Source organism: Mauremys mutica, chromosome 4 (genome assembly GCF_020497125.1).
Source record: "Mauremys mutica isolate MM-2020 ecotype Southern chromosome 4, ASM2049712v1, whole genome shotgun sequence".
In the NCBI taxonomy this organism is placed as follows: Eukaryota; Metazoa; Chordata; order Testudines; family Geoemydidae; genus Mauremys; species Mauremys mutica.
The window spans coordinates 65,671,783-65,743,871 of NC_059075.1; the positions used below are offsets into that span (position 1 = coordinate 65,671,783).

At 42.6% G+C, this 72,089-nt stretch overlaps 1 long non-coding RNA gene across 1 annotated transcript; it reads right to left on the reverse strand.

Moving 5' to 3' along the window:
- Nucleotides 1–22,891: 22,891 nt before the first annotated feature.
- LOC123370508 lies at nt 22,892–55,306 on the reverse strand. The gene is made up of 4 exons (XR_006579439.1): nt 55,174–55,306; nt 54,340–54,447; nt 24,394–24,445; nt 22,892–23,053 (listed from the first exon to the last, which is right to left on the reverse strand). It is a non-coding gene; the product is annotated as an uncharacterized LOC123370508 (long non-coding RNA).
- Nucleotides 55,307–72,089: the final 16,783 nt, after the last annotated feature.

Genomic DNA, 72,089 nt, shown 5'->3' on the forward strand with positions numbered 1-72,089 from the left:
TCCCAATTCCCTTGTGCCTACCCTTTGAGCACATCCAACCCTGGGACAGGGGGTTTCATCACAAGCTAAAATGGAAGTACTGGCAGCACATCACGTTTCCAATACTTCCATTAGAGGGGGAAGGCAAGGTCATATCAACAGTAAATAAAAGAGAACCAGGCGGATGGAAGTTGGGGAGAGCTGTGACATTGCTGAAGCTATAGATAGATGCCTTGGGGCACTGGCAGAAAGGACAGGGGTAGCAAGAGCAGCTGCGATAAGAAGAATGAGAGAGGGAAATAACTAATGAAGATAGAAGAGCAGTGTGGGGAGCAGAGAGGGAAGCACCAAGGTCAGATTAAAGCTAAGTCACTCAAAAACATAACACCCCAAAATGTCCCTCCAGGAAACATGCATCAGTTGGATTAAAAGATCGTTCTGACCAGAGAACTGACCCTTTCTGGTATGCACACCACATCAGAGATTATTTAGGGATCGAGAGCCAGCCTGAAATTTGAATTTCCTACATTTGATTGGATCCTTTTGTAAAGAAACAAGAAGTCTGGGGTACCACTGGACTATGGATGTAGCACCGATCTGTGTGTGGAGATGGTCTCTCTCTCTCTCCAGCTATGTTGGGGTGAGCGAGTGGGAAAAGAAACCACTGTAGGCCCACTCCCTTTTTCCCTACTGATGATACTAATATCACAATGGGGTGGGGACTTCTGATTCTCTGTTACCCCTAGAAACATTTCCACAATGTGTTGTCACCCCCAGTAGCCACATCCCTATGAGCTTCCTAAGAGAAATCTGACTCAAGGTTTCTTTCTGCATGCCCCATGAGTTATACCCAGCACCACTATGAAATCCCATGTGATGCAGTTGTTTTCTGTATGTTATCTTTCCCATTCAAACACTTGCTTCCCCAATTATATCCTTTCTTAAAAAACAACCTCCTTTTAGACAACCATCCTTCTATGATAAAAAAGGCATGGTCTAGCGATCTAAGCAGAAGGCTGACAACCAGAAACTCCCAGGGACCTAAGACTGCATCTGAGAAGGATCTTCTGTGGTCTTCAACAAGTCACTTTGTCTCTAGTTTGCCCATCTGTAATAGCAGCGGTAATAGTATTGACCCACCTCACATAGATGTTGTAAGGAATGTTAGTGATGATGTGGTTTGAAGGTGAAAAGTATTAAGTGCTACAACCATTATTCATGGATTCCCTGTCTCCCTCATCTGGAAGGAGATCAGACTATTCCTTGATTGCCACTGCTTAAAGATGACAGATCATTTTTCTTCCATAAGAAATCTACATCTCATTTTGAATATACAGTTAATGTGCATAATCGATTCTGTTTCTACTAGCATGACATACAATAATGAAACATAACAACTTGCAGTTATTTGTAGATATTTTCAGATGCTCTCAAAACACTTTCCAGAGTTGGACGTTAAACCTATTTTACATGCGTGGAAACTGAAATGAAGTGACTTGCCCAAGGTCTCACACCGAATAGAACCAGGTCTCCTGATACCCCAGACTCCTCCTCTAATCACTAGTTGATAGTCTCCTTTAACAAAAAGGGAAGTTGTCAAGGCTGAATCCCAACTCTGTCACTCCAAGTGCAGAAGTGGGGCCCGCAAGGATTTTAAAAATTAATACTCGCCACTCTAGGCTTGTATTAAACTCCCAAGGTTACAGCTTTTCTCTGATCTTGGCTTGGTAAACGCTGCCACCACACAAATGCAACAAAACCCCCTTTGAACCCAGGAAGGAGCATTTGGGAATTCCAAAAGCAAACAAAGGAAATTAGCTGTGGCGACCAGTTAATCGAACAACGTGCACAAACCTCTTAGGACACCAAAAATCCAATCCTGTTCTTAAAAATGGTAAATGTTATTAAAAACAAAAAGAAAGAAAATATATCTGGAACTTAGGCTTTTGCTAGATTTTAAAAGAGCAATTCCAAAAATCAAGCACCCAAAATAGCTTTTTTGGGGGGTTCAGTTTAAAGGTTACAAGCAAACAAAAGCATCTGGGGTTAGCACAGAGGAGTCCACAAGCCAATAAGAAATAATCCTAATCACATCTAGCTAAACATTGTGATCTACTTACACACTGGAGTTCAGAGAAGTAGTTCTAGGCATGATCTGATGACTTATAATCATACCTGGCTTAGGTGCTTATAGCATGGCTGCCCTGTCCCTCCAGCCCAGAGAGACAGACAAAGGGAAAGTTTCTTTCCCAATTTTTCATAGATTCATAGATTCTAGGACTGGAAGGGACCTCGAGAGGTCATCGAGTCCAGTCCCCTGCCCTCATGGCAGGACCAAATACTGTCTAGACCATCCCTGATAGACATTTATCTAACCTACTCTTAAATATCTCCAGAGATGGAGATTCCACAACCTTCCTAGGCAATTTATTCCAGTGTTTAACCACCCTGACAGTTAGGAAGTTTTTCCTAATGTCCAACCTAAACTGCCCTTGCTGCAGTTTAAGCCCATTGCTTCTTGTTCTATCCTTAGAGGCTAAGATGAACAAGTTTTCTCCCTCCTCCTTATGACACCCTTTTAGATACCTGAAAATTGCTATCATGTCCCCTCTCAGTCTTCTCTTTTCCAAACTAAACAAACCCAATTCTTTCAGCCTTCCTTCATAGGTCATGGTCTCAAGACCTTTAATCATTCTTGTTGCTCTTCTCTGGACCCTCTCCAATTTCTTCACATCTTTCTTGAAATGCGGTGCCCAGAACTGGACACAATACTCCAGTTGAGGCCTGACCAGCGCAGAGTAGAGCAGAAGAATGACTCCTTGTGTCTTGCTCACAACACACCTGTTAATGCATCCCAGAATCACGTTTGCTTTTTTTGCAAAAAAGTTCTACTTTTCCAATGGCGCTTTTGGCCAGGTGCCCCCCCTTTTTTTTTCTTTACCTGGGGGACTTTTAACCCTTTACAAATAAAGAACAGCTACCAAGAGGGAGTTTACAGCTAACTGGCTGGCTGGGTGTCCATCAAAGAGAGCTATCCTCCCTCCCCTTTTATTTATTACAGAAGTATATATCATATTTATTATTTCTGAACATCTAAAATGAGCTAGAAATATCAAGAGACTCAAATGGAGACAATTCCCATCCCCAAAACTTTAAGTTTAAATTTGACATGACTTAACAAGTGAGGGTAGTAAACAAACCAACCAGCAGGAAAAAAAAGCGGGGGCACAGAGCAGGGAGGGGTGGGGAAAAGGATAGGTATTGAACACACACAGATTGCAGCTCAGCTGCCCAATCAGATTTTTTTTCCTGTTATTCAGCCTATTTTTAAAATTGGTATTAATGGGCCCAATTTGTCCATAAGTATTTTACCTTCCAACAAAAAGTGCCACTATGGGAAGGCTATACGCCAAGATCTTGTTATCAGGAATAGCCAGGGAGAATATAATAGTGAAGACACATCAACTGTTTAACTAATATAAATGTCAGAACTATAAAAATTCAGAAATGCAAAAACAATCCCATCCTAAACTTCATCTGAACTTGTGATCCCAAACTATGGTAGTATTTGTAAAGTGCTATCAGTCTTCATAGAGGAGATTCACAGGGGAGCTATAAAACTGCATCCAGTTCCTTTGCAACTAAGCCAAATCACTGGCCAAATCCTTCCCTTCAGGGGATGAGATGAGTAACCATACTGGTGCCAAACTCACTAAAAAAAAGCAGAAATTAGGCTTGTTTTTGGCTCAAATGGCTTGTAGCTCGTTGGGCTTGTAGCTTGTTGCTTCTTTTTTTGTTGATCGGCTCCCGGCAAGCAGGGGCAAGGGGAGGCAAGCAGGGACAAGGGGGGGGGGAAGAGAGTCAGGGGTGCACAGGGGGCCCACCACAGTCCCAGACTGCACAGCGAGGGGATCTGGTCACATAGAGTGTTGGGGTTCTTAGGGATTGGCTTATTTTGGCCTTGTTTTGAAATGGGATTAGCTTGATGTTTGGTTTATTGTGAAAGTCCGGGTGATTATTTATTTACCGTGTGAAAGTTGGCAACTCTGACTGGCACTCTATGGCCTGGGGCATGAGGGGGAAGAGAATTCAATCTCCTCTCCCTGAGAGAAACCCCACTTTGCAAAGTCAGTTTACTTGGGCACTGCAGTGCCTCAGGATCTGGTCCACTAAATGCAGTGATGAGGAAAAAATAGTAATACTTTGTCTCCCACTTCAGTCTGGGGGATGAGGTTCTCTTTTCCACGATAAAAAATGCTAATTGTGATTTACAAAAATGACTTACAATGGATGGACTAAATTTTCTGTTACACTAGTAACAAAATCATTAGTTTGAAAACTGTTAGCGAAAGATTAATGTACAAAAAAAATTTGTAGATCAAAAGTACAGTACTAACATTCCAATATGTACTGATCAGAAAGTAAAAATCAAATTATTACAATCAGCAAATATAAACTCCAATAGAATTAGATTCTATATGCAGAACTACTCAACTTAAACTCCCTGTGCTGAACAGGGCTTGATTAAATAAATTCCCTTCAAGTAAGCTTAATCTAAAATGGCATGATAACCAATCCACCACTGCATCAGACTATTACACAATCTCACTTCAAACTCCTCAAGGTGCTTAGAGTTCTTACAGGTTGCTCCTTCTCAAGAAAATTAAAGATTGCCAATTAAAGTAAAATGGGAAGTACAATTGTTTTTTGAAGATTTAGGCCCACACAATACCCGCATACACATGCAAGACAAATATTATTATTCCCAGTTTTACGGAGGGCTGAACTAAGGCACAGAGAGGTTAAGTGACTTGTACAAGGCAATACAATCAGTGGCAGAACAATGAATTGAACATAAGAGGGTGGGCTTCCAGACCATTAGTCAATATTCCCTCATCATCTATGGCCCTGGGCATGTAGCATATTACATCTATCATTACTTGGATATTTGTACTAGTCAGTTTTCCCCTGTGAGGAGGATGTTGCAGCCGCCCTCATAGGCCTTCATTACTGCTCTGAATTTAAACTACAAAGAAAGGGAAGAAACACCCTTTGAATTTGTCAATGTGTGTCACTCCTTTTTTGAATATCGAGGTCACTTGTGAGTAATATAAGTAACTCCTCTTTATTATCTGATATTCCTAGCTACATTTTCAAATGGTCCAAGCACACTGCCTTTGTGTTATCCCGCCACTGCTGAGTCAGGAAGCAGGAGAACAGGATAGTAGTTTCCTACATGGCAGTGAAGAGCAGAGCATTACTACTAAGCTCCTGACACAGTGAAATGTCAAAATCTTACTACTCACTTTAACTTATACATATTTGTTGATATTCATTGCCACTGATGCTCGAAAGTAGCAATAAATCTGATATAATGCAAGTGGGCAGCAGCAGCCTGTCTTGCATCCACAGCCCTTCTATTCACTTGATAGCCAAGGAGAAAATGATGGGTTAGCTTTTCTTCCTTGCTTCTCCTCATAAACAACAAACAGTTTCCTCCCCAGTCAAAAAAGAATGGCAGCCTCACTAGTGACAACTGTGTCTTTGAAAAGTTTTGTCAAGTCTACATGTTTTTGAAAGAAAAACAAAATCAAATGCATAGTGAAGAATTCCAAAGCACTTCAGATTGTATATATATGCTGAAGTCACCTCAACCACCACTGTAATGCAGCCACTTCCATGGTGCAAGTCAGCAGCTATTTCACAGCACACAGCAACACTACACAATAGTTTACGACAGGAAGTGAGGAACACTGCATCAAGTTGAAACTGCAGAGAAAATTTTGGGTAGGCAGAATGCAATAATCTGGACAGAGAGAGACAAGATGGGTGAGGTTATATCTTTTATTGGACCAACTTCTGTTGGTGAAAGAAACAGGTTTTCGAGCTTCACAGAGCTCTTCTTCAGGTCACAATGCTAGAACACCACTGCAAACAATATCATGAATTGGAATTTGAGGCCAGATTTTCAAAGGTAATTAGGTGCCTAAACATGCATATAGGTGCCTACTGGGATTTTCAAAAGTAGATTATGTGCCTAACGCCCATCAAAATCAATGGGAGTTAGCACTTAAATGAGATAGGTTCTTTTTGAAAAATCTCATTGGGTACTTATCTGCATCTTTAAACCCACATCTGGTCCTTGGTCACTAGCATCTCTTTTCTCATATATCTATCTGGCTGTCTACATGCCTCCATCATAAACAGTACCGTAGAATCTTTAGTGACAACAGGTGGCTCAGATGTCAATTTTACATCTGATCTGACATGTCAAGCAGTGAAGTGTCAACTCACATTATGTTGGTTCAATACTGATTTGAAGGAGCAGAACCCTAATGAATCACCAGCATGAGTCTCGAGAGCATGAGTCTCGAGAGGTCTTCCATCCAAATACAGACAGGCCTCACCATGCTAAGTCGTAAGAAATGAAAAGATAATACCACAAGATGGTATAGAAAATAATGCATTTAGAAGCCAGTTGAGAAAAACTCATAAGTAATGGGCATTATCTCAGCTGCTAAAGCAAGATGGAATGATATTAATTTATAATAATCCACTATTGCTCAGTAAAGTAAATCTAACTACTCATATGATCCCCCTTACTATCGTACCTGCATGCCTTACCAGAAATAATACAAATCAAACTCTGTCTCTGGTGGTCAGAATGCAAAATCCTGCCCATGAGGGGGAACCTACGTTCCTCTGTTTTAGGGCACTGTTGAGGAATAACCAACCCTAGTTCTGACATCATTGTTGTTAGATAGATCTGTCACTGCTGTTTTTAGTGAACATATCATGGTAGAGATAGGATTTAATGTAAAATCTTGTCTCAGTGAAATGGTCAAGACTGTTCTGAGCCAGATTCTTTAAGGTAGTGGTCTTCATTCTTGAAGTGGTGGAGAGCATCACCATCATGGAATGGACTCACAGACATCCACAAAATAATTGCAACATGACAGCCTGAGATTGGGAAGACTGAGTCATGGCATGACAACATCATTAGTCAATTTAAAATGGACTGATGTAACATCACAACAAACAATGTCAAGTTGCCATGCTGCAGCTATTTTGTCTCTTTCTGTGACTTCAATTGGCACAGTACCTTTTCTTTCTCCTCCATCTGCCAGCCCACCGCAGTCATTGGGAGAATATTTCCTTCTTCTTTTCTCCCCTTCCTGGGTGCTGAAAGAGCTAGGGATGGATTCTGGCAGTTCTGATCCATTACTCAATTTTGCTCCTGCTGTCTCACACATGGCAAGCAATGCAGAGAACATTCCTGTGAACAGCACTCTGCTCACTTTCATCAGACCTGTGAGCTACACCAGAAATACATGCTGGACCCTGAAGAACTTCCTATGCCTCCAGAGAGAAGGGTTGGGAATCACTAATTTGCAGCGACATGTTTTTGCCCTATCCTCAAAGGCTTTTGGATGAAAACAGTTTGCTGTACCATCACCCTTACAGTAATGATCAGCCACAAATTGAGGGCAAGCAGTGTCAATAATAATGATGCTAATGATAACATGCAGCTGTGTTACAGCTTTTCCTGGAATAGTATTAAGAGGGCAACCATAAAACTAGTGAGATGGCTTAACTGTGGCCTTTAAACACCTATTCTAGGTATAACTCACACTGAAGTATGTGAAAATTGTTACACTCTCTCTCTCTCACACCAGTTCATGATCTTTGCTGTAATTCAAAATTGGGGGTGGAATGTTTGAAGGCTATTTAAATTCCATCACACTTGCATATACTCACATTTACCATTCATTATTTTAATAAATCAGGGCATTAGAATAGGCAGCATCCCATGCAAAAATAAAGTCCATTTTGGCAGGGTCTACACAGTTTCTTCAGCATTTGGCATAGAGATTCAAACAATTAAATTTATTATTCTGTGCCTTTATGTCCCTAAGAAAATAACTGTTCTTCAAGCATTTGACCCTGTTTAAGAGAATTGTATGAGCAGATTTCCAAGGGCACATATGAAATGTGCTTAAATCAGCTGGCAAAGAAAATATTGCACTTCATAATTAAACAAAAGATTGATAATTCTTTTGACATCCAAAAATCAATATAAATGTGGTATTCACTGTAAAGTCAGGTGATGGAAGAAATGAGGGGAAGGGGAGATGCACGTGCAGTTCCTTAAAAAACAAAAACAAAACCACACTCTCAGAATTCTAATGCACTTTGTATCCTCTTAAAACTCCCAAAGCTCTAATTTACCGATGGCATCTTTTGGTATGATCTGCACTGAATTATCGCAAATAATACTTTACTTTGTCTTTTACTAAGCGCCTTTCATGCCCAAGGATCTCAAAGCACTCTGCAAACTGCGCGCGAGCACACGCAGAGCAGAAACTGAAACGCAACCACCTTTGGCTGCGGGGAGAGCAGCAGGAGCACAGCATCACCACAACCGCGGGGGGACGTTTTCTAATGCGGGGCTATTTACAAAAGATAGATTTTCCTGTTGTTCTCAACAGTACTCACAGGAAGCTACACAGAGAAATAAAACCAGCAAAGAGCGATTTACTGAGGCGCATCACATAATCCTTAGTTTCAAAAGCGCCAAGAAACATCGCGCAACTCTGTGATATACAGGTTATAATTAAGGCATGAGCCTGGAAAACCCTCTCATGGCCAGGTCCTGTAAATCCTTCCTCGCTAGAGTAATGCACTCCTGAGCAATCACGCTGATGTCCGTAGGGACAGCGGGCGTGAGCAAGGATGATTCCTGCGAGTTGGGCTTTGCAGCACGGAGCCGACGCGCGCTTTGGAGCAGTGACCGTGACTGCTAGTTGGGTGCAGCACTCCACAGCGCAGAGATGGGGCAGGGTCTTGTTACCCATCCGAACTGCTGGGTGTCCCTGACACACGGCATTGCTGTGGAGCTTTTTGCTGGCTCCGCAACCTGTTCCCTAATCGTCCCTCATGCATCACATTGGTTACTAAAAATATGCTGATAGTGTCACACAGGAGAATGACTATGCGCGGGGAACAGGTAGCAGCTGAGCTCTTAAGCAACGATCTTGTCTTCAAGTAAATGTCCTTTGTAACTGAGAACGAAAATACATTCTGTTTGCTACTAAGCAAACCTGTCTCCGAAAAGCATGTCGTTCGGCATTTTTCACTTGCTGTTTAGAGCCACATCCTACTGCTTATTTTTAAATCCCTATCCAGTGTCCCATTTCATACTCCTAACCCAGAAAGCCTTACTGCAACCTTTTATATGGCATGAGAACATGTCTTTTTAAAAACAAGGCAGCAGCATTTGTTTAAAGTCCCAATGATGTGGATTCAGTGAGCACTGCAATTACTGAAGGAGACGGGTGATACAAACATTCCCATTTGCATTAAAAAATAAACCCTATTAAACACCATTTCCTTCCTCCTCGGTGCTTTGCAAGAGCTGACATTTCTCAAACACAAAAATGTGACTCTGGGGGAGCTGGCTGGCTGGCGGTGGGTTAGACGAGGCGGCTACAAAGCACCATTCTCCCAATGTTTTCTATTGTGCAGGGCTTCGCACTGGAAGGGGCGGATTACTCGTTGTAATTACGAGACAAACTTTCCGCTGTGTTGCTGTGCGCGGAAATCTCCTGCTCGGGGATCTCCCAATGAAGTCCGTAGTCCCTCAACCCGCTCCCCCACAAAAGAAAATCAAAGAACCTAGCACAAACGCCACGCACAGCTTTCCTGCTGCATTCAAAAGCTACTCAGCCAGCGGCCAGAGCCCCCGCTCCCACACCCCTTCCGAGAGCACCTGTCTGCAGAACGGATCTTAGAAAACTTCTCCCGAAATCTTTGGAGCCAGGCGAGCTCATCCTTTAAACACGTGCAGCTACACGCCCGCCTAAGAATCTGCGATCAGCGAGGGCTCTCACAACATTTTGCCTTTAAACCAAACTGACTTCCTTTTCGGTAGAAAATTTGATCATCCAAAGCACCCTTCGCCCTCGCAGCAAGCTCCAGCTTGCCCCCAAAGCCCCTGCAGTATATATCGACGTACTGCCCTTTCCCACCAAAGATTTCACTGCCGTGCTTTTGCTGAGCCTTGGGCTGCAATTTGACAGCCAGCACAGTAGAGACTCTTGTAAACTACTGCTGAACTCCAGTCTCCCATCTTCCTTCATTGATAAATGCAACTGAAGCAATATAGCTGGAGAACCACACACAAAAGTCCCCCCTTTCCCCAGACTGGTTGCTTAGTGATTCCAGTATGTTTTCTTCAACCGCGATTCCTTCCCATCCGTGTAAGATCGTTTTTCTTTTGGAACAAGCCCTTCTCCAGCCGCCTGTGTCAGAGACGCTTGCGTACATTCACAAATACCATCCCGTGGCTTTCATTTAGGCACAACACACACAATCATATTTAAATAACGTTACTCCGAGGAACAGAGTTGCAGCTCCTATATGACAGTAAACGAATTCACTCTCACGCACACACCCCTTACCTATTCTCAAATACACATGCAGAACACGCAAACCACTCTGGAAGAGAAAAAATGTTTTCATCCCATATTAAGAACCTCAAAAAGGGTTCCTGAAAACCCCCACAAGCGTTCCTGAAAACACTGAGCACAACCAACATGCGTTGACTCTCAATCGGTTTTGTAGACAGAGCTGAATTGCAGATTTAAAAGCTCTCTCTTTAACCAAACAAGCAAAAAGCCCCGAAATGTATAACATCATCTGTCCATTAAGCTCCTTGAGAAATGTGTGCAACCACTCCAATTACCTTAGCAACCAAAGAATTGCTGAATTCCCCCTTCTGCTTTTTAATTTCTCCTCAGAGACAGGAAAGAGCCTGGTTCATGGTAAAACTGGAGGAAAAAATGAATGGGAGAGACTTGCAGGTTCCTGGGGGCTCTCCCCCCCCCCTTTCAAAATTTCTTGTTCTTCTCAGTGTCCCTGGATGCAGAAGAGACTGAGGCTTTGGGGTGCAGTTAGAGAAGATGGAAACAGGAAGGCTGCTGCTGAAAAGCCACTGGCAACATGCTCTCCCCCCTCTCTCTCTCTCCAGCCACTGAATCTTTCTGCCTGATTTTTCTGTCCTCCTTCTCTCTCTCTCTGCACACACTCACACGCCGGTGTCTCAGCGCACACTGGAGGGAAAAAACAGCTCCCCAGCTGTGGGAGCCCAGTGCTACAGGAAAGATACTGAGAGGGAGATGAGAAACGGGGGGAGGGAGGGAGAGAGAAGCTGCTTCAAGTAAAAGATTTGTCCCTTGCAAAGGATTTGCAGCAGCAGCGCCTACTGTAGGGAGGAGCGAGGACCTGCAGTCTCATTACGTGCACCTGACAGGCAGTAAGGGACAAAGGAAGCAGGAACTGGGTTGGGAGATCACGCAAAGCACCTTAACGTCCCCCTACAACCCCCCCCCCCCAAAAAACCCAAGACTAGATTTCACCACAGTTCAGTTGATGCCACATGTTCCACTACACCTGTCCTTGACTATTAGAAATGGTCTTCCTGGGGGGAGATTGGACAGAAATTTGTTTTGAGATGAAGGGAAGCAAAGGAAATCCCCACAGCCCCCCTCCCAAACTATCTGTTCTCCTGGAACATTGTTCAATAATTTCCCAGCCTCAGGCTGTGTTCCCGCCCCCATTTTTGCTGTGTGTTTATTAATTATTATGGTTATTAGCCAAGTAGATGAAGATGCATTATTTACCTTTGTCCGCATGCTTTGAGATCTTTATGTGACTCCTTCCCTTCCATCCATAGGAGACACACACACTCTCTCTCTCACACACACACACACACACACACACAAAATCACTGGTGAGATGCACAAGCTGGGTGACAGAGTGTGATGGACTAATGCAAAGCACATACATCAAGCTAGCTGTAAATCCTGTAGGTTCCCTCAGATAACTTGGAACCATGTTTTCCATTTTGTTTATTATTAGTAATAGTATTATAATAGAGGGTCAAGTGCTTGAACTTGTTGGGAGTCCAATGAGACCATTTGCAAAGGGACAGACAGTGCAGTAACTACTGACGATGTAGCTCTTGTAGGCAGAGCTGCCTTACAGGTGGGAAGCCTGGTCAGTCAGTCATACCTGGAAATCTCAACTTTCCCATAAAATATAACATTAATGCACTACAGTGCTGAGCAGAAATGGGAGCTGAGATGCCCCCGTTGGGAGGGTGGGGATGGGTGGAAGAAAAAAATTTTTAAAAACAATTTTTCCTGTGAGATGTTGTGTTTGATCTTCAGACTTACTTCAAAGGTTGCTGTCCCCCTCTTGTAATGAATATAAAAGAGATTTTTCATTCAAGCTACTGGACACAGACCCTAGAATGTTCAGCTCCTAGACTAACTAAACAGTGTGTGAGATATTTAATGTTGCCATGCAGGGTCTTCCTGAGTCCTGACCTAAAGATTGCTGTATTGTGCTGACAGAGAACTCTGTGGAGATCATTTAAGGCTCAAACAGCCAAGTTTTGTGCAGCTCCAGGCTGCACAATTGTAGAGAACATCTATTTGCTCAACACACCATGCATGCTCCAATCAGTGGCAGGGGTGAGACATGAAGCTGTAAAAACCTTGGCAGATGTAAGTGGGTCCTGGATTTTCTGGAGGGTTTTCTATATGGTAAGAGAACATGGGACTAATATGCAGCAACATCACCTCTGTTGCTACCTACTCCAGGATGCACCTTCCCTTTTTTATACTGCCTTGGCGTGGGAACAGCAAGAGGGGAAACAGAGAGGCTGCCTGGCTGCCTGCAGAGCAGGCACCACAATGACTCCCAATGGCTGCAACAAGCAACTGCAAGGCAAAATCTGAGCCAAGCAGAATGGATGACAGGACAGCCACTGACATTAATGTCACAAGAGATGCATGACACTTAGCCATAGAGGCCTCTGAGTGAGGAGGAGAATTTGCAAGCCAGTTATGGACACATTTCCACCTCCCCACCCCAACACACACACACAGAGAAACTTCCCTCCTGTATGAGCCATCCCCTCTGCATCCTCCCCCACGCATGCATGATGGCAAGGCAAAGCACTTTGAAGTAGGTATGAGGGAGGACGAAGCACACTGAAGGACCCCATTAAATGGCTTCCCACAGGCCCCCAGTTTCAATTGAACCTGAATTGTTGATGATTGACGCTACTGAAGGTCCTGAAGACTAGTCAGGAGGAAAGCACCCTACCCCCAGAGCTTCCACAATTGTGAGGGGAATGTTATTCTCAGCCCCCTTCCCAATAGAGAGACCTCCTCATTCTTCTGACTCCTCTTGCTTCTTTCCATGGCACTGAATGTAAGGAAATTCACAATGATATTTCATGCATTCATATTAAATAATATTTTTCTCTCATATCACACCATTCATCTGAGGAACTCAAAGTTCTTTACAGACATACTGTACCACAGATTGCCCTTTTGAGGGTTTACCTGTGTTGGGGCTTAGAAACTGAGTTTTTTCTCATAGATTGTTCCTCAAGGGAAAAAAATGGTGCGGGCTGATAGGGTTGCACCTCTTCTCCCACAAGGAATGACAGATGATGTAGCCCCACTAAGCTCACAGATGTCCCCAAGATCCATAAACATCTCAGAATACCCCAGGGGTCAGAGATTTCTGGACCAGTCCCTTGGCTGTCTCATGTGACCTGTGCTGCTATGTGGTGCCACACTAGTACCTATGCCAAAAAGTTCAGAGGTTACAAGTCTGGGTTTCCACACACAGTACCCCCCTTTTGTCCAGACTCCTTACCTTCTTCACAGAGAGGCTGCACTCACCTTCACATAGTTTATCTTCTTGAGGGAAGAACAATGATACCTTAGCTACCCACTGTGACATACGAGGGCAGAGTGGAATAAAATACCATGTTATTATCTTAAATGGAGTTACCCAGATACATCTATTTAAACACAATGGATTACATAAAACGGTAAAACAAGTTTATTAACTACAAAGAGATAGATTTCAAGTGGTTACAAGTAAAGAGTAAAATAAAGATAGAAGACTTACTAGTATCTACTTAAGAAACTATCTTAGCTGCAAGGCAAATTTTCTCACTACATGCTCCAGCAGCCTTACTGACCCAACTTTCAGGTCAGGACCCCTCCTCCAGAGTCCAAACAGCTGTTTCCTTTTGTCTTCTCAGGTGCAGAAAATGAGTAGGGTAGGGAGAAAGAGAAGGGACCTTTGGGGCTGTTTGTCCCTCCTTTTTATAGTTTCAGTCCCCTTCTTGAAAAAATATTTCCAGCTGAGACCCAGAAAACAAAGGGCTTGTCTACACTGTGACATTGTCACCAAAACTTTTGTCTTTCGTGGGTACTTAAAGCCCCCCGCGAAAGACAAAAGTTTTGCTGACACAAGCGGCAGTGTGAATGTGGCTTTGTTGGCAGGCGCGCTTTCCTGCCAACAACCCTTATGTCGCTCGTAGGGCTGGAAGTATTTTGTAGGCAAAAGTGCCGACAAAATACCGATAGAGAATATTCGCGCACACTGACTAAAAGCTGCATAGTGTAGACAAGCCCAAAGAGTCTGTGTGGAAGCATATTCCCTGCTGTTTTTTTCACCTGTTTGAATTTCCTTTGTTTTCCCTTCCTGCTTGATGACTCAGTTTACTGCTTAAATGCAAATTAAGGCAAGCATACATTCCTTCCTTTGTTTAGGACAGACCTGACTTCTGCCTGGGCAAGGCTGTGGGGTTTGGAACGTGTGTTAATATCATCATACAGGGGAATTTTATAACTTCACATACAATATTGTCACACACATTTTACCAGAACAATATTGACCACAAATTATGAGTTTCAAATGATACCTTACAAGGCATATTTTGTACAGATATTATCACAATAGTGTGAAGGGTGTGAGTACATGGGTGTATTCCATTACAGCCACCTCACTAAAAGATCTTAAAATTGAAAGACCACCCTGTACTAGTGTCCACACTCCACCCTTATCCTATCACAATTCCTGTTGCAACACTTTATTCTTGAAAACCTCCAAGAATGTGAATTCCACAGCCTCCTTAGGTAATCTGTTCCAGTGCTTACCTAGCACTATAGTTAGAATGTTTTTCCTAATATCTAATTTGAATTTCTCTTGCTGCAAACTAAGCAGATTACTCCTTGTCCTACTCTTGGTGGACAGGGAGAACAATTGACTGCTATCCTCTTTATAAAAACCTTTGACATATTTGAAGACGGTTATGTCCCCCCTCAGTCTTCTCTTCTCCTCTTGTTTGGCTCTATGACTGTCTATTTCTGTTTGTCTATTTTGTTGATTGAGATGGAAAGCTATTTTGATCATGGACTGCCTTTTACCCAGGTTATGCAGTGCCTAACACAAACAGTTCCTAGCTATTGTTAGTGCCTGAAGGTGCAACCATAATACAAATAATAAATAACCATTGCCAACATTCTGAAGGAAAATAATGTTTTTGTGTCAATCAAAAGGCAAACAAAGATATTGATTTATCAACCACTCTACAACATTTCCTATGTATGCCACTTCCTCAGCTCCATTTATATTGAAAACCCAATCCACACCTTCATCTCTTCTTGTCTTAACCATTTCAATTCCTCCTTCTATTTGGCTTCCCCAAGTCCCAGAATCTAGCATGTGCAGAATGCTGAACCCTACTTTGCAGGCAGTAGATACATCCTCCCTCATCTTCAGATACTTCACTGGCTATGCATTCATTTTAGTATCTTGTTCCAAAACTACCTCTTGGGGCTAAGTTCTGCACATCATGGAAGTTGATGTGATTTCATGGGGTGTAAATCAGTGGAAACTTTAGCATTGGGTATTGAGAACCTTCTGTGGACTAATTCCAGTCTTAGTGGACCTTGTCTCCCTCTACTCCTTTTCTCACTTCTTCCACTCCTCTACCAATGGCCTCCCTTGACATAATCCCTAGTTAGCACTAGAGTTTTCTGCTCTGTAGCTCCTGCATGTAGAACTTTTCAATATCTGCATCCTCAACTCTCAAAATCTCATTTGAAGCTTCTTTGCTCCTCTTTTGATATCTCCCCCTTTAAACATTACAACAATTTAACTCTGTAAACTATTTTGTGGTTCAGTGTTTATGAATGCTATGCAAAATAAGGCTGAATTGTATTGTTTCTTTGTTCCCCTCACTTCATGTATTAACACAAAGAGCTTGAATTTGTGCTTCCAAAATGTCACATGATCATTTACTTTTTGAAAACCTGTGTGTTTAAAAATATTTCTATTTATATTAGTTTTGTATTTACACTAGTTGTCAGTGTACTTTAAATAAAGCTAAAACATGTTACACAATATTTGCCTTATAAAGGCTTCTTAGTTATATTTTTAGCACTTATGAAATATATACTTTTGTCAGGGTTTTATCAGAAAAATAGTTAATACTAGTTAAACTGAACTAGAAAATTATCCCAGGATATTACTCTGCCTACCACCAATGTCACATCAAGGACTGAATATTTCAGTATCTTACACCACTTTAGGGCCAGAAAACTTGATTTCTATTCTGTCTTTCTTCTTCTATCCCTCCCAAAAGAATACAGAGACAGCACTTAAAGGGAAATTACCAGGTCAAATTCAGACCAAAATGTAGGCTCTGTAAAAATGTTTTTCAAAATTTAAGATCAGGGGAAAGGTTTTCATGCCAACAGATTTTAAATATATTTTCCTGCAGTGTTTCCAGCCCAAACATTGCAGAATTATGCTAGCACCTGAAAACCAGAAAGTGAAGTTGACTAGAAATATTAACCAAGTAAAAGTGACCAGTCCACTTTCATTGTTCAAGCTCAACAAAGGAACAGTAAACAAAGCACAAATAAATTAAACCATAAAAAATCATTTCAGTTTTAATAGTATAAGGTGCTGCTTACATAAGTAATATTTTATTTGTATTTGTTTTTCAATAAAAAGGGTCAGTGGAGACAGACTCCTGTCATGTGACAGCGGCATTAATCTTTTTTGCCCTGAACTGTGTCATGAGACCAGGAAATAAAGAGTAAATCACATGGCAAAACTCCTGTGCTACATAGTTAGGTCAACCTCCACTGTAGACACAGATACAGCAACAGAAGAATTCTTCCAGTGATCTGGCTACTGCCTCTCAAGGGGGTGAATCTACTATAGCAATAGAAAAAAAAACCCTTCTATCACTATAGCAAGTATTTACACTGCAGCATTACAGCAGCGTAGCTGCAGCACTGCAGCTGCAGCACCGCCACCATGCCGCTGCAGCACCGCCACCATGCCGCTGCAGGCCAGCACTTGTAGTATAAACATACTCTTAGGGTAGGCTTTTGACACAAAGGGGCTGGAGCAGGGGCCAGAATTCAGCTGTTAATTGTAAGATCTTTGGGGCAGACACAATGACTTCCTTCCAGTTTGTACAGTACCTAGCACAATAGGAGCCCTAATCTTGATCAGAGTCTCTAGATTTTACCCTGATATAAATATTAAATGCTTATTAATAAGCCAAACAGAGATGGTGGTTCTCAGAAGGGTGCTGCTGATACCTCAAACATCACTTCCCACTGGGAACATTAAGAGACAGAAAACGTAGCTCCCAGTTGGAATGATGAGAGAGGCAGGGAGTCTTTCAGAGTTGTTCAAGTTCTATTTTTTTAAAAACAATATTTAATTTAACAGCGACCTAACTTAACAACAGCTTGGAATGTCTTGGCTTTTCTCATGCATCCCAATGGTGATTTTCATCTGTGTCTTAGCCGACATCATCACAGGGGGCAGATTCTTACATCACTGACATAAGGCCTCTCGGGGACCTTCATCAGTGGAGAATCAGGCATGGCAGAGCTTCACTCCACCACATATGCTCCCTCCCTTTATGTTGTGGAACAGATTTCAGTGTAGGAGATGCAGCCACCTCTGCCAGCTTTATCCTGGTGGAAATTCCCCTTAGACAGGGGGAAGTCTCCAGTGGGAATCTCCAGCCACTTCAGGTTCACTTTGCACCACTTTTGCACACAGTACACACTGAACCTGGCAGACTGGAGAATCCAGCCCATAATGTATACTGATAGTTTCTAAGCCACGATGGAAAAATCAACATCAAGTCAAATCGCTACATCTTCAAAGATAATGCAAGCCATGAAAACATGGACAACTTAATCAAAAACATTCTGAAGCAAGCAGAGCCAGGCTGCTCTCACTTTATTGTTCAGCTTCACTGAATTCGTAGCTTTGTGCAATGGGATTTCAGCTGTTTGTGCACACATGATGTTTTTGTCAACTCTAATGCTTCTTAAATTTTTAATGGACTTTGCAAGATTTCCATGGGGCTTCTTGTCATCAGAAAAAAAGAGATGGTTGCGGGTTTCACATACAAGAGAACTTGGGCCAGAGTTGAAAGTAAGCCGGTCCAGTATGGCATACCAGTAAGAGCTGGTACACAGCCGACTGTACTGGCAGGGCTGATAAGGGGGGCCAAAAGCCAGAGCTCCGGGCCCTTTAAATCACTGCTGGAACCCCAGGGCAGCTGCGGCTGCTGGGAGCCCCAGGGCTCTGGCAGCGATTTAGAGGGCCCGGGCCTCCAGCCCTTTAAATTGCTGCTGGAGCCCCGTGGTAGCGCTGGCGGCAGTGGCCAGGAGCCCCGGGCCCTTTAAATCACCGTCAAGCCGCATTAAAGGGCCGGCTGGGGGAGTCTAGCCCCAGCCCTGCACCTTCTGCCAGAGGCCCCACCCCTTATGGTTGAGCCGCCCCTACCACCTTGCTCAGGACCCCGGCCGCCCTGCGTACCGGTAAGTCCCTTAAGTTACTTTCACCCCTGACTTGGGCTCTGAATGGGCATGAAAATTGCAAACTGAAAACATTAAGAGCAACATTTTCAGTAAAAAGCTAAAAACATCAGAGAACACTCTGTGCATCCTCTGTTATTTTAGATTTTTGTAATCAGAGAAGAACATGATAAAAGAAACAATCTTTGCAGACTCATTCTGGGACAGCATAGATGACTTTGTTCACCACAAGTATTAAACAGCAGTTTGTATAAGGACCCGTGTCTTACACTGCCGTACCAGTAGCCCCAAACCACATGTGGAATAACGGTTATGGGAGTGATTCAGTTTCCATGTTATTCTAGTCCTGGATGGGCCTCCCTCTACCATAGGCAAGACATTCCCCACTTATTGGCAGTCCCTTCCCTTCTCCCCTGGTGACCAGACACCTGGAACAATCTAGGATGTTTGCTGAATGAGGGGGTGCTGTCCAAAGAAAAGTCAGCATGTTTCAGTAGCATTCCACTGCTACTGGCAAGTACTTATAAAGGATTCTGGCTTCCTACCTTTCAGAACTAGGGATATTCCACGATTTCACCATCACCTGCAAGGAAATAATTTTTCTCCGCCTATTCAGAATTCAGTTATTTGCTATCTAACAGCAAAATAGAGCTATTCCTCCTCTTCTCTCTCTCAGCAAGGATCATCAGTTCTAAACCATTGCCCAGCCTCCCTAAACTACTCTAAACTTTAGAAATGTTACATGACAGCACTCTGCACTTCGGCCATGGTCTATGTCAAAATATGTGAAGGGTTGCTGTGCTATGTGGCAGAGATGAGTGAAGGACAAAGAGAAAATTCAGGCCCCTTCCTATCAAGATGAAGGAAAGATTCACAAGGAATAATTTATTTGAAAAAAATTTACTTTAAAAAACAAATCAAAACATCTCTTTATAATTAGTCTGAACAAACCTCAGAATTCTTAAGTGTATTTGCCATTCAGAATTATTCTCATGGATTTCTTCATTGGATATTTCTTGCGCTGCAGACCAGTCTCAAGTTTGCTGTGGATATTTGCAATCTGAAATATGTGCAGTATAGGTTAGTTACATAAACCATGTTTTTAAGTGGTGTGGAGGGAGGATGAGGAGGTTGAATTGTGGAGAAAGAAATTAAATGTGTTTGAGTTTTTTAAAAACAACAACAGGATATGTGCCGATCATCACTCTGATCCCATTGTTTGTATGCTGTATCCCTCCCGCCCCCCACTGTGTCTTCTTAGATTGTACATTTTTCAGGGCAGGGACTGTGTCTTCCCATGCATTTGGAAAACACCTCACATATGGTGGGTACTACTGCAAATCCAGTAATAAATATGTAGATAATACATTATTTATCTTTCCTGCCTGGATGATTTATGTCACCAACCAACACAGCTCAAATTTCAAAGTACATATATTCAGTTGTAATATTTTCAGTTCATGATGTATTGGTTAGTTATGTAAGTCATCCTCTCATGGAAAACCACCACCACCACTTGACTGATGTAACTAACCGACAGCTTGAATTTCAAAATGTATGCAATTTACATTGTATCAGTTAGTTATGCAAGTCACATGGTGCTGCTTCTATTCCCTCTTTGAATAACTTACACAGTAAACACCTCAGCACACAGTCTGATTTTGACAATAGAATATGCAATGTAAAATTTGCTGTTGGTGAATATTCAAATATGCAAGCTAAAATTAGTTTTGTGAGTACTCACACTAATAAAGCTTGAGCATTCAAATGTTTGTGGGAAATTACCATGAAAGTGTTGTAAACATGGTCAAATTAAAATTCATTTTCAAATTCAAGTTGAATATTCATGGACAATTTTTTCCTCACCTCATCTTCTGGAAAGAAAATGTACTTAGGAAGGAAGTGTAGCTGAGATTTTCAAAGCTATATTAGGGGATGTGGATGTCCAATTCTTATTAAAATTATAGGAATTGGGTAGCAAATCCCTTAGGCAGCTTTGAAAAAAATCTCATCCTGCATCTTTAGTAGGGTGAGATACTGAACTGCCTTCTTTGGCTCAAAAGTAAAGAACTCCATTGGGAAGCTGAACAGTCCCATTCTTTAACTACCGAGCCTATACTACTGCTTATTTAACTACGAGAGAAAGGAGGAATGTGAAATTAGAAAAAAGCAAAGATAGTAGTGATACCAAATGGTGGTCCAGGTACTCTGCTCCGGGGTATGGGCTTATTGTCTTCAGTTTCTCAAACTCACTGAAGTCCCCCTGAAACTCCCTATTTGGAACATAAACTTTATTTAAATATGCCAACCGAAAAGCTCCTATAAAAAGGCTGATAGGGCCTGATTCAATTAAAACAAAAGTGAAATTGTTCTGTGCCATTAAGCTGGAACATCAGAGCAACATGCTTGCACAATGGCCATCACAACGATGCAGAGGGCCTATGTTAAAAGACGAGGTTTTTAATTTTTAAAAACAAACTGTCCAATAAGCTGTTTCATAACAGTTTCACCATTACAAATCTCCCAAAATATTTAAAGATATATGACACTTATATACCACCCTTCATCTCAGGAACTCAAAGTGGTCCTCAAATCCATTTTGATGTAGTAAGTATTCTAGGCAGAGCTGATAGCACTGCTTTTAGTTAAGGTTCTTCGATAGAATCCTGTTTTTAGTTGCTTATAACTTTGCCAAACTTTAACTGTATGGGGTTACATTTTCCATCCTGGGTGTCTGCATCAGGCTAATTTTTAAGTTTCAGCTGTTTTGCCCATTTTAAAAAAATTCTTACAACTTTTTCATTGAGAAACTCTGGTGTCCCCATGCTTTGGAGGAGGGGCTTGAAATTATAGCAGGGGTTGGCCCGTTTAGGCCCTCAAACATTGTCTAAGACAGCAGTTCTCAAACTTTAACAATCCCAGGACCACCATTCTGATTTAAATTTATTCATGGGTGCCCAAGCCTCCCGTTCAGCCCCAGACCCAGCCACCACTCCACCCCTTCCTCCAAGGCCCCACTCCATCTCTTCCCACCCCCGCCCCTCCTCTTTCCCACCTCTTTCCACCCCCTCCCCCGAGTGTGCCCTGTCCAAGCTTCTCCCACTCCCTCCCAGCACCTCCTTCATGCCGCTGAACAGCTGTTCCCCAGCGTGCAGGAGGCGCTGGGAGGAAGGTGGAGGAGCTGAGGGAGGGATGGGGAGGAATTGATCAGCAGGGCCTGCGGACCCCCTGGAGTACCCTCGCAGACCCACAGGGGTCCCCGGATTCCAGTTTGAGAAATGCAGGTCTAGGAGATCATTGCATTTCCCAGGTAATTGAAGTCACTCCTCTTCGGACTTCATATCTTATAACAGAGTTGGTTGATATTTTTTTAAATTTGGTATTTTGCCACAATTCTTCACAGAAATTTCAAAAATTGACAAAAAGAAGGAACAATCGTTTGTAAAATTTCATCCTGTTTTTTTAATCAGCTCTACCTTATACATTACGATCCCTGAGACACACTACGGTAACACATTAGTTGCACAACAAGACTGACTGTACAAGACATTGTAACTGCCTTGTAAGATAATACTCAGGAGAATAGCTGAGAGGATAAACTGAATTAGGTGCAATGGATTTGACTTAATTACCCATGAGGTCCCTTCTGTTCTTATGGATCAAATTCTGCTGTCAGAGCCACATACAGGATTAATATGGAACCCCTACCTACATCCAATGTTCAAATTTAGAGCTGATTTCTGAGATATGGTTCTATGATGAGATACATTAACAAGTGGAGCTGAATGAACAATTTTGAGTGGATATTTTATTTCTATTATTTTAGTCTCTTTTGTTATTTAATACTTTATTCTACAAATTATTGGTCTGTGGTTTGTTTTCCAGCAGTTTACTGCAAGAATTTATTATTACACATTTATGGCTTGGTTAGTTTTGATTGGATTGTAGGTTACACAATATTTTTTCTGTTCCCTGATTGGATAAGTGTAACTGAGCATCAGGTTTCCAATACAATTACTTGGTTTCTGTGAATATTTGCTTAAAATTCACTGTTGTCAACTTTTCTGCCAGTAAACTCATTCACTAAAATATTCATGCAATGCAAACACAGAAGGGGCGTGAGCCCAGGTGAAGCAAATTCAACTTTTAATTCAAGTGGATATTTGTGGGAAATGGTTTTGGTATCCAGTTAGCTCTGTTAGCAACCATGAGATGCAGCTGTTGTTTCAGGACTTGGCCTGGCTCAATTCTTTCCAGCCAGCTCCCTTTCCCGATCAGTCCTGGTCCCATTTCTGAACGGGGCTTCTCGAGCCCTTAGCTCAGCAGCAGATGGTAACAACATACTGAAATACAGGCATACTTTATACAGGAAAAGACAAGTTCTTAGCCCAACTATCCCATCATGCACTGCAATATTACAGTAAAAGCACCTCACTTAGAATAATGTTGTTGAAGTCTGAAATATAACAATTGGACACGTTATGCTACTAGTGAAAATAGAGGCTGAAGGAAGAATATGAGAGACAAGCTCCTCTCCTCAATATCTGTAAATCCTTTAGACACAACCCCAACCTAATTATTCGCCTCTTCTTGTCAACTGTTGGGAATGGGCCACATCCACCCTAATTGAATTGGCCTCGATAGCACTGACTCCCCACTTGGTAAGGCGACTCCCATCTTTTCATGTGCTGTATATTTATACCTGCCTACTGAATTTTTCACTCCATGCATCTGATGAAGTGGGTTATAGCCCACAAAATCTCATGCCCAAATAAATTTGTTCATCTCCAAGGTGCCACAAGGACTCCTCGTTGTTTTTGCTAACCCCATCCTAATAGGCACAAGTATCCAATTCTCTCAGCTGCAACTTCTCCAGATTCTCATCAATTCTCATCCTTCTCATCAATTCTATCTCTAGTATCCTAGCTTCCTTTAAATTTGATTTGCAATACTTACATTTTTATACTTTTAAACCTACATCAAACAAATGAGTAAAAATCTCCCTACTATTTGTTTAGTGTCTGGAGATGACTCACTGCCCATCTCCTTTGATTATTTTAAAAGGAAGATGTTAGTGTCTTAATTTTACATAAAACCTTTTTTAAGCAATTAAAGTGGCCAGCTACAATCTCACACCCCAAAGTTCTCCTCTCTTTGTCATGATAAGATCCCCCTTAAATTCCCTCTATCATATGACATGACAGAAAGGGAGTTCTGTTTCCCTAGAAGCTCAAGTATTCAGTTTTTATGATGATCAGGTAAACAAAAAAATAGCCCCAACACAACACTTACCTACCTACCCACCCACACACAGTCCCCAAAATGAGGCACAGAAGCGAAGCACAGTTTTTATATTCTGGGCTCCATGACAGAATTGAGCCTTAGTTGTATCCTTATTTTCTTTTGTAAAATAGATGCATTGTTTTGGTTTTTGCTAGGTTCCTGTGCATATTAATTGCCCAAATGACATCGTGGTTATTTAAATAATCATAAATTTATTCAAAACAAAGCTCAAATATTTCACTCCTTCTCTAGCACCACCTATAGAGAACCGTGTTGTTTGAGGAATGGGTGCACAGGGACAGGCAGTGGACATACACTGTTTTCTTTTACAGGGACAGTAAAACACTTATAGAATCTAATCACCAGGGGCCTCATTCTGTGAGGTGCTGAGCATTCTCACCTCTCATTGACATTGATGGCATCTCGGTATCTTGCCGGACTGGTCCCTGAGCCTGGGGAAAGGCCAAAAAATAAACAAAGGCAAGAATAAGCCAGAGCACATTAAATTCCTTCCGATATTTGCTTCTATTTCAACCTTTAATGACAAATTCTGATAATTATTTGTAAAGGAAATTAAATGAAGTATTGCAACCTTATGGCTGATTTTATTTGCCTAGGTCTCAGAAAATCCAAAGTCACAGTCCCTACCAATACCACTGAAATGAGACCACATTACATTATAGGCTAGCATGGTAAAGCGTAAAAGTGTTCATATGGAGAGATGCAAATTACTATATATTCAAAAGGGGAACAACTGGGATCAGCATTAGAAGCACTTTACATTTGGCGCTGGCTGCACAGGGAAAGATATTTGGCTCATCAATAATCATCAATAATTTTGATCAATTTTCCTCCTTAGTTAGCCCAGCATACACAGATTTTCAGCCCCTGAACACAACACTGCCATCTGCAGTTACAGGATTATGAGGAAGAGACCTTGAAGGAAATGGAGAGAAAGAGAGAAAAGCAGACAAAAGTGATAATAAGCAAGACCCCTGTTCTTATCTCATCCTTCTAACACAGAAGGCGGCACGCGAGCTGATTTTCAGTGGCACTCACACTGCCCGGGTTCTGGCCACTGGTCCGGGGGGCTCTGCATTTTAATTTAATTTTAAATGAAGCTTCTTAACCATTTTAAAAACTGTATTTACTTTACATACAATAGTTTAGTTATATATTATAGACGTATAGAAAGAGACCTTCTAAAAACATTAAAATGTATGACTGGCACACGAAACCTTAAATCAGAGTGAATAAATGAAGACTCGGCACACCACTTCTGAAAGGTTGCCGACCCCTGTTCTAACATTAGTATTCTGCATAGCTCCTTGCCTCCTATTAGCCTCCCTGACCAGTAGTTGAATACATCCTGCCAACATGTAGGTGCATCTAGCCAACTATATGCCAACTCCGTCCCTGTGGTCTTGCCAATTTACAGTACCCAGCTGCTGAATGTGCTAGGCAATGTTTTCCCCACACACTTTAATTATACATATAATATATTTGATATCAAGGGAGTTAAGTATTATACTTACGTTTTAGCAAGAGCAATTTAAACACAGCTACTGTAGCAAAAACCCAGTACACTGGCTCATGAGGTGCAGAAAGTTATAGACAGTTGAAAAAAATATCTGCTTTAAATATTACAGCTGGGACTGCTTCCATGTACCAAACATTTTGGTCAAGGCCAGATTAAGGTTTCAAGTGGCCTTAGGCAGGGAACAATACTATTTTGGGGCTTTGAGGCCATGGGAATATTCTGCAATTTCAAACGGCCCACTATATCTGTCTCTCAACTTTGTTTAGACATGGAACAGCTATGAGTCTGCTGGGTCACAGAGCTAGCTAAATAGAATAGCTATAAAATCTTTGTTTTCAGAAGCAATCTGCCACCTAAATGGTCCAATAAATATAAACACTACACCCTTCAATGGATAGGCCCCCAAAATACCATAGAATGTTGATCAGTCTCTTCATTCACCCTTCCTGCATAAGCTTGATTTAAATAGCTGCTGCATGAAATGAAAATCTATGTTGGCTTTTGATGCCCTGTACTATGCTGTAGGTAATGCAATACAACCTAGTTATACTGACAAAGAGTAAAAATTCACTAATAGGCTCTTTGTAAGAAATATTTTAGGTCATTGGTTTAGTCTTCTGCAATATCTTGATGCAACTGGTTACATTTCATGTGAGCTGTTGTGTTTACTGCAATTACTTGAAACATTTTCAGGCAGTATAGAAGTTGTCTAATTTGATGTTCCATTAAGACTCCTATTTATCTCTCTTTCATTTACTAGGGAAGCAAAAGCAACCTAGCTTGCAATAAATTTCTCCCTACCTTCTATTTTTGGAAAGCAGGTAAGTTTGCATATGGTTTATTTCCTTAGTCAAAACTTAGTCCTAGGGCACCGCTTGTTTACCTGTATTACTAAAATACACTTACTAGGGCCTCTCGCTGTTCCCATGCCTGAATGCTCTGACTGCAAGTGAGTATTTAAAGGAGCCATTGTTAGGGCCTTGGGCTGGGACCTGGTGGACTAGGGTGGGCCTGACTCCCCCTACCTCCTGCAGCCAGCCCACCCCTGGCCTAAACTTGTCTGCCTGAGCCAGGCCAAAGACCATTTATTGCTCTACCCTGGCAAAGGTGCCAGAGCCCCAAGAGTGCTAATTCCCCTTTGAGCCTTGCCTTTATATATATGTGGTAGTGAGCGGGTGTGGGTTCCCTCCAAGACTGATGGGGAGGGATGGCTACAGACCCCTATGTGAAAAAATCCACTATCTCTGTATGATTGCCTATTCATGGTCTCTGCACATCAAAGATGCAAAACTGAATACAGTAGTAATTCACAGATTCCTGGGTGTGCTTGTTCTGAGCTTTTGACTACAGAAAACCCCTTTAGTGTGGCTTGATGGATGGCTCACTGGCCAGAGCCCTTGCTGGAGCTGGGGAGTGATCTCTGGTAAGCTTATTAGCATGCAAGTAGGTTCTTTTACTGTTTTAAATACATTTTCTCTGTAATGTAAGAAACCATATGAACACATGTGCTTGCTTAGAAAGAGTGGTGTGGTAACTTATCACTGTGGCAACTACCCCTGTGCATAGGCTTTGAAAAGAAAGCATTGCAGAGCAGGCCTGCTTAGGCAGTCTGACTTTGCTGGGGAATTCACAGTGTAAGCAGGGAACCATCCAGCCTGGAAATACTCTGGTCAGGAGGGAGAGAGATGCGTGTTTCTGCCCAAGAAAGGTGACTGCTACGGAGCAAGCAGCTTAAAAGTAAGTGCCCTTGCTGGCCCATGGAGGGGGAATATAGATGCAGTCGCCCTGAAACTGGAACAAATGTGTCTAGTCCTTCTTGAATCCTACAAACCTCTCAGTCTCAATAACATATTGTGAGAAGGAGTTCCACAAGTTAATGATGGGGTGTGTGTGTGTGTGTGTGTGTGTGTGTATCCTTTTATTAATTTTTAATTTATTGGCACATCAGATTTACTGTATCAAGAAGTATTTTGGTCTCCTCAATAAACTATGCATTCTATTTTTCTCTCTCTCCTCATATGGAAGTCTCTCCAGGCCCTCAAATAATTTTTATTGCCCATTCCTGGACCAATTCTATTTCTGCTATATCTTTTCAGGTGACCAGAACTGAACACTGTATCCCAGAAGAAGACAGCAATTTTGACCAGTAGTTAGTCATTTGCTACCCTTCAGTATTCCCAGTAAAGCAGCTGATTTTAATAAGACTGTTTTTTATCAAGAGCTCAGCCACTTCATTTTTAAATTTCTTCAGAATAATTTCCCCTCATTCTCCTAGGTCTTGGCACCTGCCTCTTGGCTTCAATGGGAGTTTTTTTTCTGCTGAAAACTTTAAGAATCACAGTGGAGTTGGGTGGAAAAGTGTTTCCCTATCCTGTCAAATTTTTGAGATTTCAAAATTTTTCCTGTTTGGCATCAGGACAAAACTGAGACTTTTTATATCTTTCAGTGAAAAAACAGACAACCCAGACCACATTGAAATAGCTAATGGATTGATGGTTGGAGCACTTACCTGAGATATGGGAGACCCAGATTCAAGTCCCTGGTCTGTATCAGACAGAGAACAGACTTGAGTCTGACTCTCCCGCATTCAAGCTAAGTACCCTAATCACCCAACCATTGGCTAGTCTGGGGTGACTGGAGAACACTGTCTCTACCTAAGAACCTAGTTTTGATGTATCAGCATTTACCAAGAAAAAAACCTCTATCCTGGAGCAGTAGGTTGCATCTGAAAGGGAGAGCCAGCAGGGTCAGGAGACTGGGATTGTAGAATTGAGTGACACTGCTGCATTCTGAGCATAGAAGTGCTGCAGCGTTCTCCAGTGACATCATAGCTCTGGGATATTGGCCAAGAAAACAATTAGCTAGGATAGATTGACAAAACCTATAAGGATCCTGGACAAATTAAGAACGTCAGCAGCTCTGCCTGCCGGAATGCAACATGCATTTTTCTAGGCTGGCATTTTGACATTGCATCATGATGCAGGGGAGGTTGAGTTACCCAAACTTGAGATTATAACTGGAACACAAACAGAATTGGGTTTGCCACCCAGCCCTGTAATTGTCATGTGAAGGGTTTTTAATGATCACCTGCATTAAACTCAAATACAGTATGTGCTGACTGCCCCCACTAGCAAGGTTGCAAGGTGCATTCAGTCCAGAAAAGTTTAACTAAACTTTTAAAAAACAATTCCCCTCTGTGAATTTCAACTGGAAAAATAAATCTCTAATCTGTGACCTAATTACATGAGACTCTTGTGTTAGCACAGAATAATGCATTCTAGGCTAGATCTGAAGAGAACCAGGAAGTGCCAGAGGATTTCATAGGCTTGAAGGGAGCAGTGCAGGCGGAGACACATTTTTAAAAAGACACTTTTAACCTATTTCTGACTGCCCTGTAATGGATAGGAATATTCCGTTAGCACTTCATTGATTTAAAAAAAAACCCCAGAGGTAGTTACATATTTCTTAAAAATAAATTAACAAAACTAGGTAAATTGTCTAACTCACCTAAAAATAATGGTCCATCTACTACTATCCCTATATTACTTACAGGGGCAGATCCAGTTAGCCTTCCTCTGGATTTATTTGGAGATTAATTAAACATAACTTCTATTAATATAATAAATCATTTCTCCAAGGGTCTCTGTCTTCACTCCTTGATGAAGAGCTAAAATAGTTAAGACTCTTGTCTAACGTATGTATGGTTCTGTTCATTCTATTGGCATGTATCACAAAACAGGGCCGCACTGAAGTCAATAGGCCCCGCACAGACTGCAAGATCCTTTCCAAAGATACAGAGACAAATATAGGAGGCTAGAAAAACTTATTCATTTTGCATCAATCAGGCAAATGATGCTGGATTTATGACCAATCACATTGCAACTCTGGAATCAGCACAGCTCATAGATTTGGCAATATTTCAAGATGCAAGAGATTAAAGTGACCTTTTTTGCTTGCTAAATAAAATATTTAGAAATGTCTTAATTTAACCCCCAAACGTCCTCTTTAAAATGGTAAAGGTATGTTTACGTAGGGTAAATCAGCCTGGATAACACAATCATTTTAATTCAGTCTATGATTTCATTAATTTTATATGTTTTAGAGGAAAATTACTCAAGCTGTCCAAATCCTTAAGCAATTCTTAGACAAGAGATGACATTTCATTACTAAATTATCTCCCTTCCCCCAATTATATTTTCTCATGGCTCTGTCTTTTATACATCTATCTTCTACACTGTGACTTTTGGGGAAGGGGCTGTTTTATATATGTGTATTACTCAGTGCTGAGAAGATTGCTGGTGCTAAACAAAAATTTTATGTTGGATCCCCTATTAATTTATTGACACCATCAATCCCAAATAAACCTCCCATCCTCTTGAAATGTCAGGGTGTCCATTAAAACACAGAACAAAAGATAACATAGGAGCAACTGAGAGCACCATCAAAACAATATTTAGATCACATAGGACCTGATCTAAAGCCATTTGCTCAAGCCCATTGGACTTGAGTGGAAGCAGGATCAGTCAAACCCATAGCTCAGGGAAATACAGTGCATCAGCTGAGAGCCAAATGCAGCCCTGAGATGGGTGCAACCTCCATATCCCTGTAACTTGCTACGTAGGAAATAAAATCAAGTTACAGGCCTGATCCTACAGACCCACTCAGAACTTTCACCAACTTCAGTGAGAGATTGGTCTCAGTGAGGTGTACAGACAACTGCAGTTTTTAAAATTATTTATGGTGAACTCAACTGCCAAGCAATTTCTATCCATCTGTCGAGGAAGATACAAGTACAGGCAAATGTTATGGTTAGCTATTTTTTATTTTTACAAAGATATGTAAATCTACACACCATTTCATAGCCATTTCAGTACCCTAGTTCCCCCAATTCTAACAATTACAGCTGAGATGATCACTCATCTGAGAACCTGCAAGTGACTCTTTTGCACAGATTGATTCTGCACTGCATGATTTACTTATCCAAAGTACTATTGGCCTGAATCTGATCTCAGCTGCACAATACTGTAACTTGGTGGATGAGCAAGTAGATCAGGCCCAATACATGTGCAGAATGCAAAATCTCTGTGTTCCGCCACCACTCACATACTTAATTTACCATGTTCTCTAACTCAGAATTTAAGTTCCCTCTGGTAGGAGCAGTGTCTTCCTCTGTTTTGCACTGCAAATAAAGAAAATTATTTACTGCACTCAGTAAATAATTAATAATAAAAAAAACTTCTTCATTGGAAATGATATTGAACTACACTGAGTTTTGTCTATAAAATGTGCACAGAATAGAGACATGCAGATTAAGTATCCCTGCTCAAAGTGCTACTGTGTCCTGATGAGCTAGTTTTAAAAATAATGTATCGGTTCTTTAAAAGTCAGCTTTATACGCATTAGGATTGTGTGGCGCTGATCTAGAAAGTGCATGTGCCCCATGGTACTGGATGCACATGAAGACACTAACACTAAAAAAGTTTTAGACTATCTGTTAAAATCATAACTGAACTGCTTGGATGGGAGTGGATTTGCTGCCATCATCTGCTTTTACTTTCAATAAAAATACTTTTGAGAGGATAATGACAAGGCACAAAAGATTCAGTGCAAGTCCAATATTTTTCCTTGTAGAGAGCACCCTTTCCTGAGGTTAGTTGCAAACAGGACTGATATGAGGAGAAAAGAAATGGTGGTTACCAAATGCATGAGAATCCAGTGAGCATTCTTAACCCTCTGTGAAAAGCTCAGAGAAGTGATTTCCATCTCTCTGTCAGACTGATTTTAAAAGGTGAAGCCCTTCAGAAGAAGATAATTAATGCTTATACATCCACTTAAGAGAGCAGCGTAGTCAATCCATTATTCAGGAGAACCATTGACTTGATATTTTTGTATCCACAGGCTGTAAGCAAACTATAAACCCAAGATCTCCAGTCTGTTGGATGCACCTGGACATTCAGATGCAGTCAATATCTGAATATTACTCTGTCAAAGTTCAGGGCATCTGATACCACTTTTAGGCTCCCAGCTCCTCAGCCATACCCTCTCTTGACAGAGGCACTGACTTTGGTTTCTTGCCTCAAGGCATAGCTTCAAAAAGTTGGGTCTAGAGGTAGGAATTTGTGTTTCCCTCCCCACAGGTATTTCCTAGGAAACCAAGTTAACTTTGTCCCAAAAATTCCTTCTCAGGCACATTGCTGAAAATAGTCCTTTGAAGCTCATAACACTCTCCAGGGCTTACGTTGGCCAGATCTCCCCGCCATAGAGAAGCTACATGCAATCCCACAATAATACATAAACTTTGTATTTATAATACAATGGACTCCAAAACTGTTGAAACGTAATTCAATAAGATCTCCCAAATATGTTGCAGGTAATTCCCACATCTGTCACATACTTCATTACACAAATATCTAAAGATGGGCCAATTACCATAGGTAAAAGAAGAAATGACCCAACTCTCTACCCAAGTCTTGAAAAGGCCCTTTTTAGAAGTGCAAATGGGTTGACTGAGTTAAAATCTTTTGAAAATATTTTTGCATGCTGCACATTTCTGACTCTACACATCCTAGATCTGGCAGGTGCCAAAAATGTAAATGCTGCAATAGAAGGAAAATTTCTTACAGTATTTTCAGTCTGATCAGAAACAGAGAGAACCAGAAATCTCATATGAAAGCCAGAAATGATGTCACTGAATGGTCACCAAGCAGAATGTGTCTTGAAAGAAAGAAGCACGGTGCTTTTTTGCTACATCTTTCATTGTACTCTGGAAAGTTTCCCAGTGACTCCAACAGCATTTGACTTGAGCTCTTAATATTTGCCTCACGCACTTCCAGACCTTCAAGAAGGTGTATCACAAGGGGGTCCTGGCCCAAAATTGGCACTCCTACAGCCCACAGCAATACAAATAGAGAATAATAATTTAAAATGATGTTTCTGCCACATGGATCAAAGGGTGTATATATGGGAAATCGCACTAAATCTAGGAGTTTCTGGCCTGGTTGAGGCAGCTGAGAAGTGGGCAGCAAATGTGGTGCTGTTGGTTTTTAAACTGAAGTAAATATACATGCAGTGGGAGTTTTAAAATATTTTAATTCTGCCAATATTTTTCAGTTTCAGAATTTTGTTGTAGCATATGAGAATATGAAGATAATAGGCCAGATCCTTAGCTGGTGTAAATTGGCATCGCTTCCCTGAAGTCAGTTGATCTGTGCCAGTTTACACCAGTTTTGGATCTGGCCCAACATTTTCATAAAGCAATTACAAATCCAAGTAGTATGTTATGAATGAGGTTGTTTTCTGAGCCACAAAAATCAGTACTTTTTGAACAATTTTTTGTTTTACTCCAAGTTGCCTCTTTTGTGGGGTTTTTTTCCCCCATCACCTATTTTGGCAGCTCAGTATTGTTGCGTCCAACCAACTTCACTGTGATTATCAGAGGGGGTTCTGGACAACTTCAGGCTTTCCTGCATAGAAGTTTTCTTTTTCTTGATCATAATGAACACATGCTCCCCCACCTTACCATAGGGTGGAAGAACAGAGAGATCAGTTTTGCAGTCTTAGGGATTGCCTACATAGGGTATTAGTGCAAGATGAACCAGGGTGTGAATCTCCAGCACACTAGCTGGCAACACAGTAATGTATAATGTGGACATTGCTACAGAGCACTTAGGTTCCATAGTGTGCTTTGACATACTGCTATTTGAAACAGGAATATGTTAAAGCACATTTACTGACCTTGTAGTGCGCTTTAGCAGTGTCCACATCGGACGTAGTGCACAGCAAACTAGTGCAGTGTAGATTCACACATTGGCTTGCTGCACAATAAAGTCTTGTGTAGACAAGCCCCTAGCCAGATTCTTGCATAACTTTGTGCCATGAACCCACAGCACTCCATAGCTGAAAAATCTATTCTTATCCAGTCCAAAAATCTCCAAATCTGGAGTTCACAACTTCCTACTTCATCTCTCACAAATTGCTAGTTAACCCTGGCAGGCTGTGTAGTTGACTGCGCAAATAATTGCTAGTGTATCAGTGATAGTTTTACTCTATCAAGTTTTCATAGTAGAGATGCTTTTTCTATGTGAAAAACTCAGCTCCAATAATCAAGGTAGTTTCTTCTCTTCCCTCACATCCAGGGCTGGTGCAAGGATGTTTCGTGCCCTAGGTGAAACTTCCACCTTGCGCCCTCCCCCCCCCCCGCACCCGCTTCCTGAGACACTCCTCCCCCCTCCGCCCTATGGCACCTCCCCATGGCAGCTCTCCACCCTGAGGCACCCCGCCCGCCCCAGCTCACCCCTGCTCCATCTCCACCCTGAGCACGCCGTCGCTGCTTCACTTCTCCCGCCTCCCAGGCTGGCGGCACCTAAGCTGATTGGCACCGCCAGCCTGGGAGGCGGGAGAAGTGAAGCAGCCACGGCGTGCTCGGGGTGGAGGCGGGGCAGGGGTGAGCTGGGGCAGGGAGTTCCCTTGCGTGCCACCCCCACCCCTTACTTGCTGCAGGTGGACCTCCCCGCGCTCCCCTGCCACAGCTCCCTCCACCTAAATGCCGGCAGCGACCGGGGCGGCCAAAGATCCGGCCGCCGCAGTCGCTGCTGAAGAAAATGGCACCCCCCAAATCCTAGCGCCCCAGGCGACTGCCTAGGTCGCCTAAATGGTTGCACTGACCCTGCTCACATCACTGCTAAAATCAAAGTATTTCACATGCATGATCTTTATTAATGTCCTCAGTTATACCTGTCTAACCTTATTGTTTTCATTGGGAGCCGAGGCCTCTCAGCACCTCTCATAGGATAAGGTCTTAGGCAGACACACTCAGATAATCTTGTTCTTAGTCACCTACTGTATATGTAATGGTATGCATTAGCATGAAAATATATACTAAACTACACATTTAGTAAGAAAAGAACAGATTATGGCTAGCGTGTGTGTGGTTGGACAGCCCACAAGGGCATAGGGAATCTCTCCATCATACCCCCGGCACAAGAGCTGACTACAGTTGCAGACCTTCACTCTTCTGATGGGGGAGAGGGGAGAACTGGCCAACTTTCCTAGTGATTGGGACTCTTCCCCAGTTTCACGTCCTTTTTCTGAAATGCACATACTTTGATCAGCTGCTCCCCATTCTCTATCTCAAATGGAAGCTGCATTGTCTTCATGAGGGGATATCCCCCGGGATTCAAACTATAATATTAGTTGGACTTCTTTTTTTTGTCCCAAAGTCAAGTGTCTGGTACTTCACATCCAATTAAGATGCTCAACTCCTCTATATAAGCAAGCCAGCAAGTGGGAGTGGGGGTTGAGAGAGAGATCAAACAACTGCTGATGTTCAATGCCTGCAGATGACAGTTTCAAAGATATTTCTGGGGATACACTTGGCAGGCACTGCCTACAATTTCCCTCTAGATACATATAAACAGCAAAAGCACAACAGCAGTCACTTACCAGAAGAGAGATAATTATGTTAATTTTTTTACATGTAGAAAAGATGGTTTAAAAATGAGCTGCTTAAGGCATCCTTCCCCTTACTGCCCCCTTCTTTCTCATTCCACCCCACCCCAGCACATCAAGCTTGACATTTCAGCAGTTAGTTGTATTCCTGGGAGTAAAAATCCAGGACTTCCTTTTGATCCCCAGTCTACTGCACAAAAACGCCAAGGCTGTTTTTTCTCTATGGGTGAGTAGATGGCTGAGTGGTTTGTGAATGTTCCCTGAGTATCAGTGAATAGCAGATACAAAAATAATAATACTGTGATGTTCTGCAGTGCCTTTCATGGAAGGGTCTCAAAGCGTTTTACAAGCACTAATTAATTTAGGTTGGGATTTTCAGAGGAGCATAAAAGAATTTGGTGCCAAAATTTCATTGAATTTCAATGGGATCTGAGTGCCTAACTCTTAGTCCCCTTTGAAAATCCTAGTCTAAACCTCCCTGTGATGGGAGTAAGGGTATGTCCAGACTACCCGCCGTATCAGCGGGTAGCGATCGATTTATCGGGGATCACTATATCGAGACGCGATATATCGATGCCCGAACGTGCTCCCCATCGACTCCGGAACTCCACCGGAGTGAGCGGCAGTAGCAGAGTCGACGGGGGAGGCACGGCCGTCGATCCCGCGCCATGAGGACGGGCGGTAAGTCAGAATAAGATACGTCGACTTCAGCTACGGTATTCCCATAGCTGAACTTTCATATCTTAGGGTAGGTCTATACTTACCTGCCGGGTCGACGCGTAGCGTTCGACTTCTCGGAGTTCGAACTATCGCGTCTAATCTAGACGCGATAGTTCGAACTCCGAACGCGCTCCCTTCGACTCCGGAACTCCACCACCGCGAACGGCGGTGGCGGAGTCGACGGGGGAGCCGCGGACTTTGATCCCGCGGCGTCTGGATGGGTGAGTACTTTGAACTAAGGTAGTTCGAGTTCAGCTACGCTATTCGCGTAGCTGAACTTGCGTACCTTAGTTCAACCCCCCCCCTTAGTGTAGACCAGGCCTTACATCGACGACACCCCCCAGTGTAGACCAGGCCTAAGTCTTATTATCCCCATTTTACAAATGACAAAACTAAGGCATATAGGAATAAGTGGTTTGCCAAGGTCACACAGTCAGTCATTGGCACTGTCAAATAGCAGAATGTGGTAATAAGCAATAATCCAGGCTGTGGAGGTCTCGCTGCCTTTCTATTAGAAAGCTGTTTTCTACTCAGTCTCTAAAACTTTTTCTGTGGGTAGTTTTTGCCTTTCAAGAAAATCAATAAAAAATTTTTTTAGAGATTTGAGGAGGAGGAAAGCAAAAAAGGGGGTGACCTGCTTCTGTTAACTTCAGGAGTTCACTTCTAGTTATCCACATGTGAGTTTTGTTAATCTCTTCATTCCTGATTTATTGTTAAAATCAAGACTAGATGTTTGGGAGATAGGAAGTAGTGTCTGTGGGGGGTGGGAATGGCTAGAGAGACAGAGGAGGGGTAATAAGGAGGGGGGAGCAGATAGTAAGTCAAGAGAGTGGGGAAACCAGGGGAGCAGGAGAGTTAGGTGAAATTTGAGTTGATGTTGGGGGTCGTGGGGAACATAGCAGGATCCACAAAAGAGGCAGATGTAGGGAGGGGAGAGCAGGGAGTTTTTGGAGGGATTCCTGGGGTGGAGGAAGGAAGACAAGCTCCGCATCTTCGGCAGCACTGAAGGGCCCCCCGCCACCGAAATGCTGCCGAAGACCCGGACCGCTGCCAGGCCAGGGCTTGTGGGGCCCGGGTCCTGGGGCAAATTGACCCACTTGCCCCCCCTCTGGGCGGCCCTGGTGTTGCAGTCCATCAAAACCTGGTCTCCCTCATCTGGTCCATCACAAAAGAAGGCTCAGTCACCCAAGGAACACAATCTACACCATTAAAGTCTAAGATGCACCACTCTATGTGGGATGTAATAACATACTTCAGTAAGTGCAAATAGTTATATTCCCCCGGGAAGCCCCCAACTGGAGGTGCTACAACTATGGATGGACATGCTGTTGGCAGGTCACTTTGGCCACCTCAAGACCTCCTGCATGGTTGCCCCTTTTTTCTGGTGGCCCCACATACAGGCTAAAGTCCAAGCTTATGTGGATTCCTCTGAGTGCTATGCATGTACCAAGACAGCCTTAACTAGACCTCTTGGCACTTTAGTACCTCTGGATACTCCAGCCAGGCCTTGGTCTACCATCACCAAGGTTCAACAAGGACAAGTGCAGAGTCCTGCACTTAGGACAGAAGAATCCCATGCACTGCTACAGACTAGGGACCGAATGGCTGGGCAGAAAAGGACCTAGGGGTTACGGTGGACAAAAAGCTGAATATGAGTTAACAGTGTGTCCTTGTTGCCAAGAAGGCTAATGGCATTTTGGGTTGTATAAGTAGGGGCCTTTCCAGCAGATCGAGGGATGTGATCATTCCCCTCTATTCAGCACTGGTGAGGCCTCATTTGGAGTACTGTGTCCAGTTTTGGGCCCCACACTACAAGAAGGATGTGGATAAATTGGAGAGAGTCCAGCGGAGGGCAACAAAAATGATTAGGGGGCTGGAGCACATGTCTTATGAGGAGAGGCTGAGGGAACTGGGATTGTTTAGCCTACAGAAGAGAAGAATGAGGGGGGATTTGATAGCTGCTTTCAACTACCTGAAAGGGGGTTCCAAAGAGGATGGATGTGGACTGTTCTCAGTGGTAGAAGATGACAGAACAAGGAGTAATGGTCTCAAGTTGCAGAGGGGGAGGTTTAGGTTGGACATTAGGAAAAACTTTTTCACTAGTAGGGTGGTGAAGAACTGGAATGAGTTACCTAGGGAGGTGGTGGAATCTCCTTCCTTAGAGGTTTTTAAGGTCAGGCTTGACAAAGCCCTGGCTGGGATGATTTAGTTGGGTTTGGTCCTGCTTTGAGCAGGGGGTTGGACTAGATGACTTCCTGAGGTCCCTTCCAACCCTGAGTTTCTATGATTCTATGATCACCCTAGACTTCATTGTGGAACTACCAGTGGCCACACAATAGTCTTAACAATGATGGATCATCTGATTAAAATGACCCACTTCATCTCTTGCCACCACCTGTCCAATGCTGAAACTACTGCCCAACTCCTGGTGCAAATCATGGTTCATCTTCACAGACTTCTAGAGCACATAGTTTCAGACTGATGCCCAGTTTACCTCTCACTTTTGGTGTAATGCACTCAAGTTACTGGACATCCACATATCCACTTCCACTGTGTACCAACCCCAAATAGATAGACAAACAGAAGGGTGAACCAAGTAGTAGAACAATATTTGAGGTGTTTCATGAACTATCACCATGATAACTGGTACACATTCCTGCTGTATGCAGAGTTTTCATAAAACAACATCAACTATGCATCTACAGGTCAGAGCTCCTTCTTCACAAATTACAGGATCCGCCCGTTTTCACCTAGCATTACCAGCAGCCTCCCCAAACCAGATCCAACAGATCCAGCTCATCCTGGAGGATCTCAAGAACCACCTAGAAGAGGTGAAGAAGGCTTACAAGAGGCATGTGGACCATCAATGACAGGAAGCGCTGGTATTCACAGTAGGCCAGAAGTTGTGGGTTGCCACAAAGCATCTCTAGACCAATTGATCTTCCCAAAAACTGTACCACTAGTTGCTGGGACCCTCCAAATATGCCAGCAGATCAACCCAGTTACCTTCCACAGTCCCTCAAAATATACCCAGTTTTTCAGGTTTCATTTCTGAAGTCCTATACTGAGAAACCCTTTCCCGACTGAACCACATCACTGCCTCCCCCAGTCAAAGTCCAGGGTCACAAGGTGAATGAAATGCATGTCATCCTCAGTTCCCAGTGGACACATGAGTTATGGCCCCAAAGACCACAGAGAACCTGCTTCCCATGTCCATGCCCTAAACTCTGTGAGGGAGTTCCATAGGACTCACCCCAAGAAGCCTGGACTGGCATCACCCTGGGGAGAGGAGCCTGAAGGATACCAGCTTCCTGGTATCCTGACCTGGCTCAACCCAGACCCTGATACACATCTCCTGACTGCAACTTGGTAACTGACTAGTTCACATTGGCTACCCATTGCCTGGCCCTCACAATTATTTTTCCATTTTGGTATTTCAAAAATATGTATGTCTTTGGTTGCTTCCCCCGGCCCAAGACAAAAGTTAGAGCTGCTATTGGTAGATGTCCCTGATACATTATTTCACCCTACCTTCTCCAAGCAAGTTCCACTTCCCAAAACTTTTTCTATGAAAATAATATATCAGGGTTACTTACGAGAGAGAGAGAGCGCGCCTGTGTGTGTGCATGAGCATGTGAGTGAGAGAAAGAGAGAGGGAGACCCCTCCAGTGCCAGAAGTGAGAAGATCTTCTCATGAGAAAAACTGAAGGAGTAATTTTCAAGCATTCCTTGATGTTGTAAGTCATGGCCTTGTGAGAACAACAAATGCTAACTATTATATTTTTGTCCTCCACATGGTAATTCAAACAATATATTGTGCTTTTTATTCAATTGGGAGGCACTCTGCTTGTTGGTGTGACCTCCTGTGAACCACTACAGGCACCACTAGTTGCCAGTAGCATTTCCATATAAAGAAGGAATGTGGCCAAAAGGAACAAGAAGCATCTTACCTTCCAGAGGGCCAAGGAAGAGAGGGATACACCCCATGAGGACAGATCGCTAGAGAGATTCTTTGCAGAAGAGAAAAGGAACGAGGAGGACCACCAACTGTTCCTGGAGCAGCTGATGACCACATGAGCCAGCAGGGTGGTTCAGCCAACTCCACTGGCAGGTCCACAGTCACCTGAAGTCAGAGCTCCTGTGCCAGCTGCAGTGTCTGTAGTTACACAGGTTTATGTGCCAGCACAATAGGAGTCTCCTCCATAGGTGCACATCCTGAAATCAATGCAGAACCCACTCCTGCACAAACATCAACTCTCCCACAGCCCTGCAGAAGTAAGTCAAGGGAAGGGGCATAGAAGCAGCAGAATTAGCAGCTGCTAAACATTATCCCAAACTGTACAGTATAGTACAGTGAGTGATGCCAATGTGCACTGCTGAAATTGCATTGTGGACTATTGACAGTTTGAAGTACATGGTGGGTTATTTGTGTGTTCCCTGTGTTGGACAGTTACAAAAATTATGTTTTACACTATTCTAAGTTTTCATTGCAGTTTTGAATAGTTATCTATCATATTTACTTGCCTGTCTTTTATACTTATATAATTTGGAGTTTTCATTGTTACAGTTTCATGCTGCAGACTTGGTTATATACTATTTATTATTTATGCATCTACTTATTAATTATGTATTAGCTGTTATTTTACTAATTTATCTTATTGTCATATTATGTACAGTACTATATTAAGTATGTTTCTGTTACTATAAATAATACTGATATTATGTTATGATACGTATTGATTCTGTTGTACATTACTATTTCAGTTATTTATTTATTTAATCTATTTATTCTGGTTTGTATTTGTCATCGTTTAATTGTTTGATAAGGTTTCATACCATTGTATGTTTTGCATGTTGCACTTATGCCTACATGCACACTTATTGCTTGTAGGCTTTAACTGTGGGGAGGTATGTTGCACTTGGCTTTCTGCACATTTGGCCATATTTTTGTCTTTTCCTGTGACATATTAGGTTTTGCAGCAATGGGAATTATTTCTGATGGCTTTCTGCATGAACAGAGAAAGTTATCAGGGATCATAATAAAGGTATAAGAATCAGATGCATACTTAAAAGAAATGAAACATACAACCCCAGCCTCATCCAAGGCCCTTAGTCACCAGAAACCCACACAACTGTGTGTGATGCCTCGATCAATCACTGTTTGCTGCCTAGGTGGCTGACCCCTCAGTTCACTGTGCACCAACACACTGCATATTGGGGACTGGTCACCCATGCAGTGTGCCCAGGGTGTGTGCTGGGCATGCACAGCCCCCTGCATTGCAGTGTCCCCCAACAACCCATGCAGTAAGGCATGCGTCCGTAAGTGACAGGAGAAAAGTGAGAACAGAGGTAACAGTTATTAACAGTACACAGTTCAGGGCCCCATTACATCATCATATGTCATTTACAGCACCCTGACTTGCAAATATGGAGGTACACAAGGCTTCTCTTATTTCCTCTTATATGTCAGGAAGCAGCCCCAGATATGACAGGTGCCCTTTCTGGTTGTATGTACCTGGCCTGCAAATCAATGGTGTCTTAAGTTAACTCCATATAAAAGAATTTAACTTTGCATGTGTTGTAGAGGGTTCCACAAGCAATAATCATAAAGATGGCATTAGCCACAATATTATCCAAATGGTTCTGTAAGCAGTACCATCCTGTCTTCAGCCTGTCAAATGCACACTCCACCACTACCCACCAACTGCTGAGAATTTAACTGAACCTTCTCTTGCCAGGTGCGGTGTTGTCTGGGTATGCGTTCATGAGCCATGGCCGGAGCAGGTAGGTGGGTCCCCCAAAATTAACAGTAGGCACCAACATCCCATTGATAACAACAACAGCAGGGGAAAATAGGGCTCCTCCCAACAGGTATGGTCCAGAGCTCCCCCAAACCCTCATTTCATGCATCTTGTCTGTACTACCCACACTGGTATTCATGAACCTTTCTCTGTGGTCCACCAAAGCCTGCAGAATGATGGCACACTACCTTTTGCAGTTTATATATTCACTTGTTCCCTGTTGCAGGCAAATTATGGGCACCTGTGTGCCACCAATGGCCCCCAGTGCAGTTGGGGAACCCCATTCTGTGAAAGCCAGCTATTATTCCTTGCACATTTCCAATGCCAACCACAGTCACAGCACATAGGAACGACCATACTGGGTCAAACCAAAGGTCCATCTAGCCCAATATCCTGTCTTCCAACAGTGGTCAATGCCAGGTGCCATAGACGTGGGAACTAGATGTGCGGGGGGTGCTGCATCACCCCCAGGTTTTACACGGGGCTCAGGCTGCCGGCCCCATGCCCAAGCTCCACTCCTCCTGGCCCCACACCCAGGGCTCCGCTCCCAGCCCCACACATGGGTCCCAGCTGCCAGCTCCACATTTGGGGCTCTGCTCCCAGCCCTGCACACGAGTCCCAGTTGCTGGTCCCATGCCCGAGGCTCCACTCCCAGCACCACACGCAGGTCCCAGCTGCTGGGTTCATGCCCAGGGCTCTGCTCCCAGCCCTGGATGCTGGGTCCCAGCTGCCGGTCCTGCACCCGGGGCTCTGCTCCCAGCCCCCCATGTAGGTCCTGTCTGCCGGCTCCATGCCCAGGGCTCCACTCCCAGCCCCCCACACAGGTCCTGTCTGCTGGCTCCATGCCCAGGGCTCCACTCCCAGCCCCCCATGCAGGTCCTGTCTGCCAGCTCCAGGCCCATGGCTCCACTCTTGGCCCCATGCCCAGGGTCCCAGCTGCTGGCTCGGTGCCTGGGGCTCTGTGTCTGTCCCTAGCTGTCCCTAGCCTCAGCCCCCTTACCCTGTCCATGTCCCCCCGCCCCGGAGCCACAGTCCTGCTCCTGGTCCCAGCTGTAGGCGACGGGGGGCACAGACAGGGGCAAGGCAGGGCGCGAGGTAAAAATGGGGCTTTGCAGTTTTGCTGGCTTTCAGCACCCCCACTATAAAAAGTGTTCCATCGCCACTGCCAGGTGCCCCAGAGGGAATGAACAGAACAGGTAACCATCAAGTGATCCATCCCCTGTCACCCACTCCCAGCTTCTGGCAGTTAACGATAGCCTAGCCCACTTCTACCCCCATAACCCCCACAGCTCACTTGCTGACACTAACCGGGCTAGCCACCGACCTGTAGCAGTCTGGGGTAGCCGGATTCCAGAGGGCAGTAGCAGCCAACTTTTGCACTGCTGTGACCTCCCTTAATCAAGTGTTTTGGCACTGGAGGGTCAGGGCTAGCTCCTCACACAGCTTCAGGGTGGTTTGCGTCCTCATGCAGAAGTTCTGGAAGAACTACTGGTTATCCCAAGTCCCACCACACTGTGCTAGTTGTCCTGCATGAGAAATCCTGCTCCACACATGGAAAATACACACCAATGGTGGCATGCATTAGGTCTGTACAGTCTGTCATGAATACAGCCTCCTCTGAGTCCCAGTGCCGCCTTCATCTCGGAAAGCATTCCTGAAATGCCATCCAGCATCTCGCCAGATGTCTGCTCCGCTGCATAAACCATTCACCCGCAAGCAGAAGCAGCTGATTAAATGGATCCATGGCTTGGCCCTGGTTGGAACAGACAGAAGTGAGCGACTTGCATATCCAGAAGTGACAGCTGCTGAAAGCCCTTCCACACGGGTGTCTGTGAAGGATGGACAAGTTCTCCCACAATAGACTGAAAACCAAGGATGCCGCTACACTGGGTGTGGCACATGCGCGCCCTGCAGTGTGGACTCTGGCAGCAAGCTTACTTAATGCACGGACGCATGCACATGAGCCAGGACACAGGTACAGCCCTATTATAAATAGACGCTAATTGTTTCTTTGTGCTGCCCTCATCTGCTTATGTAGCCACCTGTTGTCTGCAGTCTTACACTTAAATTATCAGCCCTTCAGGGCAGGGACTGTCTCTGTGTTATATGTTTGTACAGCACCTAGCACAATGGGACTCTGGTCTTGGGGCTCTATTGCAATACACATAAATAATAGACAACTGAAAACACAGACAAAAACCTCAAAAACAGACTATTTTAGGTTAACATAATAATGTAAGTTATAACAAAATAAGTAATTCGATCACTGTAAGCCCTTTGGTACATATACAAAGTATAATTTCAGAGTAATTAAAATGTGATGTATCAAGTCTGAAAGTCAAGGGATAATAAATAATTCACTCATTTAATTAACCAGTTACATGAATTAGTGGTAATTGTAGGTATCATAAAGCACAACCACAATGTAATTACAAAGTAATTGCAGTGTAACTACAGGGTAGTTACATTCACTTAATTAAAATATAACCCCTTCATCATAGCTTTGTTACAGTGGGAAATGAGGTAAAATATGGGGGGGAGGGATCCCTGCTCAGAATCCAACCAGTTTGAGCAGAATCAGAAATAATATTCATTCAGCTACACTTACCAACTCACTGTCTCTGTACAAAAGATGCATTTCCAAAGTGTTTATGGAGTGATGATGCTATGGGATGTGAAGTGTTTTCAGTAGTAATACACACTGCTGTAACTTAAAGTAGTATTCCTGTAATAGAATCTCTGTGCCATTAGTGGGGACAGGCAAAGCTCAATAATGGGAGTAAATTGCCAGTTGTGCAATTTTCACACTTTCCCTACAATTGTTTTGGCTTGGCAGGCCTATTGTTTAAATGTATGTGCTGGGCTGGTGCCAGCCCACCCTTCCCCTTCAATCCCTTTCTGCCAAAAGCTAAAGAGGTTTTTTGGTGCACTTTTTCAAGAGCCAGAGCTTGCTGATTAGCTCAGTGATTCTTTCAGCACCTGGTCAGCTCTGAAGAAGCATGAGGGGCAGCCTTAATACCTTCGAAAAGAACAGAAGAGGAGGCTAGGAGGGAAGGACTCAGAAGGGAGTGAATGAGTGAATGACAGAAAAAGTAGAGGGGAAATGAAGACAGGTGAGTCTAATCAAGAGAGACCAGATAATAAACTGAAGATATACCTGCAAGCATCCCCATTTATAATATCCATGTTGTACCCACAGCAAACCAATAGAGCTTACCATAGTTTGCCATTATTTCCAAAGGCGGGACTCATGTAAGGCTGCCACTCAGTGTTATTTGGGGAAGGGGAGAGCTGAGATTACGATAAAAAGGACAGCCTCAATGGAAAATCTAGGGTCATGCCCCTCTATTGGCAATGCCGGGGTTAATGTATCGTTGCACAGAGAAGAAGTGGAAAGAAATGGTGGTACAGTACCTGATGGAGTTTTCTTCTTCCACAGATAATTGATATCTTCCAGCCATAGATGAACCATGGCTGAAAGTTTTGCTGATGGTGCCTCAAAGGGGAATAGATGTTGCTCGGCAAACATGAACAAGCACTGAAAACATCCTCTCCAGCCATGGATCTTCCATCCAGACAACGTAATAAATATGGGATAGCCACTTAAGCCTCACACATGCAACTTTTTCATTAGCATTGGGAAGATAAGAGATGAGTGTGGCTAGATGATGGTGAAGTGGGGTGGGTTGGTGGATGTATATGGCCTAGGTAATTGTGGAGGGTGGGAACTTTGTGCAGGTATGGGGCTTGGTTTGTGAAGTTGCGATCTTTGGATAAATAGCCTGTTTTAAACTCGCTCAGGGCCACCTTTCTGATCCAGCGAATGGACAGGACGTTCTGTCCAAGGTGAGCCCCCATCCTTAGGAAAAGGTTGGATGGACCTTGTCCTACTGAGGCCCCATAAGACTGAGTGCTCATTCTGAGCTGAGGCTGTGATGAATTCACAACTACAGAGAACACCCCTGTGTAGGGTTCAAAGGACTAATCATCAACCAGAACCCTTGTTGAAGCTAGGGCGTGATTTCTGGTAAGCTTATTAGCAAGCATGTCGGTTCTTTTATAGTTTTTAATGTTTTCTCTGTAATGCTTTCTATTTTAAGAATAAATCTGCTTGCTTAGAAACAACTGTGTCATACCTTATAACTGTGGCAATCACACTGTGTGCCATCTCTTAGAAGAGAAAAGAAACAGGCTTGCTTAGGCAGTCTGTCTTTTGCTGGGAAAAATCATAGTGAAGGCAGGGAACAATTCATCTGGAAATACCCCAGTTAAGAGAGAGAGAAATGCAGGTCTCCACCCAAAAAAGGCAACAGCTAGGGGCCAGAAGCCTGAGAGTGGGTGTCCTTGCTGAACAACTATGGGGAAACAAAGGTGCAGTTACCCTGAACTCTGACACTATGGATATCCCTTTATTTGATCTTCATCTTCTCTGCTGTCCTGCCATTGTCCTCTGCAGAAATGAGAGCCCACAGTTTCTGCTTAAGGCTGCTCAAGGAGCCTGGAGCCCTTGCCAAGCATCGCTTCACTGAAGGGAAAGGGGAAGGGTGTCATTGCTATTAATATGGTATCAGTTCTGGCTCTATGTAGATGGACTCCTTTTCCCCCTCCCTCATTCCCTCTCATCACCTGAGCCTACCCCAGAAGCTATTGCTTTTGCCATTCCTGGAATATTTTCAAAGGCACAAACGATAATGACTTTCAATGGGAGTTAGGTGCCTAATTGCCAATTGTGCCTTTGAAACTTCCCCAACTCTGTGGTTTCTACTACTTTCCGATGGTGTTTAAAAATTGCCTGATTTTTAACTGCCCTCTTCTGGATGTCCAGATCTCATTCATACTGGTAAATGGCTAGTTTGCATATGCTAATTTTCACCTAATAGACCAGTGGTGAGCAACCTGCGGTCCACAAGGTAATCCACTGGCAGGCTGCCAGACCATTTATTTACATTCACACGGCCACCCACAGCTCCCAGTGGCCTCGGTTGGCCATTCCCGGCCAATGGGAGCTGCAGGAGGCCATACAAATGTAAACAAACAGTCTGGTGGCCTGCCAGCAGATTACCCTGACGGGCGTGCTGCCCACAGGTTCCCCACCACTGTAATAGACACTCCAACCCAGTCCTATGCTACCAGGAAATTTACATGGACTTTTCTGACATATTTGGCTACGCATAGGTTACTCAGTTCTCTGCATGCCTGCCCCCTTCCCTAGTTGGTCATCCCAGGCTCTGTGTATGTTTCTGTGTGTATCTGCGTCAGAGCAGCATTCATTGCTTAGCAACATCCAGTGAATGAAGTCACAGAGAAAGCACTAGATCTCTGATATGAAATTACTGTTTTCTAGCACTGCAGCATTCTTATAAACCTGCAGTGTAATAGCATCTAAAGAGTTCTTTCAGGATCAGAGCAGCAGGAAAACACGGTCCAGGCTGCCGTTGCTCCTTTAAAGTTAGGCCTCTGGTAATTGACGAGAAACCTTTCTTATAGTCCCTTGAAACAAAGTAAAGCTGGCAGGATTTGCATGCAGTTTGTGCTGGCTGCAGTTCTAAGCCGTTAGAGGGAAGCAGCAGGAGGGCCAAGCCCTGGAGCTTGGCAAGGCACCACTAATTGTCTAGGCAAAAGGGGGATCTGACAGGTTTGTCACTACGGTCTTCTTAATTATCTTTGATCTTCATCAATGCCTTGATTCAGCAAAGAAATGGAGCACACAAGTCTCCCTATCCCCATCCCACCTGCCTAAGTGTTTTGCTGAGTAGGGGTGGATTTCTCACCTGATTAAATGCTGAACTGGGGGCAAAGGGCATATAATTTGTGGAGATGGCAGTTGCTCTGACTCATGTGTCACATGTAGCTACCCTGTTGACAGATTTTCCTAGATCCACAAGGAAAAACCTCACCTTGCATCCGTTTACATAAGCACCATTCCTCTTCCTAAATGATGTCCCCAATCATACACTTCTCTGATGTTTCCAAGCCTAGTCGATGTTCTCTGTCCTCATAATGGGGGACTGGCAAAGGAGACACACAGTCACAAGTCAATCACTAAAATGTTTGTTAATTCTTGTTCTTACCTTCCTCTAATCAAATTTGAAGAGATGCAAATTTCACCATGACCCAAAGGGCACTCAGAGATCAAATTCTGCTTCCTGCATTTTAGCTGACAGCTAAAGCATTTTACTTGTTGCAAGACCCCCCAGAAATGGGATTTTTCAGCAGTTTCTTGGAATCTTTCATGCAACTCTTTCTTTGAAAATGGTTAAAGAAATGAGACTAATGTATCGAGACACTATACTCCTTAAGTATTGCTGAGTACTTAATGCAACACTAATCAATCAATACCTAAATCCTCATATATAGAGTGAGTCTTGTGTATGTATCTTTCTGCTGCTTCAAACTAGGTGTTTTCCTTTTATGAACCCAGTCCAAATTTTTGTCCTGTCTCAGTCAATTCATCCCTTCTATGGAAGCTGCCGGGCTCTCAGCAAAACTCTCCTTATTCTGGATCCATTTACCACCTTCCAGCAGAATGACCTCTTGTGGATTATTCAGAGATCAAACTTCCTTCATCAAACATTAAACTGATACATTTGTCATGGAAGAGAGTACAACCTCCTCCCACATACACCATTCCTCCAAATGAAGAGCAGCAGAATGGGTATTAGATAATACTCTTACAGTCTCACGATGACTCAAAAATAGGTATGTTGTGCTTTGGAAAGATAGGCACTGCACTCCAGCAGGAAAAGGATATTTGAATTTGGTACCCTCTGGCCACATTTTCTGCCAGCCTGAATAGTCAGGAGGGACCATTCCATGCACAGCTGAATTAGAAAAGAAAGCTTTGATGTAATTTATAGAATAATGTACTATATAGCTGAGGGAATATGAACAAATGGATGTTTCCTCTATTTTACTGTAGCTATGTTTTGTTAATATTGAATGGCCTGTATGAAAATTTAATACAAGGAATGCCACTGGGAATTGCATTTTTATGCTTGACTTGCAGAGATACATTCTTACTAATTAAAGTAGCCATTTCTACCTGCTAAAGCTGCACAGACAGCACAGTATATTTTTCATGTCCATATGTTTAAGATTTATATTTCTGAAATATGTGCAATGACACTGTATTTGATGGCAACTGATTTTAAGTCACTGATTGGCATATACAGAATTATACAATAAACACCATCATAAACAAAGTGAAAGCACTAAGTCCTAATTTCTTTATGAGTGTATTTTTGCCTTACTTACGTGGAAGGGAGTCAACATCCAGAGTTCTCAGAGGTGATCCTTCAATTTCAAGAGGTTATGGAGAAAAAGTTCATGTTAAGCTTTCATTATCCTTTAAGTAATCACCAGGTTTATTCAAGATTAGGGCATATTGCTCCCATTATCTATGCTCATCATCAGCCATCTTTTCCCAACACTAATATTCACTGTTATTTCATATATTGTTCAATAGTGACAGAGTGTTTGTTGTTTAGTAGTTAGAGCAATGGACTGAGAATTAGGACTCCTGAGTTTTGTTGTTAATTCTGCCCCTGACTCACTATGGGATCTTGGGCAAGTCATTTAACTTTTCTGTGTCTCAGTTTCCCCATCTATAAAAGGAGAATAATACATATCAGACTCAAAAGGGTGTTGTGAAAATTGTTTGTGAGGTACTTTGAGATTCTCACACAGAAGGTGCTATATTTTGCAAATGTAATATGTTACTATTAACATATCGTAAGGCCATTGTCGCAGATAAACCTGCCCTGATTTGGAAATAAATCTCAGCTTTGCCTCAGCACTTACGTCACATCAAGAGACCATTATCCAAAGGCAATGACCACTTATTTTTCAATTACTTAGCAGCAAAGAACAATTGTAAACCTCGGAAACAAAAGTGTGCAATGCAGTAAAGGTGCACAAGATGAAAAATGACAAGATGAAAATCACACTTAAAATCAATTAACCATGTAAAAATCCCACAACAAATAAAACTGAAAAATAAATAAATAAAGATTGGGTTTGCATTTCACCATTAGTGAATTGATATATGCTGACTTTGGCACTTCCATAAGCTTGGGCAGTGAAAGTAGATGGCTCAGTTTCAGTCTCTGGTTCTCATGCACTATCCCAAGGCTGCTGTGGGTTGGGTTCCCAACTCTGCAGGTGAATTCTTAGAAGAAATATTTTTAATATTGAAAACATTTCTAGTAATAAATCATTTAAATTCATGGGCAGCATGTAATGGAGGCTGGGAGAGGCTAAACCTCCCCAAATGCTCCCTGCCACAGCAAGGCTCAGAGCTCCTCCAGGTGGCCAGAGCTCTGGGCTCCTCCAGGTGTTCGGGGCAGCTTGGTTGGGCAGGTCAGGGAGCTTGGTCAGGCCTCTTCCAGACACGGTAGGGGGCTCAGGACTCCTCTGGCCCCAGCAAGCGAGAGTGGGGAGGAAAGGAAGTGGGGTCTAGGGCAGGGTGGGGTTGGGTTCTCGAGTGGGAGTTGCAGGGTGGGGACTAGCCTCCCTGAATGGGGGATTCATGAACCACTCATGCTTAAATTTTCAAAAGTGACTAGCGATTTGGGGCTTCTCAATTTTTAGGGGCTTAACTTTAGCACTTTAAGGGTACATCTACACAGCAAAAATAAACCTCATCTCAGCGAGTCTCAGAACCCAGATCTACAGACTCAAGCTAATGCTACAAAGCTAAAAACAACTGTGTAGACATTCCAGCTTGGACTGGAACTCTGGCTCTGAAACTGACCCTGCTCTCGGGGCTTTAGAGCCAAAGCTCCAGCCTGAGTCAGAATGTCTACACAGCTGTTTTTAGTGCCATAGCGCAAGCCCAAGTCTGAAGACCCAAGCTCTGGGACTTTGCTGCTGCTGCTGCAGAGAGAGTGAGTGTGGACATACCCTAACAGGGCCAGATCTTCAGAAAATGCTAAGCACCCACACTCTGAAAATCAGACCCCTTTACGTTGTCTCCTTCTGGGCACTCAAAAGTTAAGGAACTCAAGATCACTAGTCACTTTAATGTAGTAGGCCAGTAGATATCTTCTCCTCCTTGTGATGTAAGAGACAACCCTCTATTGGTCAGGGCACAAGCTCACTATACCCCCTAATGGTGCGAGTCTCTGGGTTGGTGATAGCATCTAGTGATTCAAGTCTGCAATCAGCAGAAGTGCCTAACGGTTCAAGTCCCTGAATACTTAAATTTTTTTACTTTCTTCCAATTTACCTTTATCTCACCACATTCCACCATCATTTCCTAAGGGAACACAGTCTTTTATATTGCATCTCTCTATTAGCTTTTAAGTCTTTCAGTGCCCAAAATGCTTCCAGTTCAATAATCCAATTATGTAGGAGGAGGAGATTAGCAAAAGGGAAGCAACCTGTGAAGACAATTATGCTTCTGTGAAGTAAATTAATTTGCAACAGACTCACATGTTTCAACCAAATGTAGGGCTCTGCTGGCATTCATGCATAGAATCATAGAAGGTAGAGATGGGAGAGACCTATTAAGTTCCATCTAGTCAGTCCCCGGAGGTCCAGTGCAGGATTATTACCCACAGTGTACTCTTGAGTCCTTTGTCCTGTTTATTTCCAAATTACTGTCTCAAGCAATGGGGCTTTCAACCATTGAACTAAAACAGATTTGACAGACAAACAAAGAAATGCCATCAAGTTGCATGTTAGGCCTCACTTTGCTCAGCCAATTAATACAATATAACTAGGATGGGATTCTCCACTGCATTATACCATGAGTAGTCACCTACTTCTTTGCAAAATGGATGTAAAATTCTACTGTTCTGATTAACTTTTTACATCTATTTTACTTAGGTGTAAATAATTATACGAGGCAGTGGAGAATGAGGCCCCTCATTTTATTATACACATACATTAGCAGTGGGTGTAGCTCCACCACATCAGTCATATTGTGTGATGTTTTTATTTGAAAACACCTGTTTACATCTTTATAATTCCCTCACCAGCCTTATCACACTGAGAAGAGCTTCACTTCAGTATAGCCAATATAGTAAAACAAACAAGGAGTTTGTAGGTCACGCCATTGTGGAGATAGGAGGAGCCAAAATAGTATTAGAAAAATTTTTAAAACTGAAAACCTTATGTTTTTGAACCCACTGCTCAATTGTTGGTCCTGGCTCTTGGCGTGTTGTGCTTCTTAGGAAAGCCACCTTTCCCCCTCTCCTCCACAGCCCCACTAAGCACAGACTTGACAGAGATGAGGACTGAGCCCATAATCTCCAAAGAGTTTGTTCGACTTGAACCAAACTTTCCAAACAAGGCAGACATTCTTTCCTTGGGTGCTATGTAACATTTCAGATGGATTGGTATAATAACAGTGAAGTTATGGTTATGCATGCTAAAAATCAGGCTTAGAATGGGAGGTTTACTTCCACCTTAACTAAGGGGAAAAAATCAAGTCTTTATAATAACAAGATATTTTCTTATAAACTGCCTGTAAAACCCTCCCTGCTTCTAAAATCTGGCAGTGTGGCAATCACAGCTTCAGTTCAAGACCCTCTGAAAGATTTTATGAGATAAACTCTACCACTTTTTCACATACACAAGGCCCTCATTTACATCCACATCCAATGAAAGAATTTTATTTTGGACTAGATTAGCAAATTTTTAAGTTTAGGTCTTTTGTCTTCAGGGTCTCCTAGGATCCTAATATTCCTGCAATGGATTTGGTATTCAAGGAACTCAGGATGTCTTTCTGTTCACAAACTATGCTTACCGGTATACAGTTTTCTTCCTGGAGTAAATTTCAGCTGCCATATTGTACTATTTGAATTTTAATTCCTCAGTTCCCACAGTAGCACTGGAGCTTTCTTTAAGTGCATCCAGCTTCCTCTAAACCAACCAATCCCAGTCCCCCACATGACTCTATTTATTTACTCTGTCATCTGCCTTTATCAGAAACAGCCTACTCAAAGAAGCCAGAATGAATTGCTGAAGTGGCATGGTTTTGATAGCACAAAATCAATACAGTAAAAGAGATGAACAGTGCCACTTCGATGTAAACAAGTAGACTCTGTACTCCTGCAGTGACTTTGTTATTATTGTTGGTAAGGTCAGTAATTTTCCTGAAAATTAAGCAACTTGGCAAAATTCTAGAAATTAACTTTCATTCCTTGTAGCCAATTAGTTCTTTTTATCATTTAATTGGGTTATTGCTGTAGTTAACTCACATATTATTTCATAGGTAATCGCTGTGTGATCTATAGATAAGTATGAAAAGATTACAGAAGTAGAAGACTGACAAGTATTTAGCAGTGACAAGTGTGTAATAAATAAGGTAAGGCAGTAAAGCACAGCCTGCAGGCTGTAAGATTTCAGCTTAGCCACACTATGATGCAGGTTAAAGGAAACTAGACATGAGTGGGTGACCTAAGACTGACTCTATGCCAATAAGACCACATGATTATTGTAAAAGATGAGCCAATAGGTGATGTCACAGAAAAATAGATCGCAAGACACCTGATTGTAACATACAGAAAATTCTGTTCTGGCCGCAGGTAACCCTAGGGTTCACAACTTTCTAATTACACAAAACTGAACACCCTTGCCCTGCCCCACCCCTTCTCCAAGGCCCCATCCCCGCTCACTCCATTCCTCCTCCCTCCATCACTCTCTTTTCCCCACCCTCACTCACTTTCAGCAGGCTGGAGCAGAGGCTTGGAGTGCGGGATGGGGTAAGAGCCTCATTAACATAAACCCCTTGTGGCAGAGGTGTCAGACCTTGCAGAAAGGATGAGTGAATTAGGAAAGGAAAATCTATTTGTTTTTTCATTTAAATAAAAACACACTCTTATAGCCATAAAGGGAGGCAACACCACCTAATTATATTTTTGCTCAAAGTGATAAATATTTATTTCTCCACTGCCCTCAAAGAGGGAGATAACTCAAAATCAGCTGGAAAGAATGTCCATCAAACTACTTTGAAGTTATGGTCAAGCATGGAAAGTTAGAGCCAAACAGGAATTGGCCACAACACTTATGCATGTACACACACAAACACAGATGTAATTATATTTTTGCTCAAAGTGATAAATATTTATTTCTCCACTGCCCTCAAAGAGGGAGATAACTCAAAATCAGCTGGAAAGAATGTCCATCAAACTACTTTGAAGTTATGGTCAAGCATGGAAAGTTAGAGCCAAACAGGAATTGGCCACAACACTTATAGGGACTGGCAGCACCTCCCTGCATGCACTCACTCATCAGTGCAGACTCTGGCCCTTTATCACTGGATGACATACATACAATATTATCCTGGGAAAGTGCACTCCCCTGTCCTGAGAGAGTAATACGATGCACCCAGACGACAATCCATTCATTTGAATGAAAGCTGCTGAGAGGATATGGGCTTATTCTGGAAGCAGCAAATGAGTTAAGAGCCTTAGAAAGCTCTCCCTTTAGAAACCGGTTTCTCTATATGTCATGTAGGTGAAGATTCTTCCCTTCCCCATCTATTCTTCTTTTGGGATACAATTTCTAGAAAACATGATCTTTACTTCTACTGCTGCTTCTTATTCATTATGGGTAACAATGGCCCTTGTGTAGGTTAGTTAGCACAAGATCTATGTAACATATAAGCCATACTTGGAGGGTTTAAGTGGGTTTAACTGGTGCACATGCTTTGTGGTGGCCCTCTGTACGCAGGTGAATTTGATCCTATCAGCAGGTTTGTCTCTAAACAGAATGTGTCTAAGTTATACAAAGGGCACCGAGGGGCCTTATAGATATGGCTGGCAATCCAGCAGCACTGGCGACACTAAAAAACAACAACAGCTGGCAGATCATAGGACAAAAAGCTACTTACCCTCAAAGATGAGGATGACACAGGACAGTAATGACTGATTGATTCAGAGTCCAGAATTTCTTTCCACACACTGAGGCAAAGACCAAACACTCTTGCATGGCCAGAGATCTGAATTATGAAAGAGACTTTGAGTACAGTTAATTAAAGCACTGAAGACATTACCTGCTACTTTCTGACAATCACCTTTAAATCTCACTCTGTGCCCTTCCTTAAGTCTTGCCAAACTATACCCAGTAAATAAACATTTTCCCCCTATTCTTTACTGCAAACATTTTTCTGTCTATAATATATAATCATTTGTTATTCACTTTTAAATATTTATGAGTGAACTCAGTGTTCTTGAAAGTAAAATTTGCAAGCTTCCCACACAGCTCTGTCAATGTACATTAATTCTTAAGGCCAGAAATTGGGGGAATGTTTCTTACCCTATGAATTTGCTGTAATCAGTGGGTTAAAGGCAGCGTTGGTAGCGGATTCAGCCCAAGACTCATCAACCTCAGTGTTCAACTGTAATAACATGGTGAACTTACACCCTGGATTGGTGACATGGACTTGGTCCAACTCCAGCTAAAACAATTGGGAGTATTTCCACTGACATCAATAGGAGTTGAATCGGGCCCATGATAAGGGTATATAGTATTTCATGGAAATATTTCTAAGGACAGTTTTTCATTTTGTGAATCATCTGAATGACAGAAATTAGGATTGGAAAAACTAATCAATTCATTCTTTCCAGCTCCATGAGCCAGTGCAGGATTACTTCATACCATACATATTGTAGGTGGTAGTATTTGTTTCTAAGATCCTTATACCACAAAAAAAAAAAAACCACACCTTGGACTTAGAAAACATCGTCATCTGCAGTCTCTCAGACCCTGGCTGGAGAAGATCATCAGGGAGCTTACACAACAATGGAATGGGAAGAAGCTGACACTCAGTGCTTCAGTTTGCTTCCTTCTGTGGTTTGAGAGAGAGAGCAACACTAGTTCTGCTTTCTCACTCCCCATTGATCTTAGCATTAATCTGTACAGAACCAGTGCATGATTCAAAGTTTAGGAGACAAACACCAAGAGTTTATTCAGATACGATAGAAAATAACCATCAGGTTTTGGTAGTCAAATGGTGACCTCAATCTGTTTTCTAGTCAGCAGGCTCTCCTGTCACAAAAATGCATCATCACAACTGGCACTAAGGGTACATCCAGACTACCCGCCTTATTGGCGGGTAGCGATCGATTTCTTGGGGATCAATATATCGCGTCTCATCTAGACGCGATTTATCGATCCCCGAACGCGCTCCCCGTCGACTCCGGAACTCGATCCCGCACCATGAGGACCCAAGGTAAATCGATCTGAAATACTTTGACTTCAGCTACGCTATTCACATAGCTGAAGTTGCGTATCTTAGATCGATCCCCCCTCCCAGTGTAGACCAGCCCTAAGTGGCATCCCATGTTTGTAGTTGCAGGAGAGAAGCCAATGGATTTAAGTGGCCTGGGGACTTAAATAATCTTTCACATCTACCCGTGTTGCCTCCAGGTCAGAGTTGAGACAATAGAATGGGATTGAGCTGGGTGTGGAAGCCTGGAAGAGGAAAAGATCTATGGGCGGGGGGGAGGAGACTCAGTTAGTAAGCATGACTATTTGCAGTATTTGCAAAACTGGTACCAAAGAACTTCTGGTCTCTGCATTTCTGCCATCTCCAAAATATTGAATATTGAAATATTCTTGTACAGAGATAATCACACACAGGCCAAGAAAGCAAGAACAGAAAAAGAGAATTTTCTGACGTCTTTCCAGTTTTTATGACTCTCTCCAAAATGATAACTTGTGCTAATTAGAAACAGTGTCATTTTCAACTGGTAAACCATTATCTGCACCTTCTCAGCATGCTGTCCGCTGTAATCCTACACCATGATCACATTAGACCTCAGGCCAGGATCCGGTTGCTAATAAACTGATAGGTTGTTTTCAAAAGGTTTGATTTTCTAGTCTTTTAAAAAATACAGTTCTCTTCTCCTGTCCCTTGCTGTTTTGATGATACAAAAGAAAGGCTTGACTGAAAGATAGCATGTAAGTTCATCTCCTTGACATTTTGATTAAAGGAAAACTGCATCGATGGCTAGAGACTTTAGAGAGCTAAAATAAATATTGATTAAATAAGAGTATGGAAAATGAATTTTCAAAGTAATATTAAGCAATACCTGCCATTATTTCACTATCTGCATCACCCTGACTGGCCTTGGTAGGAACTGACATGTTAATAACATTTTCAGATAGTAGGCCTAACCTAATGACAGAATAAAACTCAAGGACTCAGCTTGCCATCTGAGTACATAAGAAACCAGAGATTTTCAAAGTTGCTGTAACTTCTGCAATTTAAAAAGACAATTTTAGTTAATGTAACGGTTTAAAAAAAATGCTTAAATTTAGAGATGGGTCCAAAACAAGCCCCCCAGCTCTAGACGCTCCTAAACTTTTTAGAAGTTTGGATTTGAAGACCACTTTGTGGTTGGCTCCAACTCTGTAAGGAGCCAAACTTAAATCAAGAATCTGAAAAATCCCAAAGGTGGGAGATGCCTGGATCAGAATTTTGCAGCTCAGGATCTGTCTTGAGTTAAATTAACCAATTTCTTAGAAAACACATTACAAGTCTCTAATTTGCCATATATTCAAGAGCTGAGCAGATTCCCTGAGTCCTGCTCTACATCACCAGATTGTCAGGATGGCAGTATCAGACACTTTTGGTAGTGCTTTTTAAAAACTATTTTAACTTCTAAAATGAGTTGCAATTCATTCCTGTACAGAGTTTCAGCGCAACATATATGCACCACTTAAAACTTCAAAATATGGCACAAGTGGGACTTTAGTGATGAATTGGTTTTGTGCTGGCCCTTTGCATAGGGTTCTTTTTCACTCTGAGTGATTTACTCTTCTTTGTAATTAGATGTAGTAACTGGAAATTAGATTCTTTCCTGTTGAAACATTTTATTGATTTTCAAATCATCATACAGCCACATTCACAACAAATGCAAAACACAAACAGAAAGTGACACTAATATACTTAAAAGGAAATATTACACGGCCTCCCTCCTAAGAAGTCCTACCTTCAATTTTAACAATGTCTCCTAATCAGGTTAGGCTGGAACAGTAGGGACAGGTTTTTGATTGATCAATCAATAGGTAGCTTGTCTGAGATGCACAGAGGTTAAAGGATTTGCCCAATGCCACACAGCAAGTCAGTGGCAGAGTCCCAGGAGTCCTGACCTCAGTTTCCTACATTCACCTCTAGAAACACTGGGATAGATTCTGCCCCCATCCCAGTCCCGATATGCTATGTTGGTGGCTTACATGTGTCAGAAGTGTGCTGCAAGGGGCTGGGAAAGAATTTCCCTTGTGCAGGCACAGCATAAGTCCAGTGTTAGCAGCTGTATCCCTTGCAAAATGCCATGGTGGTGGAGGCGCTTGGATGGACGGTCTCCATAGTACACATCACTACAAAAAATCTGGACTACAGAGAGCTTGTGGGTAGCCTTCAGTGTTGGGCCTGCTCGAATTTATACCAGTTGTCATTTTCAGCTCCTGGAGCAGCTCAGATTCAGGAAGGCACAATGATGATTTAAAACCACCTTTACCTCCTGTTCTCCTGTGTTGCATCTGCTGGATGCCCAGCACAAAAGCCCTACTGAATCTCTGTGGTTTTAAGTTCTAGACTCCTACATCATCAATTTTTAAATAATCATTTAAGAGGTTTGAGCAGGGGTTTGGACTAGATGACCTCCTGAGGTCCCTTCCAACCCTGAGATTCTAGGTATAAGTAAGTCTCTTACAACTACAACAAACCCCTTGAAAGGTCAGTGAAACAGAGTCCCTAAAGTGCCTTGATAGAGTCCCCTCAACATTATTGAGGGATGAGAAACACAGAGATTATAGAGAGCAGCTATGGTGTAGACGGTGGCAGATGGGAATCACAATGAATGTGATACAAGAGGAGGATTACAGTGATGGGGGGAAATATGTAATATGGAAATAAACAAGATTCAGGTGGCTCAATGGAGACTAAGGAGAAACGAGTTTTCTTCACCAGTAAGGAATTTATTAGCATCTCTTGCCTAGAATCTATGTCTATGTTTTTTTAATGTTGCATTATGAGATCCCTAACATTTTAAATGCTTCACAATTTCATCAGCTAGATGTCTTTCCGGTAAAATATTTCTTTATATTTATCACTGTAGCTAATTTTATATACACGTATCCCATAGAGCTGCATGTGAAGTAATTGACAAATAAATATTAAACTGCTTTGAATTTGGAGCTGTTGGGGGAAAAAACTGTAAAGTTGGGTTGAAGAGAGAGAGAGTGGGATGCAGCCTATTGTATTTATAAGGCAGAATTCCTGGTAGGCAAAACCAATGGACAATCAGATTGATTATTATTTACCCCAGTTTTATATAGGGACTGGTATTGTATAGGATCCAGTAACTCAAGGCTGCAGGCTGGCAGAGAATCCTGTGTTATTGAATCTCGGGCTGGAGTTTGTCATAAAAGGGTTACTTTTGGTGGTGCTTTTTTGAAAACAATTTTAACTCCTAAAATAAGTTGCACAGTATTTCCAATTGGATGCTAATGGCAGCCTGGCAGTTGAGATAAAGGGAAAGGCTAGTGTCATTCTTATAACAAATCACTATACATCTAATTACAAAGAACAGTAAATCACAAGAGCTAGAACTTGGGTTCCGGAGGAATCTGAAAATCTCAGGTTTTTACTGGTCTTTATTAGAAATGGGTCTTTACCTTTAAGCAGTATGGCAGATATACTCACTTGTCCTCTAGACTATATGGGTGAAATTCACAAATGTGCAGAAGATCTATGCATCCCTCACTGCCTCAAAATAGGGCTTAAGTAGGACATAAATAATGCATAGCTTTTGTGCTGGTGTTTTACCCAGGGGTCAACTTTACCCTATGTGCATAAATGTAAGTATACCTAAGAACAAATTTGGCCTTTCCATCAGAGGCAACCAAAAGATCACTGGTTGCTCTAACCAGATTTCCATCAGTCATTTGCATCGGGTTTCAAATATCCAAGTGCACTTTCATGCATCTAAGGAGGTAACTAATTAACAAAAAAAACTATTATAATTCTTTCTGTGAGGCAGACAGTTTTTGGAGACATGATGGTCATCAGCAGTCACCAGTTCTATTTATAAGATTTTAGGTAATGAAACTTCCATAAATATGTTTATCAGGTAGGTGATTAAAAAATTACAAGAATTTCAATATTACATGTTGTCATCTAAAGGCAAGATTTTCCAAGGTATTTAGTGCCTAGAGATGCAGAAAGCTACCTGAGAGTTAGGTACCTAGGTGCTTTTGAAAATCCCACAAGGCACCTATCTGTATATCTTTAAAACTCTGGCCCTAAGAGACAATAGATGAGATTCTGGTCCCATTTGAAATCAATGGCAAAACTCTCATTGATTTCAGGAGGGACAGGATTTCACCCAATATTTTTGCATATGTTGTATGTTGCACTGAGGTATGTTTTGTATGTTGCACTAGGGTTTGTGTGATCATGAGCGGGAGGACTCAAATTCCAACTGAAGCTAAAAGGAGTATTTCCATTAACTTTAATCAAAGTCAGATTGGAATACTAGGGACATAGTATAAGGAAAGATGTTGTCACAGGAGCTGCTCATACAGAGCTTTCACTAAGACAGAACAGTAAGTAGTACATCCTTGAGACAGGATTGTAACCTGGCTATCAGTTTTACAGTGTTTTAAGGTTGGGTGAAATTCTTTCATTCTGTTATCATAGAACATTAAATAATTTTAACACAGTATCACTAGTGTCGTGGAAAAATTGACCACTCCTTTGATTTTGGGTCAGACACAGCCTTGAGGCACCTTTATTATTACAAGCATGCATGCAGGGAGAGGGTTAAGCTTCCCTCTGCCTGTTACAAATTTTACCAAGCTTATAAAGGTTAAAACCGCAAATTAACACGTACTTAGATTTCCTTATTTGGTTTTTCCTGTTATTGTTCTTTGACAGTTTTCGTTGGTAGTCTGTCTGCCTGTAAGACCCCTCCTTTGCAGTTGCATTGGATAAGGCTCAGCATTCTAGCTGAGCTTCCCTCGGTTCCCCTTTCTCTGGTTTCTTCATCACCATCACCCCCCTTCCCCGTGCCCGCTACACAGACAAACAAGAATTGGAGAAGTTAACCTTTGTTCTATATAGCAATTGAGTTTTGCTAACAGGCCTAGGCCTGAAAGGCAGGGGTTAGGATGCAGTCTGCTTCTGACCCTATGGGTGGGGGTCTGGCAGCTAACTCAGCTTGGGGCAAGCGGGACACAGTCTGGGGCACACGGGACCCCTTAAAATCCCTATCACTAGGAAGCTGAAAAGCTGCATATTTATGAATAAAGGATCAACAGGTAAGTAAAAAGCTCCCCCTTTATTGAGTAGAGGCTGTTCTCCTTGATTAAACTAATAAAATAAATAATGTTGCAACATTGAAAAGTTGTAGGTTGCTAAAAGTGAGTGTGCCCATGCATTGGCAGTCAAATCCTAGCCCTCTCCATCCAAACTCCAGACTGTGGTTATACTGGAAGATATTAATGGATGCCTTTAAGTGCATCTCTAATCTATGGGCAATCACAGACCTCATTTAAGATGATGGGCTAGTGACACTTCATTCAAACAAAATGGAGGAAGCAATTAAAGTTATTTATGGCATAAGATAACTGGGCACACTAGAAGCCACTAACCAAGGCATTAGACATGCAAGGCCAATCAGCAGCTAACTTATACAAGCCAAGCGGTTTCCCTGGGAACTGAGTGAAATCGCAGGGGCTGGTGCACTGATTAGGTTGCAGCTGGTGTGTCTGTATGAAAGCAACCAGAAAAGAAATCATGAGCATGGCCTTGAGAAGGAACAGAGACAGAGCTCCTTAGGGCACAGTACTGGCTAGAAAGGCAGGCTTGGGAATTGTGAGCAAGGAAACTACCTCCTGTTGTCTGTTCCCACTGTGTTTAGGGAAACAGCACTCTGTGTATATTCTTTTTGAATCACCAGGATTGCCCTACAGGCATACCTGACTCATTTAATCATGTTTTCCTCTTAACAGAAACAACCCGGCAAGGCCCTGTATTGCCTAACCGCTTGGGCCAACGGGGCAACACTGTTATCTAATGTGGGTGCCTGTATAGACTGATTCATGCTGTTGCTCCACATGAGACAAGAAATGAATGGAGTTGTGAAATTGGGACATCCATATGGGAACAAATCCTCCCATCCATGCACTACAGCTACAACTGCTTCCGGTGGGCTCACCATCTTTTCCTCCCCAGAGTATTTAGCCCCTTGCCCTTCCCCCCCCACCTTGCCCCGAGCAAGGCACAGGGAGCCCCGTCAAGCTGTGCTTCACACTACGCAGCTGGAACGTTCCCCAGAGCAGGCTTCCTACATCCAGCAATCCCCATATAGGACTGTCCCAGCTCCCATGTATTCAAGGCCTGCTATGGCCAGGGGTGGAGTGAGTGGCACAGGATTTGTCATTTAGTCATCAGGAGTTGAGGTTTGTTGTTTGGTAGGGGGAAGGGATGGTGTTAGGGAAAAATGTCTGATAATTTTCTGATCTCTTTTTCACTGCCTTTTAGTATTCATGAACAGTTTGCACCCCTGATGGGTGGGCTGGTCACGATTTATTATGCATTGCACTTTATTAAGTATTAATGCACCTAATTAAAATGATTCACGTTGACGGTTTTTCCCCCTGCTGGTAGTAGTAAATAGGTGAAGTAGGGACTTGAATGCTCTCGTATTGCTCTTTTAGAGCCTCTCCCCACAGCCGGTTACATATGTTGCTATAATTAATACTTCCCCAAACCTCAGCCACTAGGGCCAGATTCTGGTTCCCCACTATGGGCATGTAAGAGGGAGAGGACACAAGGAACCCTTCTCCCACAACTGCATCTGCTCCCAGGCAGCTAGACTTCTGCTGCTGATGTTCATGCAGCTGGGTGAGGCATATCATAAGTATTAGGCTCTCCAAAATGAGCAGTAAGGGCCGGGTTATAGCCCAGTGCGCCTTTCATTCCAACAGGCAAGCCAGAGCTGGTGCTGAAGGAGAGTGATCAGTTAAGGTGAGCTATTACCAGCAGGAGAGAAAAAAAAACTTTTTGTAGTGGTAATCAAATGGACCATTTTCATTACCACTATAAAAAGTTTTTCTCTCTCCTGCTGGTAATAGCTCACCTTAACTGATCACGCTCATTAGAGTGTGTATGGTAACACCCATTGTTTCATGTTCTTTGTGTATATATACATCTTCCTACTGTATTTTCCACTGCATGCATCTGATGAAGTGGGCTATAGCCGACAAAAGCTTATGCTCAAATAAATTTTAGTCTCTAAGGTGCCACAAGTACTCCTGTTCTTTTTACCAAATCTAATGTTATTTTAGAGATACCTTTCTCATTAATCAACTCCGCCAGAGAGGTCCTTTGGGGTCATCTGCCTGTCCCAAGTCAGGGTAAAGGAGGAGGGTTGGGCGTGGGGCTAGCAACTTCACCCCGTAAAAAATCAACTTGCTACAGAAACGCCAACAATAGAGATAACAGAGACTTTTAGCCTGGAAAAAGAAGGGTCTTCAACTCGAAGACGCATGACGCTGGGTGGTGAAAGCCGCAAGGAAGCCACTAAGCCGATTACCCTTCTTGCAACCAGGAGGATTACCATCGGCACATGGAACGTGAGGACCATGTACGAGTCAGGAAAGACGGTGCAGGTTGCAGCAGAGATGAGGAGCAACAACCTGACCCTACTAGGCATTAGCAGAAGGAGAAGGTGGGGCTGGATAGGACATACACTACGCAAGCAGCCAACTAACATCACCAGACAGGCACTGCGGTGGAACCCTCAAGGCAAGCGGAAAAGAGGCCATCCAAGAAACACCTGGCGACGCGACCTTCAGGCTGATAGCAAAAAAATGGGCTATACCTGGAACCAGCTAGAGCGAATGGCCCAGGATAAAGGACTCTGGAGATCTGTGGTTGGCGGCCCATACCCCGATTGGGGTGACGGGCAGGAGTGAGTGAGTTTCTCATTAATCATTGTAAAACTATAATCAAAATAATAGATAAGCTAACAAGTAAATCAAGAGAGAGGGTCAAATGCTCTTAAACTGGTGTGACATCACTGAAGTCAATGGAATAGCAGAGATATAAGAGAGGAGCATTAAACTGGAGAGCTATACATTGTAGGTGGGTAGTGAGTACAACCAAACCCCATATCCGAACAACCCCGAGCTTTGGAAAATCAAGAATGAGTTCTTAACTTCATGGAGGGGCTATACTTTTAATGGGGCAAACCAAAACTCAAAATCCAAACAGTCTCTAACCTTATTGATTGGGCTCATCACTAGTCCAAGGAAAAAGGTTCCAGAATAAATATCATCAAGAACCTGAGAATGAGTAATACAGACATCCCATATAATTGTTAGAGCAACACCAATGGTGAGTAATAAAAACCCAAACCGTTCAGTAGGTGCAAGCTGTTATGACCAGGATGTAGGCTGCTGGTATAATAGTCAGAGCAGGAGTCAGGTCTAGTTGGCAGGGAACAAAGCCAAGGGTCAGCACCAGAGTCAACTGCCAGTTACCAGAGCCAGAGGTCAAGACAAAGTCAGAACCAGGAAACAAAGCTGAGGGTCAGAGCCAAGGTCAGATACCAAATGCCGGAGACAAGGGTCAGAAGGTGGAAGCCAGGATCAAAGCCAGGACTGGTAACTGATGATTGGAGGCAAGAGCAGGAATTGGAGAGGAGGAGAGGCAAGAATCAAGCACAGAACAGGAGCGTGGTGGAAACAGGAGTGAAGGCAGGAGCCAAGCAGGAAATGGGTTGGGTGCAAAAGGCAGAGCACAACTAGGGTCCAACACAGCCACAACAGGAAATCACCTTGCTGCTCAGACTAACTTCCTGTGTCTCCTTCTGGTTTAAATAGTTCAGTTGGACCAACAGTGGAGCCGGGTGATCATCCAAATCAGGGCTCCTATGGGTGGTGTCTTGACTGTGGCTATGGTCCTACTAGTTTCTCAGCTCACCAGGTTTCAGCAGATATTGGGTAGAGGCCAGGGTGCAGTAGCTGTCTGGGGACTCCAAGACCTGCGTTCAAGACCTGGGACATCACACAGCCAGACCCGTCTCAACACCCTCAGAAATGTTCACACCAAAACATCTGTTTTCTCCACACCTCTAATCATTCTGCATAAATGGTGCTTTTGTTTTTTATAAACTGTTAATTACATTTTTCCCCAATGGAAATTATTGACATAGATCAGCTCTGACCACAGAGAATACAACAGGAGAGTGACTGAAGTCCAAAACCATTAAATCATTATGGCAATTAGGATTACAGCAAACTCAATAGCACTTGTATAAATTACATAAGAGTACAGCAAAAAGCAACATAAGAGGCAAATTGAAAGGCAGGAAGAATACAAAGAAGAAAAGAGAGGCAGAGTTTGGAAAGAATGTAATTAAATGGAATTGCAGTATTACATGCAACTTCCAGGTTGTAGTCCTCTTAAGAACAGAAAGGACAACCAGTGGCGACACAGGTCCAGAGTGGTAGTACTGTCAGGGAAGAGTGAGACAAGCAGAGGCAGCAGCCCCCATGAAGAATGGCTTCCATCCCTGACAATCAGGAACGAATGCTTCCCCATGGATATTTATACTGCTTTTCCACCTGAAAACTCCAAAGGACTTCAAGCTCCTCCTTAGAGGTGTGTCTGAGCAGGTGACTTTTCCAGCCTGCTCCAAATCACAGTTAATACATGTTGTTCAGGGTGAGAATTCATCTTATTTCTGTGGTTTGGCTTTATTAACAACTTCAGTTCCAACTTTGGTCTTCTCTCAGGGCTTCCTTCCCTAGGGGTGCTCAGCCTGACACCCCAGATTTCTCTTTCTCAAGAGAGACACTCCCATCACCTTTATATCCAGGGTGGTGTTAAGGAGCCACCAGTAGCAATAAATCAGCAGGACTCACTTAGCATCTCCCAGGAGGATCAACATCTGCTAATAGGGCTAGTCCAGAGGAGTCTTGCAGTCCCCAATTATAGAATGCTTTACAGGAAGTAATTAAGTCATTGGGGTTAGACCAGGGGTGAACGTGGCTCAATAACTGTAAAAAGTCAACACTCCCATCAATTTCTGGTCTGCTAATACCAGGTTAATACTTGTTCATTTACTTATTCATGGTACCCACAGTGTGGTAGACACCTTAAAGAACATACCAATAGATATTCCCATCTAGTGATGGGCATAATGCAAAAGTGAGACTTGCAAACAATAGGTGGGGAAATAGGAGGTGAGAAGACCAAGGTTTAACTCAGTTGTTATGCACAAATTGTTCCATAATATGTACAAAGTTGTTTCCCCTCAACCTACAGAAGTCCTATTCTAAGGCAAAGTATTCTTTTGCTCACCCTGTCCTCCTGGTCCACTTTCCTCCCTTCTTCACTAGCCAAACCAAGCACACCTTCCACCCCATCCTCAGACCAGATGGTAACAACATGCATGTCCCCTTGCCACATCATCCATACCTTTCCCTGAAAACCACCCCCTTTCTAGCACAAGCCCCCCATCTTGAAATCAAAAGTTCCCTGGGCTGTATTTTAAAAAGTGAGCCTGTCCCTTTTGAAATGTGACTAGTAATTCCAGATGCTTCAATGTTTGAATGCCCAATATGAGACACCTTAAAGGGGCTTGATTTTCAAGAAGGTCAGTGCTGAGCACTTTCTCATAAGTAAGCCTCTTTAAGGTGTTCAAGTTGGATACCCAATACGTCTAATCCCCTTGGAAAATGCAGGCCCAAGTATATATAAAGATGTCTTATTTGCCATATAGTGAAAGAACTTAGCCATTGTTAAATCACTTTGACATTCTCAGCTAAATAAAAGTGTGAGGTTATATTTATTAGTAATAATATGTTTAGTGCCCTGATACGGTGGTGATTGACCCTCTCTAATTGACCCTTTCTTATGAAAGTAAAATGTAATATTGACTTCCCATCTTCATGAGTGAACTTTACTACCTTGGTCTCTAATAATCAACAATAATGTGAATTGTAAATGGGGTGAAGATAATAAACCTTATTGAAATCACTCCTCTGTTTTGTGCTCTGTTACAGTGATTGCAGAGTATTTGGATACCAAGAGGAAATGAAATAAAAACTGGTTTGTGATCCTTAATATAATTTCTGAGGAATTTGCTCCCCAAAACAGGTTTTGTATCAAAAGGTTTTTCAGCTTACAAATCAGAACAAGTATGACAGTGCTCATTTAATGACATCTAACTTAGGGGCTGGGTGAACTAAAAAGAGCCAGATGCAGTTGCCACCAGGGGCTTGGCAATGGATTATGATAAATATTTACAAAGACACTGTCTCTCAGCTTGATTCAAATGCAGTACTTCATGGCACAAAAACGTTTTCTGTCTCTGGGCCTTTATAGCAAAACCCACACATTTTTCCTGCTATATATTAAAAACAAAACACATTTCTTTGGTTGTGCTGTTTTCATGGAGCTGTTCCATAGTTTCCAGGATATTAATATACCCTACAATATTTTCAAAGCTCATGCTACAACATATCATGACACTGTGAAATTTGCCCTTTCTGCTTTAATAGAGCCAATATCACAAAACCAGAAACAATTATGAGCCAAATCAGCTGAGAGGAAGAATTTAATGAGAGAAGTATGAATGATAAATGGGAATCATTTAAGAACACCTCACTAGATACCAAAAAGCCAAAATCCCATAACAGAAGAAGAAGAAGGCTGTGCTGGTTAAAAAACCAAGTTGGTTTAGAGGGGAAGAGAAGGCAGCAGTAAAATATAAATTAATATATAACAAATGGAAGAAAGAGGACACTGATAGTAATGAATACAAATCAGAAGTTAGCAATTGTAGAAAATTGATAATGGAAGTCAAGGGAGTCTATGGCCAGCAGAATTTAGGCCAATAAGAAGCAGTATTTTAAATATAATAGGAACAAAAACAATCCTGAGACTAGTATTGGCCCATTACTAGATGCAAATGGTAGAATCATCAATAATAATTCAGGAAAGGCAGAAGTGTTCAATAAATATTTCTGCTCTGTATTTGGGGAACAAACAGATGATGCAGTCTCATCATATGGTGATAACACTCTTTCCATTTAATTAGTATCTATGGAGGATGTTAAACAGATGCTACTCACATTGGCCATTTTTAAATCAGCAGGTCCAGATTACTTGTATAAAAGAGTTTTTAAAAAGATAGCGGATGAGCTTGCTGGACCATAATGTTGATTTTTCAATAAGTCTTGGAGCACTAGGAAAGTTCCAGAAGAAAGCTAATAATGTGCTAATTTTTAAAAAGGGTAAATGAAATGACCAAGGTAATTATAGGCCTGTCAGCTTGATATTGATCTCAGGCAAGATAAAGGAGCACCTGATGCGGGACTCAATTAATGAAGAACTAAAGGAGGGTACTGTAATTAATGCAAATCAACGTAGTTTTATGGAAAATAAATCCTGTCAAACTAACCTTTTTTTTAAATAAATGTAATACTGTTGTAATACACGTAGATTTCTGTCAGGAACATGACATTTTGATTGAAAAACTAGAATGATACAAAAACAATATGGCACACATTAAATGGATTAAAAACTGGCTAAGGGTTACCGGTAAGTCTTAAAATGAAACTCTAAATGAGAAATCGTCATAATCAATTAGGTGTATTTCCAGTCAGGTCCAGCAGAGATCTGCTCTTGGTCCTGCACTTTTCAACAGCTTTATCAACGACCTGCAAGAAAACATAAGATCATCCCTTATAAAGTTTGCAGATGACACAAAAGTTGTGTGGTTAGAGTGGTAAATAAACGAAGAGGACAGATCTCTGATTCAGAGTGATCTAGATTGCTTGGTTAAACTGGGAGCAAGAAAACAATATTTGTTGTAATATGGCTAGATGTAACATTACGAGGATACAAAGACTGTAGGCCATGCTTACGCTGGGAGGCTCTATCCTGGGAAGCAGTGACTTTGGAAAAAGATTAGGGGGCGGTGGTGGAAAATCAGCACAACATGAGCTCCCAGTGTCATGCTGTGGCCAAAAGAGCTAATTCTTTTGGGATGCATAAACAGGGGAATCTTCAGTCTGAGTAGAGAGGTTATTTTACCTCTGTGTTTGGCACTGGTGTGACTGTTGCTGGAATACCGTATCCAGTCCTGGTGCCCATGATTCAAGAAGGATGTTGATAAAGTGGAGAGGGTTCAGAGAAGAGCCATAAGAATGATTAAATGATTAGAAAACATGCCTTATAATGATAGATTCAGTGAGCTCAAACTATTTAACTTAACAAAGAGAAGGTTAAGAGGTGACTTGATTATAGTCTATAAGAATCTTCATGGGGAACAAATATTTAATACTGGGTTCTTCAATTTAGCAAAGAAAGGTATAACATGGTCCAATGACTGGAGGTTGAAGCTAGACAAATTGAGACTGGAAATAAGGTGTAAATTTTAAGCGGTGAGAGTAATCAACCACTAGAACAATTTACCAAAGGTGATGGTGGATTCTTCATCGCTTACAGTTTTTAAATCAAGATTAGATGTTTTTCTAAAAGCTATACTCTAGGAATTATTTTGGGGAAGTTCTATAGCCTATGTTATACAGGTCATACCAGATAATCACAGTAGTCCCTTCTGGCCTTAGTATCTGTTAATCTATGTGAAAGCTAGGATCCAAATCTGCGCTTTGTGACTCAGTCTCGTCCTAGTTCCATGTTTATTGTCCTTGTTGATTGTCATACAAATTCATGCCAGTGGTCTTACCAACCGATACTATCAAATGTACAGCTGGATAAGCAGTATGACACTAGATTACCTGCCTTTGGATCAAAAAACTTTTCACTTTAGATGAAAACCAGGATCCTTTTCAGACAGGAGTTCCAAAATTCTGGTAAATTGACAAGTTTATGATCTACAGCATCCAGTCTAAAAACTGGATTAAGGCAATGTAAGGATTTAGGCACATCCTCACTTGCCACTCTGACTCCATGCTCTAGCCACTCTCCCCTGCTGTGACCATACCCTGTACACTATGGTCCTACCACTCTTTGGGGTGGCAGCTGTACAAGCCACTCACACAAAAGCCATCAAACGGGCTTGTGGAGACAAGGCCACCAACACTCCTTTTAGCCAGGCAGGGTCTCCCCCTCCACGGACCACCACTTTCCACAGGTGAGCTGCGGGTTTCTTCTTATAGCTCCCATGAGCTATGATGGGGTGACTGCAGCATGGCCCCTGCCAAAACCAGAATCCTCTTCTGGGATTATGTTCAGAGGGGCTCTCCCAGTGCAAGGAGTTGTAAAGTTAACATCCCACTTGTCTTAAACAGATAGTTAAAGGTTAATGCCTCTTTTACCTGTAAAAGGTTAAGAAGTTCACCTAGCCTAGCTGACACCTGACCAGAGGAACCAATGGGGAGACAAGATGTTTCAAGAGGAAGGAGGGAAGTTTCTTTTGTTTAGTCAGTTTCAGTTTCAGCCGGAGTGAAAAAGATCAAGGAACCAGCCTCTTATCAGAGTAGTAAGTTTTAGAAAGGAATAAATAGGTTTATGTTTATTTCTTTGTAACCTGTCTTGTGCAATTAGAGGAAGAATCTAATTGGGTATTTGGGTATTTTTTTGGTGTAACTAAGGTTTTGCCCAGGGGAACATCCTCTGTGTTTGGAATCTGTTGTCTGTGAGAGTAGCTGGTATGCTAATCTCTCCCAGAGGGTTTTCTTTTACCTTTCTTTTCTTTAATTGAAAGCCTTCTTTTTAAAAACCTGATTGATTTTTCCTTGTTTTAAGATCCAAGGGGATTGGATCTGGACTCACCAGGAATTGGTGGGGGGGAGGTGGGGAAATGGTTAAATTCTCCTTGTTTTAAGATCCAAAGGATTTGGATCAGTGTCCACCAGGGAATTGGTGGAGGAGTCTCTCAAGGCTACCCAGGGAAGGGAGTGCTTGGGGTTGGTAGCAGCCAGACCAGATCTAAGCTGTTAATTGAGCTTAGAGCTTCTCATGCAGGTCCCCCACATCTGTACCCCAAAGTTCAGAGTGGGGAAGGAACCTTGACACCAATAAGGTGAACAGGGCTATTGTTTCAGGCTGTCTGCAGATTCAGACAGATGTCACTAATTTGGTTTAAACTCGGTTTGTGTGTTTAAATTTATTTTTGCAACTAAGTGGGCTAGAACAGATTTATTTATTTGTTTATATATTGTATTCTTAAAGAAAACAGATTCTGACCCCATCATGTCACTCCAAGAGCCAGGGCTGTGGACACATGCCAATAATTCTGGGCCTTAGTTTACCTCATCCAACCCATGTAGGCAGAAATTCCGAAGTGAAAATGAACCCATGTTAAGCCTTTGAGTAGCAGGACTGTCTAAAGCTAATCTGCGATCATGAGTGCAGGAAGCAGGCATTTAACAACACAATCACTACATGAGGATTCCAGCAGGAAGGCTATTGCAGTAGTCCGGTATGTTAACTGAGCACAAACTGTCGTTTCAGTAATTAAAAAGGTTAAATGACTGAAAATTGGCAGTGTTAAACTTGGCACCTTGCTCTCCCCTCCTCAAAACGCACTTCTTTTGGCTAGCTTTTCACAGCTAACTACCTGCAACTGCCCTCTGGGCTACTATTAAATGAGATTATGATTTGATAATATATGATTAATATGTTATTTAAAAATCTTGGAACTACTATGTGCCAAACCTAAGCATGTAGTAAGAGGAGGCCCTAAGATATAAACCTTGGTATCAGAGGCCTGGTATGAGGCCTGAGGCCTAAACTAAAGTAATGGTCAAGACTTTGCTAACATAAAGCAAAGTTAAGCTGTGAGCCAGAGGCAGGCCCTGCTCACAGAAGCAAGGAAAGGGCTGATGCTGCAGGAAGATACGTACCTAAAAGGTACTGAACACTAGGGGCTTGGCTACACTTACGGTTTGCAGCGCTGGTAGTTTGCAGCGCTGGTCATCCAGCTGTGTAGGAGCAGCGCTGGTGTGTGGCCACACTCACAGCTACCAGCGCTGGTGTGTGGCCACATTTGCAGCATTTCCAGCGCTGTTGGGAGTGATGCATTATGGGCAGCTATCCCAGCATTCAAGTGGCTGCAACTGTGCTTTTCAAAAGAGGGGGGTGGAGTGGGGTCTAGTGTGACAGGGAGCGGGGGGAGAGAGAGAGTGGATTTTTGGAGCCAACACTGTGTGTTAGCTTCCTGACTTGAAAAATCAGAACATTTTTCCGACCCCTTAGTCTTAACTCTTAATTGCAAACAGCCTGCAGACAACACGACTCCCCCTGTTTCCCTGCCTGCCTCTCATTTGATTGTTTACAGCCAGGTACAGATGATCACAGCAAACAGGAGCTATGTTTGTTTTTTAGATAGCAGCAGTGGCAACGGAGGAGCTCCACAGAGCTCGTTCACAACAGGAAGGAGGATCTCATTTGATTGTTCACAGATTGATCACAGCAAACAGGAGCTGATAAGCAGCTCCGGTAGAAACGGGAGCTCCGGAGGTTCACAACAAAACAAAGAGAGGCTGCATAACAAAACAAAGGGAGTAATTTAGTTAAAAGCATTCTGGGATATCTTCTTATTCCCTGGAGGCCAATAAAAGCGCTGGTGTGTGTCCACACTTGATGAG